Genomic DNA, 72,089 nt, shown 5'->3' on the forward strand with positions numbered 1-72,089 from the left:
TCACAAATATTATGCCAGTATTTCTCTCTGTAACTGAATAACCCTGTGAGATATTCAGTGATGTATTCATATTTTTCTACTGCTTAATAATAATAAACCCTCAAAGTTGTTGCATCGGTTTTCTTGCATTTGGTTTTTCCGGGGACATTTGTCCAAAAATAACTACATCCTATCTGTTTCTATTTTCCTTGTTGATTTTCTAAGTTTCAGAATCATATTTAATTGGTGTGGGGTGCTCTAGTAATTTTCTTCAATATTTCATGAATAAATATGAAATAAGTTTGTAGCTTAATTTACAATCTAGGAGAAGTATATTATGCTGGTTGTAGTAGGATTCCTGAGATTGTTAGATCTAGGAATTTTCACTATAGTAAGTCCCTTTAAAGGAAAATAAATTTAGAGGGAGATAGTTTTGAATGAGATTTAGGGTGTCAAGATCACCGAACTTAGAGATTAGATCAAAATATCTGGGAACAAGGATTTTGGTGAACAAAGATACAACATCAAAACTAACCATAGTGTCTTGTTCATCTAAGTGAATGTTCCTATATTTTTTGATGTGAGTGGAGTTGCTAAAGAGGGTAATAATTATGTTGTTGTCAGTGTTTTTTGGAGTAATTTTTCCTTAGAGTTTTGAAGTATATACACACTAACATGGAAAAAGAAAAATTATGATGTCCAAAGGGAAAAAAGGGAAAAAAAATTAAAGATAAGAATCAGAAGCGAGTCCTTAAAGACAATAAGCGAATGTCCATGGATTTGGAGAATAATTAAAGAAAATGTGTAGAAAGAAAGAGCTGGATGTCGAGGGAAAATTGGGGATTAAAAGATGTGATTAATTAGAAAGAAAGAATTTTATGGTCTTGATCACGATAATCAAAATTGAAATTAAATAATATAAAATAAAAATAGAGAATTTTGTTTGAATTAATGATTTAACCAATAAGAAAAAGGGATGAGCATGAAAAACAAAATAAAAAAAATGGAAGAGTAAATTACATTAGGAAAGATATGAAGAAATGAAAACTTCAAGAAACCAACAACATCAATCAAACAATAAAATATTAAAGAGAGGGGGGGGGGGGGGGGAATGGGAGGCCAAACGTGGAAGTGGTCAAGGTGATGAATAAGGGGTTTCCATGATTGTCTAGTTTATAGCCATCTTTACAATTCAATTTATCCTAGTGCTTCTCAATTTCAAGAGATTCTCGAATGATATGAGAAGTATAATGGGGAGTTGAGGCTAGGATTTTATTTTGGTCGAATCAAATCATATGTTTTGATTTAAAAGAATGTTATACAATAGTAGATTTGGAAATGCAGTTGTGGGTGGTATTAGCAATATTTTCTTTGAAGAAAACTTTAAATTAGTGATCAGTTTGGCAAATGTATGATATCCCAATGGAGTAAGGAATTTGGTATATGCCTAATCACAACACAGGATCCGATTTATCCTTGGTTGAACATAATAGCTTTTTAAGCATTTTATAATATTTAAAGAGGGTTTTAATATTGTTTTTGGCTAGAAATTTGGTGAAAAGATCAAACGTGTATTACATGTAAGGGAAATGAGAGCTTGTGGTGAGGGGATTTTGGTTCTTATATTCTAGGTGTCACAAAAATATTTGTTGATTTGGGATAAAGAGAAACCATTGACCCTCAAAGATTTATTCAAACAATCTTTTTCTTTCTACAAGAATTGAGGAGCAGAAATTCAGATGGCATGAGTCATAAATCTTTAAAATAATAGATTCTTCATCAAGGTGATAAGGAGAATGACATGGATGAAATGGTAGTGTGATTCCTTTTCTTATATACATGGAGGGTGAATGATCTATTAGGAAGATGGTAGATGAGAATATTTAGGAATGCCGAAGCTTTATCATTTTCGACTCCATGGAAAATTGGATATCGGGGGAAATTTTGTTTAGATGGTTAAGAAATGTCAAGAGGGTGGATTGGCTATGAGACCAAATGATGAAGGTATCATCAAAAAAATGGTACCAAACTTTTAGTTTCATATGCCAAGTTATTAAAGCCCAAGCTTTAAAATCTTCCATAAAAATATTAGTTACCACAGGGAATAAGAAAGACCCCATCGCTCTAACTTTAGTATACTTATAGTAAGTCCCTTTAAAGGAAAGGAAAGTAGAAGAGATATAGATTTGAATGATATTTAGGGTTTCATGATCATCCAACTTAGATATTAGATCAAGTTCTTAGGAAACTACGATTTTGGTAAACAAAGATACAACATCAAAACTAACCATAAGGTCTTGTTCATCTAGGTGAAGGTTCTTATATTTTTGGATGACGTTAGTGGAGTTATTAAAAAGGGAGTATTTCCTATGAATAATTGAAGTTATTCAATAAGAAAGTGGCTAAGAGGATCTATGGGTGCTCTTACATTACTAACAATAGGCGTGATGGGAATTTTTATATTTATGAATCTTTGATTGCCTATATATTTTTGAGGTTTGGAGGATGTGAGGTTTTATGAATCTTTGATTTCCTATATATTTTTGATGTTTGGGTAAAGGGATGAATATTTGTTAGTTTTTGGGACAAGATAGGTTATGGAATTAATTGGATTTTTTGTAAGAGGTTTATAGGAGGAAGAAGATAGAGTAACAACGAATTTAGATTTATAATCAAATTTATTCAAAATGACAATAGAATTACTCTTATTAACTTTGGGGATAACAATATTAGGGTCATTATTAAGGAGATGAGTGGATGAGAATTCTTCTTTAGTTAAGCTAGGTTTGGGAAGTTTAGAATGACATTGTTATGTATTTAGATCAAAAATAGCACATAAACATAAGAAAAGATAAGTCCATGACTAGATAATAAGCCACTTCAAGGGAGAAATCTCCCTTTACATCACATAAATGAAAAATTCTTCGATGGTTCTAATGGCAACACCTCCTTCCTATATATTTGAGTCTAAAGCATCAAAATATCATTATCTCTTACATAATAATAATCTAAGGGCACAACAATAACAATATTGGGTTTCTTTGGGGCACATAATAAAAGAATAGGGGCTACAGTCATATTAGAAGGACCTCACATGCCCCTCTCCCTAAAACCAATGTTGTACTCAACGCTTGAGTAGTTATGGATGCTTCTGTATAAAATACTCATCCTCCCATATGGAATCTTCAACATGTAAGCTCTTGCACTTAATGAGATACTCTGAAATTGAATGATTATGTTGTCGTCAAATTATTTTTCTGTGATTTCTTTAGGCTCTAATATGTTTTTTCCATCCTTTTGAAGTTCTAGCAATCTAGTTTGATCTGGGAGCTTTTCACGTATAACCTTCTTTAAGCATGAAACATGAAACATGACAGCTAGTTTACAGATCAGATCTGAAACTGTTGGTGAAAAGTTTGCAAAAAAATAGCAGATTTGAATTTCTTGCACAAAATTACCTAAATTAAAAAAAAAAATTGGTCTAATCAGAGTCTTGATGAGGGAGATATCGCTGATTTAAAATCAGTTATGTTGTAGAAATGTTTCTGACGACAATTCATGGAGGATGGCTCTCCAATAATTTTTTGTAGTTTTTGTACAGAATTTCAGAAAACTGCTTGTATATCTGAGCTCTTCTTGAAAAATAACCAAATTTCAGAAACCAAATTGGTCAAATTAGAGTCCAGATGAGGAAGCTATTTCCAATTTAAAATCAATGGTTTTTTAAGAATTTTTTGTGACAACGAGACAGTTATAGCACGAATATGAGTTACTAGGGTGCCTAGATCAGGATTTCAATCACATGGGAAGATGCAAAATTGTTGTTCCTTTACTAATAATAGGTTATAATACGGATTCTAATTTATATCGGACGAGTTCTGTGGCATTTGAATTTTTTGCTAAAGTAAGTGATTTTCTTCAAAACCCTTACTCTATTTTAGGGATTCTAGCAAGATAAATTTTATAGGAAAAAATGATGGTCCTACTATTGAAAAATTTATACAATATCACAAGTCTAAGTACAATCATTTTTGTATAGTCGAAAATTGCTTGATATGGAATATGAGGCTAATAAATGGTGGTTCTCACTAGACAGTTCAGTGCAACAACTTACTGGTGAATAACTTGAAAAAATGCTTTTGGAAAATTGATATCATGCTCAAAAGAAGGACAATAAGAAACATAATGGGTTATTTTTTTACTGATATCTCCATATTACATGTTCATGGACATATTCAGAAGGAGAAGATAATTATGGCTATTCACCCTAGATGCAAGAAAAATCTAACTCATCTCAAATTTCCCACACACTTGCAAGTTCTAACACAACATACTAAAATAACACACGTTGATGGGGCACATATTAAAATATTTATTGACTTGAATGTGACCATGGATAAATATGTATTACATGTTGAATTTTATGCTTTATACATGGATTAGGTAGATATTGTTTTGGGTTATCCCTGGATGGATTCAACTGGTACTATCAATATTAATGTACAGAAGAAATTCCTAAATCTCTAATATAAAACGAAGAAGATTACATTGCAGGATATTTCCATCACTAAATAGGTAAAGTCCAATGAGGCCAAAGAAGAAAACTCTACAGGTACTGACACATCAGATGAGGAGCTTGTGGTGGAAGCAATAGTGGAAGACAATACACAAATGTAGGTACCATAAAAGGAACCCGATACCACTTAGGCTCCATCAAGTGGGGAATTTAAGAAAGATACACCATCAATTAGAACTTCAGATTATCACCACATGCACCACCCAATAAGACAACAACTAGAAAGGTGGCAAAGAATTAGCAGCAAGGATGACAACCCATGGAAGACAAATAGAAAGGTGCAAGGATCCACCCACAACACATCAGCACAAAGGAACCACAAGAACCAAATTCCATCTCAAGTGAGTGAAGCACTGGCTAGATTGCATGTCCACCTTTCTCTTCGATGGTTAGATGCACATGCATGGTATCATTGGATTGCTCGCTTGAGTAGATCTTATTATTTTTGTTATTCCCATGTATTGGGGTTGAAACATGATTAAGGGGGTGGAATGTAGTATACCTAGGGGCGATAATATGGAGTAGAAAGGGAGGTACCTAAGGTAATAATGTGATGTAAGGATAAAAAATAAATGGGCCATAGTTAATAAATAATGTGGTTAGCCCGTATAACGCAAGGGACCAAAGTAGTTAGGAAATAATGTAATCATCCCATAATATTGGATATATGGTATTGAGAGACCCATGGTTATTATGCATGGTATTGTATGTATGAGGCCTATATAGAAGCTAGAGAATCTTCATTGAGACATGTCAAGTATTGTTTTGTATTGACAAACATTACATTGTGGAGTGATCTCCTTCCTTAAGGAGTAGTTGTATGGTCTCGCAATTTTAATATATCATGTTGCATTTCTTCTTATTCTTCATGTGTCATCGTAGAATGTTTGGGTTGCTTACTAGGTGTTTAAATTTTATTTCTTCGGGTCATCAATTAATGATATTTATGCTTCACTATTCCCTTTGAATCACTTCAAACTAATTTTTCAAACAAAACTTATGCAATTTTTTTTTTTAAATACACACATTTTTTTTTGTTTTGTAGGATCTTGATATTGAATCTGTTGTACCTCAGTTATTTCAGATCCCCAAGATATGAAATATTGTCTTGTGGTATCCCTATGAGTCCTCCTTCCAACCCTACAAGTTTTATTGAGATTGGATTCTTCAAGAAATATTTATGCCCAATCTCCCACGATGAACTAATTATATACTCGTTCAGTAGAGAGAAATTGTATGGCATTCCACATGTAACTGTTTTGACCTTAGGCCCCAAAAATGATACCCAAAAAACTAAAGTCCACCCTATTTCTATCATTTTTTACGAAATTCAAATCCAATGCTCAGAGAAAAAGTTATGATTATTTTCCCACGGTTAACTGTTTGAGATGGAATTCTAGAGCCTACAAAAACCCTAACTTCCTCAAATCATATATCGGAAACTATATTGAGCCAAGATCGAAAATTCACACACGAGGTTCACCAATATTTCAGCTCCATAGGATTTTAATTTCAGATTCTAAATCTTTGTAGAAAAAAATTTATAGTGAAAATGCATAATGTCCTATTTGAAGCAGTGAAACCCTAGAATCTAAAGATCTGATCCAAATGTTATTCAACCAACTCACAAATCGAAATATCAATGACTTAAAAATTATCCTCTTTGAGGGGAAACCTCCTTTAAATTACATAAATGAACAATTCTTGGATGATTCAAATGAAAAAATATCATTTCTATATATAGGAGTCTAAGGGGTCACAATATAATGAGAGCCTACATAACAATAATAATGTAAGGGCATAATAATAACAATAGTTGGCTTCTATGGGGCACACTAATCACAATTTTGGCTTGTTGGGGCCTGACCCAGGTTTAGAGTTCATTAGCCAAACAAATCCCGGTACTACTGGCCCTTTCGGCAACAGTCCACAAAGCGCGGACTGAGGTGTCACCCGAAGTAGTATGGGAGGGTTCTAGAACTAGGTTTCCGCACACTGGAGATCTCTGATGAGTTCATCTGGTCTGCGGTTTGTCCCTATGCACAGGTTGCTTCCCACACTTTCTCGTTCCTTGTGGTATGATATACTGCCTTCGCGCAGCCCTACCCAAGGGATGAGTGTCGCGCTCTGCGTTATTACCCAAGACCTTGCTTATATCCCAATGTTAGTTAATTATCTTTGCCTACTTGAGTGATTTAAGTTATACTTCACAACATAAAACATTCATACAGGTGCGTGCAATAAATAAACAACATATTTGCAAATTATATCAATCATGTATTAATGCAAGAGTGGATACACAGAATTATAACCAAGCTTCTCTTTATTGATTCTTTCCATAGTTACAAACTCGACTCGCCCTACGCACTCAGCTGCAGGGGTCCGTGCACTCAACTGTGGACTACTAGGCCTTGCGAACTTAGTTGTAGAGCCTTCTCCTACTCTACGACCCACAAACACACTTAACACTACGACTCAATCACTCAGACTTCTCATGATTCCATACTATTTCTCTTGTCTCTCTCCTCTTTTACACTTCAAGCCTCGCTCTATTTATACAATCCCATGGTCCGCAAACCATGGGTAGGTCTATCTAGTTGAAATTACATTACAAAACTAGGGTGGAAAACCCTCTAACTCTATCATACTTTCGTGCCTCGCGCTTGCAATTCGCAAAGCATTACAACAAGATTCGGTCAAAACCTGGGCTTTCAGCCCCAAAACATGCCTTGAGCGGATTCCATGCCCAAAAGGCCCCCAATACATACATCGTGACTCACCCTTGAGTCACTCTGTCGACATAGTGATATTTCTACGGAGTCCCTCCAACTGTTCTTGAACTGCACGGAGGTCAGCAACGCATTGATTTGTTGCTTGTTGGATCTATTGCATACGTTGTTCCAAGACCTCTATGGTGGGAGTGCTTCTCTACATCAATGTGTGCATCCCTTACATGTGTGCAAACTTGCCTGTGATTTCTATCGTGATGGTGAAGGCCTCATCGATCCAAGGCTAAATGTGTGCCTTCAAGACTGCTTCCTTATATCATGTCGTGTCCACCTTCTCCTTCAGTGCTTTAACCTACTGCATCCGTGCAAGCCTCTGAATGAGGACCACTGTCTACACAGTTCCTCGGACACTGTCATACTATTGTTGGATTTCTCGCGCCTCTGTCTTTAAGTGCTGGATGTTGGGGTCCTCCTACGGATTTGAGAGGACCTAAAGTGATTCCTCCAACATACTGGTGCAGTCTCGCACAGCACCTCCAATTTCCTCCAATCCTGTTGTGATAGCACTAGCATGCTATAATCTGACTTCCGGGGGAGTGGATGGTTGTGCCTTTAATCGCAGCTCAACGATATGAAGGTTCAATACCAACTGAACCTTTGTCATTTCTTCCCTCGCCTCGCGCACCCTTGTTTCTAACCTATGTATCTGCTCCTCTGCTAGTAGATTTGCTGGGATGGCCAGCTCCGGGACGCTTTGGCAAGTATTGTCTATCATCTGTACCAGTTGTTGATTTTGCGATACCAATTCATCGCGCTGCAAGCTGAGTTGTTCCATATTTAATTTCTACTCACTAAGGACTTGGAGCACGCATTTCTCCCAGGCTCATAGCTCTACAGTTATCCCATCCTGCAACACACATAAGGTCTCATGCGGGAGTGCAGCAAGATTGATACCAAGACCTTTCAGCGTGCTAACTGAAGGCCTATTGGCCTCATTTGATGGCACTAGTGCTCCTTCCAGCAGCATTATGGTGTTTGTTACCTATGCATGCAGCATCTGCTCTACTGCTGTTGAGCCAACTGCGAGGCTGGCCAAAAGGGTACCAGCTTGGGTGGGGGCATGCCTGTAATTCTTGTAGTTGCACTCTGAGGGCCCCCAACACAATCCAGTTTTCTCGCATGATATATTGGAGAGCCTAAGAGGTGACATCGCACACAGTTTCGCCAATGTCATGCAGATCACCCTCGGTTAGGGTGATCGGGTCAATGGACAATTTCGAGGCCTTGGCCTTCTTCCGTGACCCTGCCTACTCTGCTAGGTGCTGGCACTTCAACAGCGTTAATGTGGTTTGTGGGTCCGCGCCTCCTTCTTCTATTTCTGATTCCTCTAGTTCCTGCACCTACGAGGGTGTTGTTTGGCCCTCACCCATCTTTGTGGCTGCATCCTGTGTTGCTGCTGCTGCTGCGGCCTTTTCCTACTCATCTACTTTTTGTACCACGTCCCGCGCTGCCCGCACTTCTACTGCCACTACTTCCTTCCTTCATTTTTCGGCCAACTGTGCGACGCACAACTTGGCCTCATCTTTCTCTCTTTGCGTCACCGACTTCTCGATCTCTGCAATGTCTGGGGTGCGCCACTCCAGTGGCCATGCCTCCAGTACATTAAAAATAATGTCATCGGTGGCTATGAAGGACATATTTACCCTCTGCTTGGTTGAGTCCTGGCGCACCTTGATATAAATTTTATGCATGTCTGCTTTAAATTCTTCAAAACTCTATAGACTATTGTAAAGAGTGGGTGACAACTGTGGCTTACGATTGATCCCAGAAGATTTTGTTGTTGCGTATCCTCTTAGCATCCTTCGTGGCCCAGAGCGAAGCGTACTTCGTGGCCTCCAGTAAATCCCTGTCAATTATGGGGAATTGACTATCCTCCGACAATTCTCCAGCCATGAGACTATGGATAGCAACAACCATGCATAGTGGAACATTTTTCCTTGCTCCTGGGCTTCACGATAATTTTCTAAAAACTCCTTGCAGAGGAACTCAGACTAGTTAAATAGGATCCCCTCCACGCACTACTCCGCAAGTTCTACCATCGTCGTGGGTACTTCGTCCGCGCGACCCTTGCTCATGGCCTTTCTTACCAAGATTTGGGTCATAACACGCACTGCTTTCTCCTTGATGCTAGAGATCGTGTAGCCCCTCTTCTTCTTTTCTAGCTTATACTTTTTCTTCATGGCCTCCGCAATGGCCAAGTCACTACCCTTCCCTTTCGATATGTCCGTGGGGTCCTCTCCTTTTCATGGAAGCTGGGAGATGCGGTGAATCAAGTTTGTTGTGATGGGCATGGGCTCCTCCAGCCACAAACATCCATCATACACCAGGCAGAGCAGCTTCTTGATGACGAAAATGGTTATTGGTGCGCGGTGGAAGTGCAACACCCATAGCAGATTGAGTAGCCCAGCCTTTTGCACTCCGCACAACCACTTTCACTGTTGTAGTTATATAACCCCTACCATGGTGTTGTGTTTGGGCTTCATAAGGTTCCCGGTCTCAAGGTGAGGGAACTTCTCGTGGTCAGCGAGGTCCCAATCTTCGAATTTCAGGCTCGACATGTGTCCCAAGTGCGTGCCTTCAAACATAATGTTGTTTGCGAGGAGCGGGGTCTAGAGGGATCTCTTGGTCTCATCCAGGTCCTTGGGGACTTTAACCTTCCCTTTTCGCGTGGGGACATAGGCAGGCAATTTTGTTGAGTGGTGCACAGGTTGAGTGTCCTCCTCCATGCCCTCATCCCTGTCCTCCCTGATGATAATATCCTCTAGATCTTCTTCTTCTTCATCCCTCTGTATGGTGATGGCTTTTCCCTTCTCCTCCATTGATAGTTTACTACACATCGGGTTCTGCGAGGACACATGTACAGGAACCATTACCTATTTTTCCTTCTTAGGTCTTGGCATGCGCGGTGATTTCGAGATTTCTTTCCACAATCTGGTTCCTTCCAGAGCATCTCCCACAGCCAGGGCTTGCCTGGCCTCTCTGGTGGTTATTTTGGTTATCTCCATAACGTCCTGAGCAATTGCCATCGTATTCATCTGTAAATCTAGCACTTGCAAACTCAGGGGCTCAATCAACGCTTGGCTCACAACACTCAGGGCTCTGCTCAATCACTCAATTTACAAATTACCAAGTGTTGTTTGTTGGGCATCCCTTCGTAGTTTATAGTGCTTTTTGAATTTGAATTCGAACGTTCACCCAAATCCAGTTCATTAGTGCTTCCTTGGCAGCATATTTTTCGAAATATTGCCCATAACTCACGTCTTAAATGCCTGTCGCCCACTCCATTTGACCTCAAGTCGAGCATCCCATCGTGAATACTGACTTCAATGGTCACTTTCTGGCCAACCCGCGTGGCAGCGCAGCCCCCCGTGCGTGGTCGCGGACCTTGTCACTCTCTTCTTCTGCGCACATCTCCAATATCGCATAGCTCCTCAGCAGAATAGTTTATAGTCCCGCACTCCCTTTCAACTGCCTAGAGCACTAACACTGTTCCTTCCTCATTTAGTTAGGCAGTCGCGCCACCTATGTGCAGTTTCCTCCGATCATCCAGCATTCTTTCTATGAAATACCTACCTTTTACCATTACTGGCCATGTCATGCACCTTATCCTCTGCAGCGCATCACCCTGGTTAATTCTCTTAGTAATATGAACTCCAAGCCAAGTCATGAGATTGATCAATTAGCGGCGATAGTCCTCAAGCTTGTCAGCATGATCATGCGTACCCTCTTTCATCACTGTGGTCTTCTTATTAAGAAACTCGTCCCTTATCTCATCTTCAAGCATCTTGACTTCCGCTTGTACTAAAGCACTTTTCCTCTTTAATCGCACCCTTTCTTTTTCAAGTTCTTATAGCCTAAAATTTCTGGGTTGGATTTCTGCTTCCAAGGTTTCACGAACCATTGCATCTATTGGTGTGATCATGCGCAGCCTAAGTACTCCAAGTATTATAGGGCTTACTTCAGTCGCTTCATACTCTAGCCTTGGTGGTGCCTGCATGGTCAAGGTTTTGCACACAGTCTTATATGCCTAGAGAACTGTTGGTACGTGTAGGTCCCAGTTAGCCCGCTTCGCCTAGTGGACCATGTTCAGTGCTTCGTGTACTTTGTCAAAAGCTTCCATGTGAAGATGCTTCTGTACATTTTGTCTTACCATACTTCCAAGTCCCAAATAGCGGGGTTGTTTGTGCCATTGTCTTGCCCACCCCTGCTTACCGATCATGTTCCCTGCCATGAGGACAGTGTGCCTTCGTGCAGGTTGCACACCATATGACTATATCCATCTGGAAAGGTAGGTGCGTGGCCCATTCCATCCATCATACTTGGCTTTTATCTGCATTTGAGGCTTCCCAAATTGTAAGTGCACATCCTTCTGCATTCGTGCCAGTCCTCAAAACCCTACTAGTGCATACCCCACCACCTTTTGGGCGTAGTCCGCAATACCAATTTCAGACCGTTGAAACGCTGTTGTTCCGGCACTTATTTTTCAAATTTGTTCAGGAACTCCTCCACTTCACCTAACCCATCGTATGTAGGCAGATCCCTTACCTATGTTGCTACATAGTGTAACGACCTTGTCATCATGTTACAGTTGAGCATGGTTATCTCGTGTAACCGGTTCTGCCATCATTCCATCTCTTCATCAGAATCTCATGTGCAGGATATTTCACACTCCCAAGATATTCAGCCATCCGCGGTTGGATTTACCCAATCCTTCTCCTGTGGAGTTATCTTGTAGATGCAGTCTAGTTTGTCGTCACTGTCATAGTCACGCACTGGCTCTGCGTAGCATGATCCTTCTGCATGGTCTAAAGGTACCACTACGCTTAGTGACTTTTCTCAAAAATCATCTTGCACTTCTTTAGATTTATCATTCCATTCATGTCAGTGGACCAATCTATTCTTAGTAGCGTGGGATAGGGATTGTTGTCATTAACAATCTCTATCACTTCAAAATCTTCTAGCACGCTTGCAGCTTCGATATCTACAGTGATTCCCTACAATCTTCCCATAGGTAGGATCTTTCGTTGGTTCGCCATTTGCAGTTAGATAGGAGACCATTGCAGCGCAAGCCTGCCCATGTGCTCCCATGTCTACTTTGGCCGGACATTCACATCCGATCCTAGATCCAGAATCACCTAATCCATCCTGTATTCCCCGATCTGTGTGGTCAATCTCATCTCCCTTCTTCTTCACGTCGTGTGCTTCCCAAGCTTTCGGACTACACGTGGTTCTCCTGGTGCGATCCCAGTACATTTAGTGATGAGTTCTTGCAACCCCTTCATAGCTTTGTTTTTGATTAATAGCTTCATGCATGTCTCTAAGAATGTAGTGAGCATCGATGGGTCAATTTCCGACTCCAGTCTGTCTTTACTTCTTGAAGTGGAGGCATCCATGAAACTCCTCTTAGCTTCCATGAATGTCTCCTTAGCATGCTCCAAATCAAATTTTGGTTCCTTTGTTGGAGCCTTGTGAACCCAGGAACTCTCTTCGGGCTGCTTGACTTTGTCATCCCCTATCGTGATACCACTCCGAAGCATGATATTGACTTTGTCTTCCTCACGTGGCTCAGACCTCATCATTTGCACGTTCTGAGTTGGGGGAGGTTGGAGTGCTCCTTTATCATGCAACCTTGCTATCAATGTGGGATAGTCCTCCATCTCAAGACCAAACTACATACAATATAAGCATGATGGTCTTGCTGGATTTGTACAATCGCAGGCATAATGCCCTGATCCTCCACAATTGTAACATATCAATTGTCCTTGACCTCTTCCTCATCCCATTCCACCTCAACCTCGTTCGCGCCCATGAAATCCGATTCGCGCCATCCTTTCATTTTGGTCAAGGGGTCATGTTTCAGCCTAAACTCTATAGGTAGGAGTCTGATCCATCATCAGTTCATAACTTCTACAGGTGCATTCATCATGATCGACTGACCTACAAAAATTACAGAACAGCTGCTGGGAATTCTGCGTATACTTCTATAACAGATGGCAATTATCTATAGCATGCTTCCCTCCTATCTGACAAATCCCACACCACAATGCAGGGGCCCCGCTTGGTCCTACTTGTGCTTCGGTATTAATGGCATTGATCCTCCTCCCATGAGGTAATTCATGAACACCAGGTAGTGGTCCTTGTCATGCCCCTGGCCCATGCACTTTACGAACCATACATTGTCACGCACTTCTGGACAAGTCATCCTGTCTTGTTTCAAACTCTGCATCTCAAAGCACAAGTTCTTCAATTGCACGTGAATCTGCTGGACTCCCAGGTTAGGATCTTGTATCAGAATCTCATGAAATCTCATCGTGACCTCCAAAGCTTTATCTTGAGTGATTAGCCTTTGTTTCAACAACGCATTCCATAGATGCGGTGTTAACGAGGCTACAAACCATTCGCGGTGTTGCCCGTCTGTTAAGGTCATTTTCTCTTCGCAAATTGTGCACTTTAGTCTTTGATCTAGCTCCTCGAGGTTTCGCCTAGTAGGATTGTGATTTCCTTGAATCCAATGATCCAATGTGCCCCCAATTTTGGTCTGCTAAATTCCTTGTTTAGTGCATCTTGGATATCCACTCTCCCCGCATTCAAATTGTCATGGGAATGCTTACTGTACTAGGTCAGGTGCAATCCTACAGATCACTGACCAATGTTGCCTTCTTTATATTATCATCTGTGACACCCTGTGCTTCCCATACAGATTTTATCACGAACCAAAACTAGTCCAGATCTTCATTCCCTATTCCCTTGAACACTGGTAGCTTTATCGCACTAGCCATACTACTTCGCAGTGGTGGCGAAGGAGGTATGGGCGAAGTCGGGGGTGGAGATGGTGAAACTAGTAGCGATGTGGGTGCGGGTGTTATGCGCAAAATTCTTTGCTTTATCAGATTGATTGCACTTCTTGGTGAAACCTTCACAAGCTCTTCTTCACCTCCTCGCGGAGGTGAAATTAACAGGCTAGTTTCTAGTTCTGTGCTGGCTTCATTTCTGTAGATCCTACCACTCTGCATAGCCCCAAACATCAATTTATTCGCATAACCTTCCTTTCACACAGTAGCATTTGAATCCAAATGTTCAAAGATTTAACGTACTTACCTCGCGGTCCCTTGAAGAAGCATCGTTCTACCTCGTTATAGCTGACTGAAGTATCTACCATGAATTCAGTGATGAATCTTTCTATGATTCGACCAGCTAGTGATCGACAACACGTGCGATCTTATCTTCTGATGCTTCTAGTCTGTGCACCAATTCTGAAGTCCACAAATAGGTTTGTCGATTTTACACCTTCCTTGGCTATCTACTAGCCTTGTGATCCACTCGTACAACTCAGTAAGGAAGGATGCAAATAAAATTTCATGAACTTCCGTATATAAGTAGCAACCTAACAACTCTTCCTTTGATAATCATAGATTCCTGTTTTCCTGAGCTGTGAACTCGTGAATCTTTCTCTCCAACCAGTCTTCAATTCCTTTCTTGGTCGGATTCCAGTGATACAACATCAGACATCTCTATGCAAATCCTAGTCCCGACAATGGTACCATTTGTTGGCTTGTTGGGGCTTGACCCAAGTTTGGAGTTAATTAACCAAACAAATTTCGGTGCTACTAGCCATTTCGGCAACAGTTTGCGGAGTGCAGATAGAGGTCTCACCCAAAGTAGTATGGGAGGGTGCTGGAACTAGGTTTTTGCACCCTGGAGATATTTGATGAGTTTGACTGGTCCACAAGGTTGCTTTTTGCACTTTCCCATTCCTTGTAGCATGATATACTTCCTTTGTGCAGCCCTACCCAGGGGTTGAGCGTCGCGCTCTACATTATTACCCAAGACCTTACTTATATCCCAATGTTACTTAATTATCTTTGCCTACTTGAGTGCTTTAAGTTATACTTAACAACATAAAACATTCATACAGGTGCGCATAGTAAATAAATAGTATATTTTCAAATTATATCAATCATGCATTAACCCGAGAACAAATACACAGAATTATAGCCAAACTTGTCTTTATTGATTCTTTTCATGGTTACAGACTTGACTCGCCCTGCGCACTCAGCTGCAAGGATCTGTGCACTTAGCTGCGGACTACTAGGCCTCTACGCACTTAGCTGCAGAGCCTTCTCCTACTGTAGGAACCGCATACACACTTCACACTTTGACTCAATCATTCAGAATTCTCATGCTTCTATTTTATTTCTCTTGTCTCTCTCCTCTTTTACACCTAGAGCCTCACTCTATTTATACAATACCATGGTTTGCAGACCATGGGTATGTCTATACAGCTGACATTACATTACAAAACTAGGGCAAGAAACCCTTTGATTCTATCATACTTTCCCGCCCCACGCCCGCAATTCGTGGAGATTTATAACAAGATTCAGTCAAAACTTGGGCTTTGAGCCCCGAAACATGCCTTTGGGGGATTCCATGCCCAACACATAATTTGGGGGATGCATGGGCACAACGATAACAATAAGCAGGCTATAATAGTACTATAGGTACCTAACATAGATGATGAGATACATGATATTGGATATGATTTGATGACAGGATACACATGACATGATGCGGGTGGAGTTCTCCCTAGTTGAGAGGAAGTGTTAAAAATATGAAAGTATGGTCAAATTAAACTTTGGACAACTCACCTGATGGAGATAGTGATTGCATTGAATTTCTCTTTTTGAGAGGCCCAAATCGAACTAACGATAACTCAAATCGGATAAGGGAAAGTGTACTTATGAAGAAAAGCCAACATGTGCACATTTGATAAGTTCAACCCTAAAGAAATGTGGACCACCTTGAAATACTATAAATACAAGTTTCCTCTACCTCATTTGGACACAATGATTAGACACTCTTCTATCTTGCCTTTTGGCTTGCACAAGTCTGAGGCTCGTCTACAGAGGATCAGGTTCTCTCTGAGGTGAAATTGTTGGGTCTGAAGCTCACATCTCTGATTTAGGATTTTGGGTCCCAATCGCAAGCATAGAACAAGAAGTATTTTATTGTAGTCACATGCACAGAAACTCATCCATGAAACTAGAGCCTTCCAATTGCATGTGCAACTCTCCATCCATGCGACTGGGGGTTTACGGTTTCCACAATCTAGATCTGACCCCAGTTTCTTGCATGTCAAGCTTAAGGGAGCGACTAGGAAAGATATAGTTTCTCGCATGACACCTCCTCCATGCAACTGAGATCTAAAGGATGAAATCTCAGCCTTCCAAATATTTCACTCAGTGACAGCAGGGTTTGACAATTGATTGTAGACAATGACAGTTCACTACAGTTTTCTGAATCAGAGTATTGAGCATATACATTGTTGGGTTCAGTTCATTGCAAGGGTTTTCCCCATAGTGGGTTTTTCCCTGACCAATCCTGTTGTCTCTATGTGTGAATGATTTTCTTCTATTGTTCCTTTATGTTCCGTTGGATTGATGATGATGGTATTTTTATTTTACATAGTTGCATATGATGATGAATAATATGTAAATCTAAATAATCTTATGATTTTTTAGGGTGAACTTAATGTATTAATGAATAAATGCAATTATCAAAGAAAACAATATAGCGCTATGAAAAATTAACACAACCTTGTTATTAAATTGTTTTATGCTAGATGAATTATAAATTGGTGCAATCTGTCACTGGATGTAGAGTGATTGGTTTGTGGATCAGAAAACTTTGGTGGCATTAACAATCAACCAGCTATGTAAGGCAGCATCAAATTTCATCTCTAAATTTCTCACTGTCAGTATCATAAATAGGTTCTTCATAAAAAATAAGCAATTTTTTCTGACTTATGATTACCAATCAGAAAGAGAGAATAAAGAAATTTATGAACTTGTCTACATTATAATGATAGGAGAAATACCTCAATCATAGTTCACAAAGAATTTTCAACTTTTTTGAGCTCTCCCTTGACAATTTTCATTCCCCTTATTTATTTCTCATATATCATGCTTTCTGGATGCAATGTTTGGAGGGTTTCAAAATTTGAAAGAGTTGTATTGGAAACAAGAAATGCCTATGAACACAACCCATTTTTGAAAAAAATGAACCCATCTGGATCTTACTTCACACCTACTCTAGATTTCACTTCCCACCACATCACTTATCTTGTAAAATCTAAAATTCATAAAATATAGATATAACCCACATCAAATTCATAATCTGTAACTACACTTGGACATGGCCAACATTAATATCGATGGTTGAATGAAGGAACAAAGAATAACATGTAAGCCATCAAACATTACCCTACATATTCATTGCCATTTGTAGCAATAATATTGATGGTTGAATGGAGTGAATTATATATATATATTTTGAGGAATTTTTTTATTATTAATTTTTCTATTCAATTCTAAAAATTTAGTAAAATATAGTTATTTAGAGTGTAAATGGAATGTAGTGTAGGAGGTGACTTGTCAATTATACCTTCCCCATAAAATTCCTAACTTGTAATTTTTTATAATATCCCTTAGGGGACCTGTTTTTTACATCAGAATCTCTCTAATGATAAAACCACATAGCAAGAATAATATTTTGCAACATGTAAAACCTAGATTTTAAGAAAAAACAATGCTTTGTTTTAACAATAAACTATATATGAGTTGTCGCCACCACAAAAAAATAGGGGAATTTCCACAAATTTTGTTCATAACGTTATATCCAAACATATATACTCACATATATATCAACATACGAACTGTCAAGACATAATCCATTGGCTACAGTTTAGCTGTTAGGAAATAAATGATTGGATATAAGAGAACCGCTCTTAAAATTGCCCCTTCACTTCACAACACAAAGGGTAGTTATCACAACTATGCAATCATAAGAAATTACATAAAATATTACAACAATCAAAAATTCCAACCAACAGTATCCTAGCAAACATTCCGTGAGTTATAACTCACATCTCGAGGTGGTACGTAAACATTCAAATGTAATCATCAAATTTCGTGTGATTATCATATATTCACTTCTTTGACTTCATGGAGTATTTTCAATAGTGAACAACTATTAACAGTGAAGAACTACACCTATAAAACAAACAACTACAATTGAATTGTGACTTTGTCTCTGCATGCTCCATCTCTCCTAATCATCCATATTTATACAAAATTTTAAGTTCATTACTTGGATTAAAAAAATAAATTATATCTTCATATTTGTGGTGGTGGTTGCCCCTTGGATCGAGTTGAGGCAATGGTTCCTTTCTGAATTTTGATGGGATCAGATAGTGGAGGTGGTACTCCGACTTCAACCATGAATTAGTTCGTAACTCTAAAACTTAAGGACATTCACATCCTTGTATTTTTGTTCATACCCATAAGTAGAGGTTCAATATCGTAAAATTTATTTTCCTTGACTTATGACTCTACATGAACAACAAAAATATATACATCGAATGTTAGTGGTAAGCTCTTGTTTAATTTCAAGGCAAGTTAAACTCTTCAGAAATGATGGGTTATGATTTGGAATCTTGAATTTAGATTAATGTTACACTTAATTGTAACTTATTCATCTACCCCAACTTGTACGAGTAGATAGAGTTTTAAGATGGCATGTCATTGTATTTTTCTTCTACCACCATACTTATGACAATTTTGAGTTTTGTGGTGAGCATATATTTTTGCAGTGGACTTATATCAAAAAAATAAGGGTTTAGGGAAATAGTTGGAAGATATCAATATTTAAATAAGAAATGGTGTCACCTTTTGTTTTTTGTGAAATGGGATTGGCCTATGAAGGTGAAGTCATAGTGGAGAAAAGAAGGCGTGGTTTGTACTTACATTTTGAACATTGGTTTTTTGCTAGCTCTATTGAGATTTGATTTATAGCTATGAGATACTTGAAGTGGCTACTTTGTTCAAGGGTTGCATGTGTTGATTGTTGTGGATGTAAGGTAAACTATGGTGATTGTTGTGGATGTAAAGTAAAATATGGTGTATGTTTATCCTATTGAAAATTGACTACCATTTTTTAAGTATTTCTTAGATTCAAAATATAATTGTGATAAATATCATTGTATTGAAACTTGGCATGATCATGCATCGATGCTTGGATTTCTAATGAAGATGATGAATTCAATTTTTCTTCCAAATTGTGTATGCACTATGACCTTATAGCTTGATTTTGATACATCATATTTGTCCTAAACACTTTTGGTAGGTCTTACAAATTATGTATGCACTATGACCTTATAGCTTGATATTGCTACATCATATTTGTCCTAAACAATTTTGGTAGGTCTTGGGACATTCTTCTTTGTGCATGACTTTAAATTATGGAGTCAATTGCATATTTTAAACACTTTTGGTAGGTCCTGGGACATTATTTTTTGTGCATGACTTTGAATTGTGGAGTCAATTGCATATTTTCGTAACATAGTAGATTAGCTTTGAAATCATATATTAGTTGTACAAGATACGTTATACAAGGCTTGTATTAATCAATATCTAAAGTGGTTCTCAACCATTGCAAAAAATATGATCAACCCTTCGATGAAAAAAACTCCTTTCATTCTGAGAGAACTCTCTAGGGTTCATGGGATGAGAGTGTTAAGTTCAATCAAAAGGGTAACTAACAAAACTCCATGAGTAAACTACCTTGTTATGAGAAGAAATCTCCACGGACAGGGCTAATCCAGACACACACTTCATCTTTCCACATATCATGCCATTTATGAGAGTTTTATTTTGAAGAAAAAAACCTCACAATAATCATATCCAACATTTCAATAGATTTTTTCATCTCAATAGTTGTTCTTCCAACTCCTTTTGCGCATTATTCATGTATCACTTATTGGACTATAACTAAATTTTCCCTTTCAACGTGCACACTTTGACAAGCCTATTAGTTGCAAAGTATTGTTGTCACTTTATTAGCACTCATTGAAGTAGTGGGACATGGTTGTTGACTAATATGACGAAAGATCTGAGCATTAGTAGTTTTGGAGTTTCTCCAGTTGAATAACCCATTGTGATTGAGTGACAGTGGCAACAAAAATATTGTATCCTATTAGTAAGAGTCATGCTGGTCAATCGTAATCTAGCTCTGTGTTGGCTTATTCTCACTGCTACCCACTGTTGATCATTTTCAAGTTATTGCTCAAACAATTCTACCTACAATCATACTTCAAAGAATTCCATAAGCTACAAACTTCAAAAATAATTCATGAAGTGAGTAACGTCATGGTTTATTGATGTGTTGCGAAGTCATCAAATATACCCTAAATTATTATATAAAAACTTTGTTGGCATTATGATACAGGTATGATATAGGTGTTGTCCTTGATGGAAACTCGCTCAGATGGCAGATCATAGTGCAGCAGGTCAATAGCAAAGAATTAATGATCAGAGAGAGGTATACGCAAGTTTAGCATGACAAAGGCGCATATACACATGGGTTAGCAGACCAAAAGGAGCATATGGCATACACATACACTTTCACAGAAGGAAAGGCGTGTACATGTTGGAAAACTAAGTTTTGGTCTGTGGTATTTGGTCTATGGTATTTTGGTCCATGGTATTGGTCCATGGTATTTGGTCCGAGGTATTCACCCTAGGTATTGGCTCCAAGGTATTGGTTCTACATGGTTTTGGACCATGGTAGTGAGAGAGGCCTAAACCTATATAAGGAGGAGAAGATCATTAGGCCAAGGGGTGCAAGTTGTGCAAGTATTGAATATTTGATGAAGTGTGAGATCCAGTATGCTAGTTATGGGTTTGTGATGCTTTTTTTGATCTGAACCAAGGATGCATCTATGTGGATGATGATGGACGATGGATAGGGATCTTAAGGCTTGGAATGTATTATGTGGTTTGATCATGGATAGTCTAGATCTAAATCACTGACACATATTTTATTTTATAAATGTTATGAACTGGGTATGTCAGATGTCTGGGGTAGCTGCAAAGTTATGAGTAAATGTTTGAAGATCTATACGTGGGTTCACTTTGGTAAAAGTGCATATACATGCAGGTTCGGCTCATTAGAGTCGTGTATACAGTATGAAGTATGATATTTGATGTTGCAGTTGGATCTGGTTGTTGTTGCAGAGTTCTGGCTTTTGCTCTATTTTCTGCTGGCTATGTTTTGGTGACAGGTTTCAGTGATTCAGGGTTGGATGATTCAGAGATTGATGATGCAGAGGTAGTTGATGGTTGTGATTGATTTTGTACTTCAATGTTCTTGATGGGTACAGTATGAAAATTGGATGAAGCGTGGCCTTCATATTATGGTGTTGTGATCCAAGTGTATCCAGTATGAAAATTTATGAAACATGGTCCCTAGATGAAGAGAGAACATCGTAGCCTTCTGTAGGCCGGCACCTACATACTGGTAAACATATTGGCCAGTATAAGAGCAAGGGGGTTGGAGCTCCCTTCTAGTAGCAGCTGGAAAAGGAGTGAAGGTTGGAGCCTTCAGTAGGTTGATGCCTATGTACTAGTAAACAGATCGGCTAGTACAAGAGCTAGGGGGTTGTAGCTTCCTTCCAGTGGTAACTGGAGAACGAGAGAAAGTAGTAGCCTTCTACAGCTGGGTGCCTACGTGCTGGTATGAGTTTCTACCAGTACAAGATTGTAAATAGGTTTTTCTTATCTTAAAGAAAGCAACATCAGGTGGTTTTTCTCCTGCATTGGGTTCCCACCTTACATCATGGTGTTCATGTGTATCTCTTATGTGTGATGATCTATTCTGTTTAACTGCACTTGTTTACTTCTTATATGGTTAATGAAGTCCCGATTCTCTAATTAAAGATCAACATATGAAGGATTAACTAAACCATAAGTTTAAAAGATATATGCTAGTTGCATTAAACACAGTTGCATGTACACGCAGGTTCCCTTAACTGAAGTAGTGTATATGAATTTGAGTATGAAATGAAAAAGTTTTATTGATTAGATAATACTGATTCACCCCCCCTCTCAATATTATTTCCAACAATTGGTATCAGAGAAGGTCCTTTGGTAGAAGCTTGATCGCTTGAAGGAGATCCGTAGAACAATGGCAAAGAAAGCACATCAGAAGAAGAACACAGCTCAAAGGAACAGGGACAGCAGGAGAGACAATTAGCCTTCAAATGGAGGGAAGGATTCAGATTCCAAATCACCTCAAGAAGAGCAAGAAAATGAAGCATCACATAAAATCATAGATCAACAAGATCTGTTTAACAAAAAGGAGAATGCCCTCAAAGAAGAAGTTATCAGGTTGAAAGAGTGTGCCTTCAGAGTACATCAAATGATGCAGAAGCAGAACGAAGAACAAGAAAATGAGATTCTCAAACTAAGGCAAGAAGTGGAAGAAGGAAGAAAGGCCACAGAAATCTTGAAGAAGCAACATCTCGAAAAGGAAGAGCAATATCAGATTGAGGTAAATATCTTAAAAGGTAAATTAGAAGAAAAGGATAAACTGTTACGATTTCAAGACAATACTAAGATTTTGGATGATATTCTTAGTAGTCAAAGATCCCTTGCTATGAAAACTAGTCTTGGTTTTTATGAATCTATTGAAGGTGAATCTAGCTCACGAGATGGGGATGAAAAATCTGAAATTCTCAACAAGGAGATAAGAGCTCAACCCCATCAACAACCAAGGAAAGAAATTCTTCAAAGAAAATCTTTTGCTCCTAATGGTGGAAGTGATAGATGGTTATGTCCTCCGATGAATAATGTTGAATGTTATGTATGTCATAATCTTGGACATGTTGCAACTAGATGCAGAAGTAGAATGGTTCAAGACCATCACACAGAAAGATCATCACGTTCCAGGTACTTTAAGGGATATTGTTTTACTTGTAATATGTTTGGTCACAAAGTTGTTGATTGCTATAGAAGAAATATGAAACACGTAAGTTTTTATGCATGTAACAAGCTTGGACATATAGCAAAGGAATGCAGGAGAAGATTTTGAACACCATACCAAAAGGAGAAAACATCATCAAAATTGAAGATATGGAAGAAGAAGGAAGTTTAGTCAGAAAGATGTGGCATAGCAGAGTATATAGACATGATAGACTCAGAGGGAGCTAAAAGTGTGGAACCTCAGTGTTCTAAATCTCATATGCAAGTTTCATAAAGGCAACTCGGGTATATATGCAATTTGGAGGTTGCATAGTCACGTATATGGAGCTCTGAAGAGAAATTGGTAGAACATGAAGTCTCATATGGTTCGGTCATGGTATATATTGGTTGGCACAGGTTTAGGGGGAGCATATGTTTCGTATGATGATTGTTGGCATTACAGTTAGAAGGCTTTGGTGATAATACTTATGAGGCTAAATGATAAGTCTTGCTACTTACTGTTTGTTCATCAAGAGAATGGTATTGCAGGTTACAGGTTGCTGATGTTGCTGAGAGAGACTTTGGTGGAGATTATATGGTGTATGATACTTGCTGATGACTATCATGGTCTTGTTTATGTTTTTGGTCTTTGTTAAAATGTCATGTATATCTGTTAAAGACCCATGAGTCATATGATGTAATTTACCCCACTATGCATGGGATGAATGATGTAATAATGTCTATTTGAGTCATGTATAAACATTTCGTATATCCCCACTTGGTTGGGTGGATGAGTCAAAATGGTGTATCCCCACTTGGTTGGGAGAATGATGTATGTATGAGTAATTGGTGATAGGAAGGTCATACTCACTTAGTTGAGTTGTAGAGTCATGTTATTCTTTTGAAAAATATTGTTGCAGACTCTACATGTGCTTAGGGGGAGCATGGATGGATTGGTACATCTTGGCATGTACAAAGGGGGAGCTCAATCAAAGAGTTCAGCATGTACTCATGGGGAGTATGGATAGCATAATGTGTATCAAAGGGATAGAATATCTTGGTCCGCCCCTTTTCCCTTGATGTCAAAGGGGGAGAGTGACTTGGTGTGGTTGTTGCCATCAAGTCCAAAGGGGGAGATTGTTGGCATTATGATACAGGTATGATACTGGTGTTGTCCTTGATAGCAACTCACTCAGATGGCATATCATAGTGACGCAGGTCAAGAGAAAAGAATTAATAATCATAGAGAGGTATATGCAGGTCCACCATGACAAAGGCGCATATACACGCGGGTTAGTAAACCAAAAGGAACATATGGCGTACATGCACTTTCACAGAAGGAAAGGCGCGTACATGTTGGAAAAATAAGTTTTGGTCCATGGTATTTGGTCCGAGGTATTGACCCCAGGTATTGGGTCCAAGGTATTGGTTCTACATGATTTTGGACCATGGTATTGAGAGAGGCCTAAACCTATATAAGGAGGAGAAGATAATTATGCCTAGGGGTGCAAGTTGTGCAAGTATTGAATATCTGATGAAGTGTGAGATCCAACATGCTGGTTATGGGTTTGTGATGCTTTACTTGATCTGAACCAAGGATGCATCTTTGTGGATGATGATGGACAATGGATCGGGACCTTAAGGCTTGGAATGTATTAGGTGTTTTGATCATGGATAGTATAGATCTAAATCACTGACGCATATTTTATTGTATAAATGTTATGATCTGGGTATGTTTGATGTCTGGGGTAGCTACAAAGTTATAAGTAAATGTTTGTAGATCTGTACGCGGGTTTTCTTTGGTAAAAGCACGTATACACACAGGCTCGGCTCATCAAAGTCGTGTATATAGTATGAAGTATGATATTTGATGTTGCAGTCGGATCTGGTTGTTGCTGCAGAGTTCTAGGTTCTACTCTGTGTTCTGGCGACTGTGTTTTGGTGATAGGATTTAGTGATTCAGTGCTGGGTGATTCAAAGATTGATGATGCAAGGGTAGTTGATGGTTGTGATTGATTTTGTGCTTCAATGTTGTTGATGGGTCCAGTATGAAAATTGGATGAAATTTTGCCTTCACATTATGGTGTTGTGATCTAGGTGTATCCAGTATGAAAATTTATGAAACGTGGTCCCTGGAGGAAGAGAGAAGGGCGTAGACTTTTGTAGGTCGTTGCCTATGTACTGGTAAACACATTTTCCAGTATAAGAGTCAGGGGCTTGGAGCTCCCTTCCAATGGCAGCTGGAAAAAGAGTGAAGGTTGGAGCCTTCAATAGGCCGGCGCCTACGTACTAGTAAACAGATCAGCTAGTACAAGAGCTAGGGGTTGTAGCTCCCTTCCACCGGTAAATGGAGAACAAGAGAAGGTAGTAGCCTTCTGCAGGTGGATACCTGCATGCTAGTATGAGTTTGCGCCAGTACAAGGCTGTAAACATGCTTTTCTTATCTGAAAGAAAACAGTAGTAGGTGGTTTTTGTCCCGCATTGGGTTTCCACCTTACATCATGGTGTTCATTTGTGTCTCTTATGTGTGATGATCTGTTCTGTTTAACTACACTTGTTTACTACTTATATGGTTAATGAAGTTCTGATGCTCTAATTAAAGATCAACATATGAAGGATTCATTGAATCATAAGTTTAAAAGATATACGCTAGTTGCATTAAACACAGTTGCGTGTACACGTGGGTTCCCTTAACTGAAGTAGCATATATGAATCTGAGTATGAAAAGAAAAAGTTTTATTGATCAGATAATACTAATTCACCCCTCCTCTCAGTATTATTTCCAACATACTTGCATTCACCACATTTTTTTCTTCAAACCTCTCTTTCATGCTATAGAATAGGGAAACATGTCCTCGATTGTCCATTTATGATGAAGGCGTTGGGAGAATTTGACATTGAATTGATTTAAATGTGAGATGATTTCTTCTTTCATTAAAAAAAATATTAAACCACGGTAATTTTGTTAAAAATTATATAAATTTAAAATACCAAAATCTAAGTTAGAGATGTATAACTTACACAATTGGCAAAAGGAGTTTTTATCTTATATGTAATTATTATATGTGATGAATATACTTATGTATTAAAAAAAATGGAAAATTGGAAAATTTTCAAAATTTGTATACCTTGTTTGCATTTCAAAATTTGTATAACCTGACTGTGTTGGAAAACAGGGAAACTTTCAAGATCTGTATAAACTGATTGTATCGGAAAATAGGGAAAATTTTCAAACTTTGTGCAAACCAATTGATATTTAAAAAAGAAAACAAAACATAAAAATAAATTAAGTATTTCTCTTAAAAATTAATTTCTATTTTTCAAAAATTCAGTTTAATGTAGAAAAATCTTTATAAATTAATCAATATCTTTATAAACTAGTCAAATTCAATAACACATCTGACTTGGCGAATTTTTCAGAAGAAAAACAGTTGTATATATATCAATGACATAAGGTGTTCACCTCTGAAATCAACTCCCCTCTTGTCTTACGTGTCTTATTATGATCCGTCTGATATAATGTTAGACGATTAAACTATTTACCACGGTTGATTAAAAATCTAGTTATAACTGAAACAATATGCATCTTGAAACCATATGAATAGCAAGAAGATGCCCGCGGCCAACCCAACTCTTTCCCTGCAATTCGATGCCCGTCCTCCAAAACCCAACGCTTTCCCTGCAATTCGATTTAGTGAAGGTGTTTTTTCTCACGGTTGTCTGGTAACTTATTTGAGACCATTTCGCTCAGGGTTTATATGTCTTTATTTTTCATTCTTTTATATTTAGATTCAAACCCTCATTCACAGGTTATAGTTGCAGGAGCATTCTTGGCCTCGTCTCCAACGGGTTACACTACTACTCGAAATCCATACACAAGTATCCACTCTCCATCTAGTCGATTAGGGTTTTCACTGTTACCATTTTATTATTTTATTTTCGTAAGCATACTACTCATTTATGGAGTTTTTGTTCCTAGGTTCATGTTTCCCAGTGGGTTTCTTCCTGAGTGAATTATATATACTAGTTGGGTTCTGTTTTTTGTTCTTACTGTTCGTCGAATACTTGTCTTTAGGTCTTCATTGTTTATATACAGGCTGTCATTTTAATTCACTCTTGGCATTATAGTGCTACAGGAACCTCATCAGGTTCAATCCTCATCCACTCTTGCTCAGATTGAATTTTAGGAAATTGACCTTCGCCTTCCTGTTTGGTTTCAAGTGTAGTTCTTTATTAGCTACCATCCTCGGCACAAACATAAGCCCCAATAACAATATTTGAAATGTTCCTAGAGTTGCTTTACAGTATATGTAGATGAGGGTATGCCCCCTTTATCTGCTATGGCGGAGAGTTGGGCTCTTGCTATGAGTACATCTTTTCTTGCCAGACATACATTTTTGCATACCAGATAGCAATTAACATGGTATTTTTTTTTAACTTGGATACATACATTTTTTCATACCAGATAGCAATTAACATGGTATTTTTTTTTAACTTGGATTATTGGGATTGTAGTTGAATAGATTTTCTTCAAGTTTGTTGTACGGACTGCTATTTTACCAACTTGTCTGATTTTGTTTGCATTTTATTTTTTATTTTTACTTTTTACTTCATTTTCATTTATTTGTGTTACCATAATTGACTAAGTCTTTGAAATCCCTGTCCTCATTATGAGCTTCTTGCATAGCTTACTTTTGAAGGGAATTTCCGAATGCAATGTTATGTTTGGAAAATAACTACGGTTTCAAGGTGTCCAAATTTTCCTTATAGCATGTTGCTAATTTTTATTCAATTTTGTGTCCAATTTGATGTCTCACTTGAATTTGGAGTCCTTTATTCTATTCATAAGGTATCTCTTCATCATTTTGATCTGATCTGGTTAGTTTTATAATATCCAGTAGCTAATTTGAATAGTATTTTTTATTAGCTAGTATCCTGAGCACAAGCATAAGCCCCTTGTAGCAATATTGAAAATGTGGCTAGAGTTGCTATACAGTATATGTAGATGAGGGTATGTCTCCTTTGTCTGCTATGGCGGAGATTTGGGCTCTTCCTATGAGTACCTCATAAAACTTAGCCTCATATGTTAGTTGCAACATCTTCTTTGGGGACAAGAACACAGGTCCTTGAACTGCAGTCATGGTTTTAATACCAATCTAGCATTTGACTTCTTCCTTGCTTGGTAGTAATTTACAGTAAACTCTGTACCCCAAAATCCAGTATATTCGAAACCTATTTGGATCAGTCACTGATGTATCCAAGGTTTTAAAATGGTCATCTCTGAAATTTTGGAAAGGAAATTGAAGCACTTGGCAAGTTTTGGCCTCCCAGAAGATGATGTCAAAGAGCTTGCTAGGAGGAACCCAATCATATTGGCTCTTTAAATAGATAAAGTGCATAAAATCATGGACTATTTCATACATACTGTAGGGCTTCCTGCAAAGTTTCTTTTAACACATTCTAAGCTCATGTTATGTAGTTTAGAGTTTAGAATCAAGCCTCATCACAGAGTTTTGAAATCTATTAGGGCAATGCAACCCTTGAAGCATATACCATGGAGAAAGCTAAAAGAACTTGGCACTAATAGTTTACAATCTTTGGTAGGGAACCAAAGACTACCTAGTCAACTTTTAGACAACTTATTGTTCGGTGTGATGCAATTGCAATGGATTTTGTGGTTCTCCCTCCATCAAATATTGACCCAGATGAAATTAGAGCTCATGCCAAACAACCGAAGTAAGATGAGAGGCTATGCTTATGGAGTTGCTAAATATAAACATTTTAAATTTATATTTGTGTCTCTATGCAAAACTGGCTCACCATTTGCTAGTTCTTCTTTATATAGCTTTTACCCAAATGTTAACTACTTAACTAACAACCAACCATATTTTGTTCAAAGCCTATCTTAACTCAAGTGACAAAAAGATAATTAAATGACATATCAACTAAAAACTGCAATAGCCAAATTTTCAGCGAGCACTATGACCTTTGCTTCAAGTCTAAGTTTCCCAACATGTGACCAACTAATAACATTCATATTTAATAGAATATCTAATAACCCTTACAATTTTCAACTAACATTATGGTGTCTACTCAACAATTAGGGTGCCCGACATATATAGATTTCTAGATTAGCAAGACTCTAGTTAAATTCTTGTTGATAATATCTGAAAGCTTCTGGGAGTGTAATGTTTTCCCACCATTCCTAGAAGACAATTTTACTTAACTATTTCTTCCCCATGATGGTCTAACTGGACCGTAATCCTTTTGCATCTTTGATTTTTAGTCGTTGCAACTTCCCTCCCAACACTGCACATTTGTCTTCCATTGATTCAAGCTGCAATGTTCTTTGACCTTTCCTCAACAATTATAAGACCAGACGTCTAAGGCCTCTTCTGAGAAAATAGCATACTAGACAGACATCTTTTCATGCTAGACAGACATTATTGCATACTAGATAGCAATTACCACGGTATTGATTTTTTTACTTGGATTATTGGGATTGTTGTTGAATAGATTTTCTTCAATTTTGTTGTACGAACTACTTTTTTACCAACTTGTCTATTTTTTTTTGCATTATATTTTTTATTTTTACTTTTTACTTCATTCTAATTTATTTGTATTACCATCATTGACTTAGTCTTCGGAATCCTTGACCTCATTATGAGCTTGCTATATAGTTTACCTTTGAAGGCAATTTCCAAATGCAATGTTATGTTTGAAAAATAACTACGGTTTCAAGGTGGCTAAATTTTCCTTATGACATGTTGCTAATTTTTATTCAATTTTGTGTCCAATTTGATGTCTCACTTCAATTTGGATTCTTTTATTCTATTCATAAGGTATCTCTTCATCAATTTGATCTGATATTGTAAACTATTTAACTAACAACCAACCATATTTTGTTCAAAGCCTATCTTAACTCAAGTGACAAAAAGATAATTAAATGACATGTCAACTAAAACTGCAATAGCCCAATGTAACTATTTAACTAACAACCAACCATATTTTGTTCAAAGCCTATCTTAACTCAATTGAAAAAAAGATAATGAAATGACATGTCAACTAAAACTGCAATAGCCCAATTTTCAGCGAGCACTATGACCTTTGCTTCAGGTTTAAGTTTCCCAACATGTAACGAACTAATAACATTCATATTTAATAGAATATCTAATAACCCTTACAATTTGCAACTAACATTATGGTGTCTACTCAACAATTAGGGTGCCCGACATATATAGATTTCTGGATTACCAAGACTGTAGTTAAATTCTCGTTGATAATATCTGAAAGCTTGTGGTAGTGTAATGTTTTTCCACCATGCCTAGAAGACAATTTTACTTAACTGTTTCTTCCCCATGATGGTCTAACTGGACCGTAATCCTTTTGCATCTTTGATTTTTAGTCGTTGCAACTTCCCTCCCAACACTGCACATTTGTCTTGCATTGATTCAAGCTGCAATGTTCTTTGACCTTTCCTCAGCAATTATAAGGCCAGACGTCTAGGGCCTCTTCTCAGCAATTAGCGTACCAGACAGACATCTTTTCTTGCCAGACAGACATTTTTGCATACCAGATAGCAATTACCATAGCATTGTTTTTTTTACTTGGATTACTGGGATTGTAGTTGAATAGATTTTACCAACTTGTTTGATTTTGTTTGGGTATAATTTTTATTTTTACTTTTTACTTCATTTTAATTTATTTGTGTTACCATCATTGACTTAGTCTTTGGAATCCATGTCCTCATTATGAGCTTGATGCATAGCTTACTTTTGAAGGGAATTTCCAAATGCAATGTTATGTTTGAAGAATAACTACAGCTTCAAAGTGGCTAAATTTTCCTTATGACATATTGCTAGTTTTTATTCACTTTTGTGACCAATTTGATGTCTCACTTGAATTTGGATTCTTTTATTTATTCCTAAGTTATCTCTTCATCAGTTTGATCTGATATTGTTAGTATTATAATAGCCATCAACTAATTTGAACAATATTTTAGATGCAAGAACTAGAAACTGAACTAGATACAGCGATCAAGCTTTAAGATTTTGATCAAAACAAGATTCAAGCAATCGTGCTATCAATTTTTTTTTTTAAATAATAGCCAGATTCTAGTGATTTTTTACCTTCATGGCAAACTTGACGTCTTTGTAAAACAATGCCCCCAGTAATTAATTATAAAGCACAAGGAAAAATTCCCTTCTTCCTGTTCATTCCTCAACACAATATCCTGCACACCTTAGACCAATTTGGCCTCTCTTTTGCGCAACTGTACCAACTATACAGGTTGAACTGCCTCCTTGTGCAAGGTATCTCTGCCTCCTTAAGTGATGCGCTCTCCTGACCTCAAACGCTGATATGGAACTATTTTATTGAGCTTAAAAACACACAAATTATGTCTAGTGAATGTTGAAGTCGTAATTTCAACGCAGCCGCACGTACTACTCCAAAACCACCACAGTGAAACCACAAACCGCCCAGAGCATATCGCACCGCTTTTGTGTAAAAGCTGTTTCCGTATTTTTGGCTCCGATGTGATTTGGTGCAGACGCGTGTCACTCACCTGACATCAGCCAACGTAATTTATCGGAAGCTAAAGTTCTGTAGCATGAGGCCTTCCGATATTCTTCTCCACCGTTCGATTGCTTCCATCGCTCTCCACCGTCGATCATCTGAAGTTGCATATGGGCCCGCATTAAATCAAGGATTGCGTGGAGTGAATGTCAATTTTGGTTGACCATACCTTCTAATTAATGAAGTGTCATATATGTAGGTGGATAGTTAAGTTTTTTTACGGCATGTATTAATGTTCATAAAAACGTGTTGTATTTTTTTTTAAGTGCATTGACCATTTTGTAGTGAAAAATATAACAAGTGAAGTGTGCTCGTGGTGTGGTAGTTGCACATGGGAGGAAAAGAACATTGGTGTTCGCAGCAGCGTGAAGAACCAGAGGATGTATGCACAGCAGTGCACAAGATATATATTATGTAATGTGTTCGCAGCAGCGTGAAGAACCAGAGGATGTATGCACAGCAGTGCACAAGATATATATTCTGTAATGTTTTGTTTTGACCTTTTGTAATGGAACGATGAAAACGCAAGGTGAAATGAGAACTGAGCCCGTAATGTTTTATGTGCTGAAGGTTTTGTAATATCCATGAGCGTATAATGATATTGTTTTACAGCAGTAAACTTATGTAAATTTTTATTACAGCAGTAAGGTGTTTTTCACAGCAGTGAATGTAAAAAGGATTTTACAGTGGTAAATCCTTCTCAGTAAAAGAGGATGAAGTTTGTATGAGTATTTTGTTTTAATGAATAGAAGTGTTTTTATGGTGGTGAAATACTCTGTTTCTCAGTGAAATTTTTTTAAGTTTCCCTGTGCACAAAAAGATCCTGTGGAGGTAAAACAGAGCATTGCCTCTGTGTGCTTGTTTATTTGTTTTTGGTATTTTCTCATCAAAAATACCCAACAGTGGTATCAGAGCAGGCTTAGGCTCTTTGAAGGTGACAAAGAAGCTGAAGGGAGGAGTCTTTTGTTGTAGCAGTAGATCTTCTCCAGCAGAGTAAAGTCTGAGGCAAAGGATTCAGGTATTCCAAAAGTTTTTTTATGTGTTGCTGAAGAAGCAGTGATTTGTTTTAAACATACAGTCAAGGATTTAGAGGCATAGATCAGAATGCAAGGAATGGCCAGCACAAGCACTGGTATGGGTATGTTTAACACCCAGCTCCCACAGTTTAATGGGAAAAACTATGACTATTGGGCAATAACCATGACAGCCTTGTTTGCCTCTCAAGATTTATGGGAAATAGTTGAATCTGGGTTTGAAGAACCAGCAGATGAAAATGAGTTCAATGCATTAACTCAGGGAGAGAGAGATCAGCTGAAGAGCAATAGGAAGAAGGATTCAAAAGCCCGTATGTTGTTGTATCTAGCAGTAGACCAGAGTGTGTTTCCAAGGTTAGCAGCAGCTAAGACAGCAAATGAAGCATGGCAAACCCTCAAGACAGCCTATCAAGGCATGGAGAGAGTGAAGACAGCAAAACTACAATTGCTGAGAAAAGATTTTGAGAATCTGTGCATGAAGGAGTCAGATAACATTGACTCATTCTTCACTCATGTGATTGGTGTAATCACACAAATGAGAACTCATGGAGAAACCATTGAAGATAGAAGGATTGTGGAGAAAATATTGAGGGTCTTACCCTCAAGGTTTGATGCCATAGTCACCACCATTGAAGAGACAAAGGATCTCTCAAACTATTCAGTTGATGAGCTACATGCATCACTGATAACACATGAGCAGAGATTGAGTAGGAATGAAAACTCATCTCTAGAGCAAGCCTTCAAGACCCAGATGTCCTTTGGAAGAGGAAGAGGTCAAGGCAGAGGAAACAAAAGAGGAAGAGGCAGAAGCCAGAACAGAGGTGGAAGGAACAGCCCAGCAAATGCACAAGGAAGAGGCAACAATGCAAATCAGAACCAAGGCCAAGGCAGCAACCAACAAGGAGGACAACATCATGCTCAAGGACAAAGGTATGATAAATCTAATGTTCAATGCTATTATTGCAAAAAGTATGGACATTATGCAAGTGATTGTAGAAAGAAACAACATGATATGAACAGTAGACAAAATGCAAATGTTACAAGAGAAAACAGCAGTCAAAATAATGTGTTGTTAGCCTGTAACATGGCTGAAACAAACAGTGAGGACATTTGGTTTTTAGACTCAGGTTGCAGCAACCATATGACCGGAAACATAGCCTTCTTTTCTGCCCTAGATAAAAATGTGAAATCAGAAGTCACACTAGGAACTGATAGCAAAGTCTCTGTTATGGGAAAAGGAGAGGTACAAATATTTACAAAGCAAGGAGAAAAGAAAACCATAGCAAATGTCTACTATGTCCCTGGAATGAGATGTAACCTCTTGAGTATTGGACAACTTGTCCATAAGGGGTACAATGTTTTCTTTAAAAATGACGTATGCACCATCATGGATATAGCACCCAGCAAAAGATGCATTGCTGAAGTGAAGATGACAAGGAACAGGATGTTCCCTCTCAGGATAAGGGCAGATTTGAAAAACAAAGGAGAAATTGCAGCAGTTACCCAAGAGGCTTTCCAAAGCGTGCCAAAGGATGAAAATTGGTTGTGGCACTTGAGATTTGGACATCTCAATTTTGGAGGTCTAAACTTGTTGAGCAGGAAAGGAATGGTAAGAGGACTACCATTGATAGAGAAACCGGACAGCCTTTGTGAAGGCTGCATATTGGGAAAACAACATAGAGAAAGTTTTCCATCAGGGAAGAGCATAAGGGCAAAGGCACCCTTAGAGATCATCCACTCAGATTTATGTGGACCAATGCAAGCTCCATCATTAGCAGGCAGCCAATATTTCCTAACATTCATTGATGACTTTACAAGAAAGACTTGGATATATTTCCTTAAAAACAAAAGTGAAGTGTTTGAGAAATTCCAAAATTTCAAGGCATTTGTGGAAAACCAAAGCGGGCTGCATATAAAAGTTTTGAGAACTGATAGAGGAGGTGAGTATATCTCCAAGGAATTCCTAAGATTTTGTAGAGAAAATGGAATTCACAAACAGTTTACAGCTAGGTACACCCCACAGCAGAATGGAGTAGCTGAAAGGAAGAACAGGACCATCATGGATATGGCGAGGAGCATGCTAAAGGCAAAGCATTTGCAAATGATTATTGGGCTGAAGCTGTAAATTGTGCAGTTTATATTTTGAACAGGTGTCCTACAAAAGCAGTGATGAACAAAGTGCCGGAAGAGGCATGGAGTGGGAGAAAGCAAGGAGTCACCCACATGAGAGTTTTTGGATGTGTGGCCTATTCACACATTCCAGATCAGCTAAGGAGGAAGTTGGACAGCAAAGTGGAGAAATGTCTTTTCATTGGATACAGTGAGGAATCCAAAGCCTATAGGTTGTATATCCCATCCACCAAGAAGTTTTTTGTCAGCAGAGATGTTCAATTCATTGAAGAGGAAGCTTGGGATGGAAGCATAGAGAAAACAGTGAATGTCAAGAACTGTTTGTCTCATGATGAAGATGAAGAGGAGGTGGCTGAAATGCATCCCCAAACAGCAGCGCCAACACAAGGACAGCAAGGGACACCATTAAGGATAAATGAAAGTGCTTCTCCAAGCACACCACAGGGAGGAAATTCAAGTGCATCTTCAAGCACTTGCACACCAAGTGAAAGAGGTAAGAAATTTAGAAATCTTAGTGACATTTATGATGAAGGAATGAATTCCTTATTTGCCTTGTATTGTCATGTTGATGATCCTATTCATTTCGAGGATGCAATTAAAGATAAGAAATGGATAGAAGCTATGGATGAGGAAATGAATGCCATAGAGAGAAACAAAACATGGGATTTGGTTGAGTTACCAAAAGGCAAAGAAGTTATTGGTGTGAAATGGGTCTACAAGACTAAAAGCAATGCTGAAGGCAAGATAGAAAGGCACAAGGCAAGGCTGGTTGTCAAAGGGTACAAGCAGCAGTATGGGAGAGATTATGAGGAGATTTTTGCACCGGTTGCAAGAATGGAAACCGTGAGAGCAGTGCTGTCCATAGCAGCACAAAACAAATGGAAAGTTTACCAAATGGACGTGAAGTCAGCATTCCTAAATGGAGTGTTAAAAGAAGAGGTGTACATTGAACAGCCTCTCGGCTATGAGAAGAAAGGTGAAGAGCACAAAGTATGCAAATTGAAGAAGGCTCTTTATGGGCTGAAGAAAGCGCCAAGAGCATGGTACAGCATGATAGATTCTTATCTATTGGATAATGAATTTGACAAGTGTGAAGGAGAACCCACTGTCTACATCAAAGAGAAAGATGGTAAAATTTTAATTGTTGTTTTATATGTTGATGATGTTATTTTCATAGGTAATGATAATCAGCTCATTGAGAATTTTAAATCAGTCATGAAAGAGGAATTTGAAATGACTGATATGGGTTTCTTGAGATGCTTCTTAGGCATAGAAGTAGATCAAAATGAAAAAGGAATTTTTATCTCACAAGCAAGATATGTAAATCAAGTATTGAGCAGATTTAACATGCAAGAATGCAAGACAGCCATCACTCCCACAGTGATGGGATTAAAGCTCAGCAGAGAGGACAGCAGCAAGGATTTTGATCCTAGTTTGTACAAGAGTATTGTTGGCATCCTTATGTATTTAACAACAACTAGGCCTGATTTAATGTATGCTGTTAGTTTGATTTCCAGATTTATGGAGAGGCCAAAGGAGGCACATTGGCAGGCAACAAAGAGAATTTTGAGGTATGTCAAAGGCACCAAAATGTTTGGAATTTTATATCATGCCTCAGAACATTCAGATTTGGTTGGATACACTGATAGTGATTGGGCTGGAAGTGTAGATGATCGAAAAAGCACTTCCGGTTATGTTTTTCATATGGGTTCAGGAGCCATTTCATGGGCTTCTAAGAAGCAGTCCATTGTAGCATTGTCTACAACAGAGGCTGAATATGTGGCAGCTACAGCAGCAGCATGTCAAGCAGTGTGGATGAGAAGAATGTTGAGAAGCTTAGGCCAAGAGCAGGCAAAAGCGACAGTGATTTTTTGTGACAATAGCTCAGCTATTGCATTGTCAAAGAATTCAGTGTTTCATAAGAGAACGAAACACATTGATACAAGATTTCACTACATCAGAGAATTGGTGAACAATGGAGAAATTATCTTAGAACATTGCAGGACTCAAGAACAGGTAGCAGACATCTTGACAAAGCCACTGGATCAGAAAAGCTTTGAATTTTTGAGGAAGTGTTTGGGTATGACCGAATGCCCAGTTGTTGAAATTAAAGGGGAGTGTTGAAGTCGTAATTTCAACACAGCCGCACGTACTACTCCAAAACCACCACAGTGAAACCACAAACCGCCCAGAGCATATCGCACCGCTTTTGTGTAAAAGCTGTTTCCGTATTTTTGGCTCCGATGCGATTTGGTGCAGACGCGTGTCACTCACCTGACATCAGCCAACGTAATTTATCGGAAGCTAAAGTTCTGTAGCATGAGGCCTTCCGATATTCTTCTTCACCGTTCGATTGCTTCCATCGCTCTCCACCGTCGATCATCTGAAGTTGCATATGGGCCCGCATTAAATCAAGGATTGCGTGGAGTGAATGTCAATTTTGGTTGACCATACCTTCTAATTAATGAAGTGTCATATATGTAGGTGGATAGTTAAGTTTTTCTACGGCATGTATTAATGTTCATAAAAACGTGTTGTATTTTTTTTTAAGTGCGTTGACCATTTTGTAATGAAAAATATAACAAGTGAAGTGTGCTCGTGGTGTGGTAGTTGCACATGGGAGGAAAAGAACATTGGTGTTCGCAACAGCGTGAAGAACCAGAGGATGTATGCACAACAGTGCACAAGATATATATTCTGTAATGTGTTCGCAGCAGCGTGAAGAACCAGAGGATGTATGCATAGCAGTGCACAAGATATATATTATGTAATGTTTTTTTTTGACCTTTTGTAATGGAACGGTGAAAACGCAAGGTGAAATGAGAACTGAGCCCGTAATGTTTTATGTGCTGAAGGTTTTGTAATATCCATGAGCATATAATGATATTGTTTTACAGCTGTAAACTTATGTAAATTTTTATTACAGCAGTAAGGTGTTTTTCACAACAGTGAATGTAAAAAAGATTTTACAGTGGTAAATCCTTCTCAGTAAAAGAGGATGAATTTTGTATGAGTATTTTGTTTTAATGAATAGAAGTGTTTTTATGGTGGTGAAATACTTTGTTTCTCAGTGAAATTGTTTTAAGTTTCCCTGTGCACAAAAAGATCTTGTGGAGGTAAAACAGAGCATTGCCTCTGTGTGCTTGTTTATTTGTTTTTGGTATTTTCTCATCAAAAATACCCAATAGTGAATAATCACATGTATCACCAAGTCTGTGCCCTTCTCTATATAGAATCCAACTGCTCTTCTCTATATAGAATCCAACTGCTCTTCAATTCAAGTGAACTAGCTCCTTAAACCCAAGTCAAACTATTTCACCGAACTCAAGTCTAACTAGCATCTTGAACTCAAGCGAATTGGCCTCTTGAACTTGAGTCAAACTACCTAACTGAACTAAAGTCGAACTGAGATCAAATCTCAATGCATGTTGAGTTTGATTTGCTGTTTTTAACTAAAGTAAAACTAGAGAATTTTCCAATGCATGCTGAGTTTGATTTACTGTTTTTAACTAAATTAAAATTAGGGAATTTTTCTAAGTCAACTCTAAGAGAAAGTAAGACTGCACCTTCTAACTAGCATCTTGAACTCAACCGAATTGGCCTCTTGAACTCGAGTCAAACTATCTAACTGAACTAAAGTCGAACTGAGATAAAATTTCAATGCATGCTGAGTTTGATTTGCTGTTTTTAACTAAAGTAAAATTAATGAATTTTCCTAAGTCAACTCTCAATGCATGCTGTGTTTGATTTGTTGTTTTTAACTAAAGTAAAATTAGAGAATTTTCCTAAGTCAACTCTAAGAGAAAGTAAGACTGCGCCTTAACTTCATGTGCCCATTCTTCTACCAAATTTATTTCACTTCTAAATTTAGAAGAACCTTTCCTCCTCCAACTTCAATTAACAAATTTCTCTCCTACTTCTACTTGGGATATTTCTACTTATTTTCAGGCCTTTACAAAGGCGAAGTCCTTAAATTAATGCCACCATTTCTGTTGCATTGTGGGTTGTAAAGTGCAGAAAATCATGGAACATTTCGTATAATTGAGCAGAGTCTCTGCTTCTGGTAAATCTAGTGGCGTGTATGAGAAAATGGCCATGCCCTCCTCTTTATTGTCATTCCATTTTCCCGTAACTACGACACTGAATGCACCTCAGCTGAACAGACAATGCATTCCATGTGTTTTCATCACGCTTAATACAAGAACCAGTGGCACCAAACAGAACCTACGATCTGGTAGGCACAGGCATATAATTTGAAGTTTTATGTGGCGTTAGTTTCAACTCGGCTTCTTATTAATATTTTTGAGTATGCAGGTTCAAGCAAGATCATTGCTCGTGTCGGAGAAGGCACAGCTCCCCTTTCTAATCACTCTAATAATATGACTACTGGTATGCTTATTCTCGTAATAATTTAAACGCTTTCAAAGTATATCTTGCCAAACCATTAATTCCGATTTTTATTTCTTGTCATCTTTTATTGCATCCGTCCAGATTCGCTTTCTGCTGGTATACTTACGAAACGAGAATTCCCTGAGGGAGTTTGGAAGGATGATATTATTGATTCTCTAATGTCATCCAACAAGGATAGTATTATTATTCACTATTATTATTAATGTTTTCTTTGTAAAATTAATGTTAGTATTATTATTCGTTATTGCTCTCACCCTATGGCGTACTGGCCACACACAAGTGCACAATGGTAAAAAGTAACTTTTTTACCTTTAGCTAAGGAATTTTGATATAATTATAGCTAAAAACATTTTTGAAAAAATAACTATTTTACTTTACCTATATATTATGGTTATTCTAAATAAATAGAAAATTCCAACTGTTAGCCATATTTATAATTTTTAATAAATCATAAATATCATGTGGCAGGTATTGAATTCTTAAAGAAACAGATTGGAATGATGGAGGACGAAGCCGACGATCAACGGCCAAGTGGATTTGAAATTGTGTTTCCAGCGATGTTGAACGAAGCTAAAAACGTATGCTTGGATTTGCCTTATGAATTGCCATTCATCAAACAAATAATTCAGAAGCGAGAGGCTAAGCTTAAAAGGTTGATTAATTAAAGTGATCTGGTTAAGCTTAAATGGTTGCTTAATTAAACTGGTCTGATCACGATGCTTTTTTATGCATATTTCTTCATAAAATTGTTATTTCAAAATTTAAATTTCTGCGATTATTTTTGTGTAGAAATTGTTTTCGGATCTATTGAATAAGCATTAATTGTATTGATCTTTTGAACTAATATATAGTATATCATATTTTTGTTTAGAAATTGTTTTGGGATACATTGCATAAGTATTAATTATTAATTGTATTGATTTTTTGAACTAATATTTGTGGTTCATCATCAAGATTAAAAGAGAAATGATAAATTACATATATTTATTGGAAAAGTCAATACAACCCATACTGATGTTAGAAATAATAAACCACATTTATTAATTCAAAATATCAATACACCCCACATTTTTACTATCTATTTGTTCAAAATATCAATACACATATATTGGTTCGAAATGTCAATACAACCCATACTTAAGCTATTAATCCAGAAACAATTTCTACACAAAAATTAATTGCACATATATTAGTTTGAAATGTCAATACAACCCATACTTATGCAATATATCCAGAAACAAGTTCTATACAAAAATTGCCATTTCTCAATGTTATTGATTACCTAAACTCTATGTCACGGTCAATTGCCACTTATCAATGTTATTGTTCACCAAACTCTTTGTTATGGTGATGTCACGGTCAATTGCCACTTATCAATGTTATTGTTCACCAAACTCTTTGTTATGGTGATGTTTGAATCAGGATCTCTACTTATGTTTTTTGTACCACTCCAACAATATTGTTGTATTATTTGGAAGGCCTGCAAAAAATAGTAGACTAGCACAAAATCATCAAATTGCAATCCAAGGACAGATCATTCCTCGGCTCACCAGCATCTACAGTCGCTGTATTCATTCGTACAGCGAACAGCAAGTGCTTGGAATTCTTGAACTTCGTTTTAATGAAACTCGGAAACCATGGTACGAACATGAGTACAGTTTGATTTTATTTATTTATTTATTATTATTTTATTTTTTTGGTGGGACTAGGAGACAAAAAGAATTAAATTGAAGATTACTAACGGAGAATTTGTATTTAATGTAGTGTTGGGTCACTATCCGCTTGATTTGATGGAACGTCTGTGGGCCGTTGATACTTTTGAACGGCTAGGGATCCAACGCTATTTCAGAAAGGAAATCAAAAACGCATTGGATTATGTTTACAGGTATCATGTCTTTAATGTGCATTCTATACGATTCAGGTCCTTATCATTAGGTCATTAATGGCAGAATTTTCTTGTCTCTGAAATTAATGCGCAGCCATTGGGACGAAAGAGGCATTGGATGGGGGAGAGAGAATGTTGTCGCTGTCATTGATGTTACGGCGATGATACAATGTATTGTTGGAAATTTCTGGTAATTTCAAACACTAAATAGAGAAAATGCTTTGTTTTTAACCCAAAGAATAATACTCTGTTTTAGCACAGGATCTTAACACAGCGGAACAAAAAAAATGTTTCTAGAACATAGAGTTTCACCCACACAAATAAAAACTTGTATTCATAAAAAGAAACAGCTGTTGTTACAAAATGGGTCTTCATCAGACAGAGGGATTCACCAGAGATTATGCTAAAGAGCATCTTCCTCTAAACCAGAGGGATTCACCAGTCTATGCTGAAAAGCATCTTCCTCTTGACAGAGGGATTCACCAAAGACAACAGATCTTTCTCTTAACAGAGGGATTCACCAAAGACAACAGATCTTCCTCTTAACAGAGGGATTCACCTCAGACTGTGCTGAAAAGCATCTTCCTCTTTAACAAAGGGATTCACCAAGAACTTCCAGTTCCATACAAAAAAAAATACTCGCAAATTTTTACACTACTGTGTAAAAATAAAACTTACATTTACTGCTGTAAAAGAAAACACTTACATTCACTGCTGGAATAAAAAAATTCCTTACATTTGTTGCGGCAAGTTTCTCCCTTTACATTTCATATGAAACACCCAAAAATTATTACAATTCCAATGTTGCGCATTCCTTTACAATACTGGTTCAACCAACGAACACGAGAACATCTTTTTGCTGCTCTCCGCTGCTGCGTAGCGCAATTTCATATTCTCAAAAGTACATAAACGCGCTGCTCTGTTTCCTTACATAACCTAAACAAAAAAAGCTTTCCCACGTTGGCCTAATCCTCTATATTCACACTACTCTGTGTTTTCACTCCGCGCTTCCCTCACATTAGCACTGCTGTGCATTTCACTTTGCATTACATATTCAATGAACAACGCTCGCCCTTTTTTTCGCTGCTGTGTGAATATTTCTCATATATCACACACATCAAAAAACATAACAATGCATTTTGTTTACATGACCCATGCTCCGTAAAACAATAAAATTAAACTTTTACCAACATTTTTAGAATGTAGTAAATTCCATTAAATTACTTTACTGACAATCTGGCAGTCAAACCAAAAATTTTACTTCAAGTTAATTTATTTCTGGAATGATGGTACTTCAGCATGGCGGTAAATTAATTTCTCATACGGCCTGGAGGTCTTCCCGATAATCAACAAAAACATGTGCCCTCACTCTCATGAATTACCAACCGTAGATCTTGCCCTCAAAAATCGTACGGTTGTGGTGAATATCGGAAGCCCCTTCTTACCGACCTTTACCTTCCGGGGAATGGGCGGTTTTGAGACCGTACTCTGGACACGTGTCGGCATGTCACATTGATCGGAGCCTCCCGAGGAAAAACCACATTTGGTCAAAAGTGGTGCGGGGGAGTCTGCCGGTTTTGCATTCGCGGTTTACTGGCGGCTTCAGCAGCGCTGCACGGCAGTTGAAATTAATATTCCAACATTCCCCTTTAATTTCAACTGCTGGGTTATCAGTCATACCCAGACATTTCCTCAAAAACTCACAACTTTCCTACCTATTTGTATCAGCTTTCCTTTCATTACTCTCACTGCTGTGCTCAAGCACTCCAATCATGTAATATCCTCTTTCTCTCTACCTCAGGCAAGATTTCCAATCTTTGTATCTCCAAGCTATCCTGCAACCTTTTCTTCTCTGCACTTATGGTAGATTTAATTCCATATCTCTTCCCTATAAGAAGATCTTCATCAAAGAATGACTATTAATATAGTTCAGCAATAATAATCAAGAATTACAAGCTCCCCCTAACTGTATGCATCGTCTCCTTTTGGCAGAGTCTTCTCAAAAGAAACTTAGACTGGCTGGGAGCTCAAGGGACTTTCGTATTGAATTGCCTTCCTTCTCCATACTTGTGTAACTTTCTTCTTTTGTATGGTTCTAACTTGTGTAAGAGCCCATGTTAAGTTACAATCACGTGCCATATGCCTAATGTTATGACACTTAAAGCATTCTACATTGTTCATGAATAAGATTTCATGATTTCTTCTTGTAAAATTGTTTCTTCGAGGTTGTCGGAGACCATAACATCTATTTCTATGAAATGCTCTAGAGTCGTTTGCCATATGACCAAAGTTTGAACAAGAATAACAATAACCAAAAAATGAACTTTGGTACCTGAGAGATGGAGGTTTCCTTGATGTACTTCTGAAGCCTTTCTGCCTTGAGATCCTTTGTAATAACAATTGCCTCTTGACTCTTTGACATCATCAACATTTCTTCTTGGAGCTGGTTTTCTACTTGGAGTAGGATTTCTTCTATTATAGCCTTGATTTTTGTCCTTGCCTTTGCTGGAACTAGGAGCATCATAATTTCTTTCTACCTTTTTCACATCTCCTTTACTTAAGGCATTTTCATTCTTGTTTGAGGTTTCACCTACATACCCGAGTCCTAATTTATCAAATGGAAATCTGTGATAGCTGAGCATGTCATCCAAGGCTTGAGAGCTCTTCATGATTTTGTTCATCCCTTCAACCTTTTTCTTGAGGAGGACAATCTCTTCTGCCAATCTTTCACACTCATTATTCTTCTTTGAAAATTGTTCCTCAGTTTCTTCCTTGCTACGAGTAGCTTCAGCTGCTACTATTTTAAGGGAGATGATATCTGACTTCATTTCTTCATTCTCTGCTTAACTGCTCTCCATTTTCTTTTCAGCACTTTGTGCCTGCTTCCTGATTTCTTCTAATTCCGACTTAAGGGAGGAGATCTCTACCTTGTACTATCCAATTTCTTCTACAAGTTTGTTCACTCTCTTGTGCCTTTGTTCAAGTTGACTTGACAAGTTATCTTTCTGCTTCTTTGCTTTATTCAATTGATTTGTCATGGATATGACTTCTTCATGATGCTTCCTTTTGCTTTGATCAAGTTCCTTCTTAAGCTTGGCGAGCTCTTCATCCCTCTCTTGTACTTGAAGCTTGATGAGGTCAACCTTCTCATTTTCAGCTTCTATGATGGGTTCAAAATTTCCTTCTTGACTGATAGTCATGGTCACTGCTCCCTTTGAGTGAAGGTCATGAAGTCTGTCCCATATATCCTTTGTTGATGAATATTTTCTTAGTTTCTTCTTTACAGAATCAGGCAGTCCATCCAAGATTGTCTTTGTTGCTTTTGCACTGTATTCCTTGGATTCTCTATCCATCTTGCTATCATCAATCACTGATTCCCAAATTTCAATCCCTTGAGATTGTAAGAAAGTCTTCATTTTTACTTCCCATATATAATAATTCCCATTGAACCTTGGAGCCTCAAATAGAATGCTTTCAAATGGATTGTCTTCTATTTTAGTAGTAGAGGGAGACACATCCTTAGGAGGATTGGAGACTTTCTTCTTTGACCTTGCCATTCTTATCTATGCTTCAAAATACTTGACTTTGTTTTAAAAATAACTCACTGTTTTTAGAAGCTACACGAAAAAAAACTTTGAGAAATACCTGGATCCTTGACTAAGTCTTCACTCTACTGGAGAAGCTGCTGCAACAAAAGAACTCCTTCCTTCAGCTTCTTTGACACCTTCAAAGAGCTTGGATAAGCTCTGATACCATGTTGGAAATTTCTGGTAATTTCAAACACAGAAGAATAGAGAAAATGCTCTGTTTCTAACCCAGAGAATAATACTTTGTTTTAGCACAGGATCTTAACACAGCGGAACAAAAAAAATGTTTCCAGAATACAGAGTTTCACCCACACAAATAAAAACTTGTATTCATAAAAAAAACAGCTGCTGTTACAAAATGGGTCTTCCTCACATAGAGGGATTCACCAGAGATTATGCTGAAGAGCATCTTCCTCTAAACCAGAGGGATTCATCAGTCTATGCTGAAAAGCACCTTCCTCTCGACAGAGAGATTCACCAAAGACAACAGATCTTCCTCTTAACAGAGAGATTCACCTGAAACTGTGCTGAAAAACAGCTTCCTCTTGATAGAGAGATTCACCAAAGACAACAGATCTTCCTCTTAACAGAGGGATTCACCTGAGACTGTGCTGAAAAGCATCTTTCTCCCATACAAAATAAATACTCTGTCTCAACTGCAAATTTTTACACTACTGTGTGTAAAAATAAAAATTACATTTACTGCTGTAAAAAAAAATCACTTACATTCACTCCTGGAATAAAAAATATTCCTTACCTTTGTTGCAACAAAGTTTCTCCTTTTACATTTCATATGAAACACCCAAAAATTAGCGCATTCCCTTATAATGCTCGTTCAACCAACGAACACCAGAGCATCTTTTTGCTGCTCTTCGCTGCTGCGTAGGGCAATTTCATATTCTCAAAAATACATACAAGCGCTGCTCTGTTTCCTTACATAACTTCAACAAAAAAAAACTTTCTCACGCTGGCCTGTTCCTTTATATTCACACTGTTGTGTGTTTTCACTCTGCGCTTCCCTCACATTAGCACTGCTATGCATTTCACTTTGCATTACATATGCAATGAACAACACTCGCCCTAATGCGTTTTTTTTACATGATCCATGCTCCCTAAAACAATAAAATTAAACTTTTACCAACATTCTATGAATGTAGTAAATTCCATTAAATTACTTTATTGACAATTTGGTAGTGAAACCAAAAATTTTACTTTACGTTAATTTATTTCTGGAACGGTGATACTTCAGCATGACTTTAAATTAATTTCTCATACAGCCTGGAAGTCCTCCCGATAATCAACAAAAACATGTGCCCTCACTCTCATGAATTACCAGCCGTAGATCTTGCCCTCAAAAATCGGATGGGTGTGGTGAATATTGGAAGCCCCTTCTTACTGACTTTTACCTTCTCGGGAATGGGCGGTTTTGAACCGTACTCTAGACGCGTGTCGGCATGTCGCATTGATCGGAGCCTCATGGGGAAAAACCACGTTTGGTCAAAAGTGGTGCGGGGGAGTTTGCCGTTTTTGCATTCGCGACTTACTGGCGGCTTCACGACGCTGCACGGCAGTTGGAATTAATATTCCAACATGTATCCGCAGGTAGGTAAACCAAAGTGCCAATGTATTGGCAGCTATATTATTTTTTTTTTCAAAAAAAAAAAAACGACTTCATGTGTTCATGTATTGGCAGCTATATTATTAGCTGGCAATTGTACCAACCAATAGCCGAGTACTTGAATTTTTTCAGCCTGATAATCTCATCAACCAACTTTCTCTACCTAGAATCTAGAACCTATCAACCCTGGTTATGTAGGTGTTGATTTATGCTTTTTCTGGAATAGTGTGCTTTCATTATAATCAACGAAAAGCGTTTTTTATGCTTTTGAGAAAAAAACACTCATCAACCCATTTTCTCAGGAACATTGTACTTTCATTATAATCAATGAAAACCCTTTTTTTTGCTTTCTGAAACAAAAAATCTCATCGACCGACTTTTCTGGCAGATGTCTTAAAAACTTTTAGACACCAGAATGGGGAGTTCTTTCGCTTCTCGGGTCAAACGGAGAGAGAAGTAACACACATGTTAAATGTCAATCGTTGCTCACATGTTGCAATGCCGGGAGAAACGGTCATGGAAAAAGCAAAACTCTGTACCGAAAGGTACCTGCGGAATGCTCTGGAAAATGTGGACGCGTTAGACAAATGGGTTCTGAAAGATAACATTCGGGTAGAGGTATATAATATAATATTTTCGGATCTTTAAACATCTCTGTGCCTTGTCGCCACCTATAAAATTCCCCATCAATTAAGCCCAGTTTTCAAATTTGCTTCTGAAAATTATGGAAATTCTGGTATTTTTTTGCGAATTCAAGTTATAGATGTTGAATTTCAAGACTTTGTAAATACAAGTTACAACTGTGAAATTTCAAAACTAATTTTGACTATCTAGTACTGAATTTACTTTTACCACTGTTAAAATTTTGATCCAATCATTCCTATTACTTTTTTCTTTTTTCCTTGACCAATTTTCTTTTTTCCTTGACCAATTTGAAAACTGGGTAAACTATGGCGATTTCATTTCCAAGTGGAGTACGCGCTCAAATATCCATGGCATAGGAGTCTGCCAAGACTGGAGGCTAGAAGCTACATTGAACATTACAGGCCAAACGATGTATGGCTTGGGAAAACCATGTATACGTAAGATACAAACCCTGTAATATTTGTAACATTTGTTTCGTCTATTGTGCCGTTTTTTAACATGCTAACGTCAAGTATTCTAATAATTTATTATTGAGGGGTGCAGTATGCCATACATTAACAACGGGAAATATTTGGAACTGGCCAAACTGGACTTCAATAATGTGCAGTCCATGCAGCAAAAGGAGATTCTCGAGCTCCGAAGGTGTTGTTTGCTATTTTTTAAGTCCGATGTTCCAATTTTTTTTTAAATAAATTCAATGCTCCAACCGATCATATGGTCTATCGGCTTGCCTGAAAGTTTAAAGTATATCTCGAATTTTTCAAAGGTGGTGGAAATCAACGGGGTTTGCAGAGCTCAATTTCACCCGCGACCGTGTGGCTGAAATATATTTCTCAATATTGTCTACTATGTTTGAACCAGAGCTCGCTACGTGTAGAGCCAATTTTGCCAAAACTACCATCTGCCTGGTCATTTTAGACGACCTATATGACACGCATGCATCTTTAGAAAACATCAAGCTGTTCAACGAAGCATTTAAAAGGTATAGACTTTGTATATTTAATCTCTTCCCTTTTTATATATATTTAATAGATCAAAAGCCTAATTAGTTTTTTTTAAAGGATAGAAAGGTAAAAGAGGAAAGACAAAATTTCACACACAAACAATAATATATAGCTTTGGTTTTTCTATTAATCATATAATATTTGATTGGATTATAATGAACTCTTAAGTGTGGTTCATAGTCAAGATAAAATAAAGAACTAGATTATGATAGCAAATTAAATAGAGAGCTATTATTCAAACGGCTAGAAAAAATAGTTACCATGATGGATCTCTTTATTTAATTTGCTGCTATGATCTAGTTTTTCATCTTGTCTTGACGATGAATCACACTTGCTGGTTCTAAACTGGTAGACAAAGTAATTTTGATGTGATTATCACTAAAAACATTTCTGATAAATTTGTTATGGATCGCAGAAGCCTCAATTCTATAATAAACTCGTTATGAAATATTTATCTTTTTTTATTTGACTTAATTATAATAAACCCATTATGAATATTTATCCTTTTTCACCTAGTGACTAAGTCAAAATAATTTAAGATACAAACCCATTATATTTTACTTTTTCAATAAAAAGAACTAAACTTTAACTAAGTTATACTTCACTTAGTTAACTGACTCATACAAGATTCTAACCAAAGCTCTTGCTCTTAGAATGACCTGAGTAAGTCCCACATTATTCTATACTGGACTCAGTTAACTAACCCTCTAAATTTCGATAACTCAAAATGCAATAATTACTAATTATTAATTATATATACCTGCACATTCATGACTCTTTGTTGTTTTAGATGGGATCTGTCTCTGTTAGACAGAATGCAAGAGCACATGAAAATATGCTTCCTTGCTCTGTACAATCTGGTTAATGAAATAGCGCAAGAAGAGCGCGAGAGACAGGCTCATGACGTGCTCGGTTACATTAGAAATTTAGTATGTATAATATAATTAAAGTTACAAGTTTGATATTATTAATGGAGCTTTCCATTTTCCACGAAAGTATGGATAAGGTGATTATATATGAACTTATCCAGTGGGAGCTCGTTCTTGAAGCTTACACGAACGAAGCAGAATAGTCGGAAGCTGAATTTGTGCCGTCGTTCCATGAATACATAGCGACCGCTAGTATCTCTGTATCAGGGCCGACTCTCATTCTGATTTGTGTTCTTTTCACTGGAGAGCTTCTTACAGATGACACTCTCCCAAATAGATTATCGATCCAAATTTGCATATCTCATAGGTTTGATAGGGCGTTTGCTGAATGATACCAAAACTTACCAGGTAGTGTACTCAATCTCTTATAATCCACAGCAGCACTTGTAATTTATTTATTTATCTGGACGGTCACTAATTTTACTATTGATTAATGCAGGCGGAGAGAGTTCAAGGCGAAGTGGTTTCTGCGATTCAGTGTTACATGAAGCAGCATCCATAAATCTCAGAGGAAGAAGCTCTCGAATATGTTTATACTCTCCTGGAAAAAGCCATCGCAGATTTTAAGTGCGAATATCCCGAACAATTGCAGGAGACTGTCTTTGATCATGTAAGATTAATGCAGCTGTTTTACAAGGAACGAGACGGTTTCACACATTCGCATGATATGGAAATTAAAGAGCGCGTTCAAAAGGTCCTCTTCGAACCGGTTGCCTAGAATTCAATAAACTATTGTACACCACCTGCAGGGTGCCTAGAATTCAATATACTATCATACGCCACCTGGCGCCTATGCAAAGTCCTGATTTAACTCAGGGACACTATTGCTTCAAGAACTCCATTTGTTTTTGCCTTATTGTTAAATAGAGGTATCTGATAAAGATATTAATATGTACTACAAATTGTCAATATACTAGCAATTGCACTAGATATTTCAAAGGAAATGCAAATTTGAGAAGAACTGTGACATATAAAGAATCATTGAAAAAAAAAAATGAATAAACTGTTAGGGTTCAAGAGAAATAAATAGAACAATCAAGAAATACACATTCAAACCATGTACACCGAATCATTGAAAAAGAAAATGAATAAACTGTTAGGGTTCAAGAGAAATAAATAGAACAATCAAGAAATACACATTCAAACCATGTACACCATGATTATCTGGAAAACCCCAATTGGTGGAAAAACCAACCAACAATAGATCTATTATTGTCCTTGCTAAAACACACCCAAGCCGGCCAATAACCTGAGATTTCACCACTCAACCATGACTGCCTACAATGGAGAATGCACAAGCCTTTTAAGAGCTTCAACCACATGTAATACCATGAGTCACCAATACTAGGTGCCCAAAACCACAACTGTTAATGTTGACATAACTTCAATTCCATCATAGGGTCAAGGTTATCTAACAATCCCTCCTTTAAACTTGACTTTGGGTTTTCCTTGGCCAAATCTAGCCAAATCTGCCAAGTGAGCGAGCCACCACTCACCTCTAGGCCCTACTCCGTCAATGTTAGGGTATTTGATAATATCACATGTTGTCCTAGTTTAGGATGCTTCATCATACCACCACATGCATCCCCATATCACCCAAGTGGACATTCAGACTTTACTAGTGATTTACTGGGGCACGCATGCCTTACTAGGCCTTACAGTTGTATACGCATTTACATGAAAATTTTCATTTTATTTTTTATTTTGTTGCTATCTTGACACACACACAACTTGAACTGCTACAAGTTTAACCATGTATTTCACCCTATAAGACTCCTATCCCACTATTTAACCCTTCTCTTGTAACTGAATTTTTATTTAAAATTTCTGTTACCCAGGTTCAACAGGCAACGACAACTTGATGGGGTTCAGGCAGCAACAAATCCAACACCCCCAACACACTCTTCACGTGGCTCTAGCTCTGCACACAGAGAGATCACTCCTGCACGCGCAGCCCACGCAGCTCTACATAGGCTTCACGCAGAATGGACAGCCGACATCATGCACACCCTCTTCACATGCCTCTTTAGAAAAAAATGGCAGAGGGCTTCACCCAAACTAGGTAAACCAACAAATAGACCAGCATCGTAGGCTTCCTCCTCAATTGTAAATCAACAAATGGACCGAACCAGCAACAGACCGAACCAGCAATGGCATGCAGTGTTGCGGCTCTAGCCTCATCTTACCACCACGCAGATAATACATGCGCTCCTCCTCCCAGCATGCAATGACTCACAGCCTAACACGTAGCACGACATTTTTACATTCAGTAGTTCCATGCTTACACACTCCTCCTCCCCATCACATTGCAACTTACGGCTTAACACGCAGCACGTCCTCCTCTTCTCATGCAGAGATGGACAGTATTTGCAGCACTTCACGCAATTGAATGGCAAAATTCACACAAATGTTTTTGGCATAGCCTTCAAACTTCATTTTCTTCTTCCTCCTCATCGAACCATCACTCAACGGACATTGCTAGTTTGTGCAACGAGCTATTGCTTCAACTAGCGCCACCACTTGGTCGATGGGAACATTTCAAACAACTATCTAAGGCCCTTTCCAACCAGAGCTCTAATACCACTTGTTAGGGTTCAAGAGAAATAAATATAACAATCAAGAAATACACATTCAAACCATGTACACCATGATTATCTAGAAAACCCCAATTGGGGGAAAAACCAACCAACAATAGATCTATTACTGTCCTTCGCTAAAACACAGCCAAGCTGACCAATAACCTGAGCTTTCACCACTCAACCATGGCTGCCTACAATGGAGAATACACAAGCCTTTTAGGGCTTCAACTACACGTAATACCATGAGCTTAATACCATGAGTCACCAATACGAGGTGCCCAAAACCACAACTGTTAACCATAATTGTTAACATAACCTCAACTCCACCATGGGTCAAGTTTATCTAACATAAACAAAATTCCTTTCAAAAATAGAAAATAAAGAGAAAACACTAACATTACCCTAGGTACATCAGTGTCTGATCCGAACAAGTTTCGAACATATTGGATGTTGGGGTACAAAGTTTTCTCTAAATTGCTGCCAAGCAATAATAGATAGAGAATTTGAGATCGAAAGCCATTAATGTTGTTGCAACTTGCAATGTATCTAAAAAGTATCGTTTATATTTTTACATAACGAATGCTAAGTCATTAAGATTCCAATAATAGGTGGCCTCCGAAGTAAGCTGAGCTGATTTTTCAAGCATTACTGGTTACTCTACCGATCGACTAGTTTTGTCAATATCTCCAATGTTTGTTTCCATGCTCATTTTCGCTATCTGCATAGCATGTCTACAAGCATCAATTTCTCTTTTCTACACATTCAATATTAATTCAGTAGACTATTCTTTAAGAGGTGGCTTCTAATCCATGTTGATCTGTGGAGTGCCCAATAAAAGAAGAATGAGGGATACTTTCCTTCATTATACTTTTAGACGACATTACAAAACTAAAGACATCGCAAAGGTAAAATTCAAGGTTTTGAAACATCTTGTAATCCAACCATTGTAATTTTTGCTTTAGCAATATCCACAACATGCTTCTCTGGAATAACATGACTACTTTCATCCAAAATCAAACTGAACATTCCTTGCAAGGGTGCAAGATTGGTTGAAGCTCCACTCAAAATAACTAGTGACAGGGAAGCTCCTTAACATGCATATTTCAAAGATTTTATGGTAAATTTTGGGGATATTCCAAGCATATATCTTCAATTTTGACAATTATAGACATTGATGACTCGACAATATGATCATTTTTGCCATCGATTGTTTTTTTCCCATCGATTGTCTTTTAATCGCACTAAATCCAAATTTGTTGTAAAATTTGTAGCTCAAAACATGGGTTTTTCTATAATTAGGACAAATAGAAGAAAACACGCATGGCTCTCATAGAAAAACCAAATATGTCCAATGTACAACCAAGGCAATATGATTTTCCCTTAGATGAAAATAAGTGCGATTTGCAAGGGTGGATAAGCCATAGAGGGATTTTGCAGGGCATATTTACCATAGGGAGAGAAATTTCTAGGTGTGGATAAGACTCTCCACTACTGATGGATGGCCCCATAGGTGTGGTTTTTCATAGTCTAGTTTACGTTGCTGCTTACCTAGGACTAGAGATGAACAACTTCGTGGAGAGTTGATATCAGCTCTAGCATCCATGATAAGAATGTTGACATCTCTGATTAACATTGACTCTCATCCAGTTGAAGAGTCGATTGGTAAAGTAACTTACCCTGCATCAACCATACTAATTAAAATTCATGCAGTCAATATTATATTTTAATTGGTGACGACATCATAGGGTGATATTTAAAGTGCATTTGAGAGAACTACCTTTTCTGGCTATGTTGGTTATGTTTTCCACCAACCCTGCATCAACCACACTAATTAAATGTCATGCAGTCACTATTACATTCCAATTGGTGACAAATTCATAGGGTGATATTTATAAAACATTTGAGAGAACCACCAATAAGTTGTATAAAAGCTGACTGAGCAGTCTTTGGTTCCCTACCAAAGATTGTAACTATTAGTGCCAACTTCTTTCAACTTTCTCCATGGTAGATGCTTCGAGGGTTCCATTGCACTAATAGATTTCAAAACTTTGTGAAGAGGCTTGATTCTAAACTCTAAACTACATAAAATGAGCTTAGAATGTGTTAAAATAAACTTTGCAGGAAGCCCTATAGTATGTACAAAATAGTTAAGTTCATGGAAATCGCTATAAACAAATAAATAATTATAATGACCAATCCTGTGTAGGCTAATTTCTGCCACCAATCACAATGGTTGGTAGGATGGTTGAAAAACTGTTTCAAAATTTCTAGATGACACACAACTCAACTCCCACAGACCACATACATACTTGAGATGCCTAAATTTGTCTTTTTCTAAAAGCCACTAGGACCTCAAACTCCTCGCGAATAAAATGCACTTTAATATTTTATCGTAAAGTCAGGAATACAATGCACTTCAACATTTTATTGTAAAGTTGACAAAGAAAGAAGAGAAAAGTTGACAGGGAAAGAAGGAAAGAGAAACGTTGAGTAGATATTGTTTTTTTCAATATTTAAATAGATTATCTAAAAAATATTAACAATAAAGGATTAAAGTGAAATTGCACTAAATTGACTTAAATCTTAAGTGAATATAACGTCTACTAGAAAATAGAAATAAATGTCATGATATTTAACAAACAATGAAATTAATTATAAAAATATTTTACCAAAAATATATAACAATTTTTTTATTTAGATACTATACCCTAAAAAGATTTAAGCTCAATATATTAACTAATACCATTAATGTCTTCATCTTATGTAATTTTTACCAAAAATATATAACAAACTTCTTATTTAGATACTATAACCTAAAAAGTTTTAAGCTCAATATATTAACTAATACCATTAATGTCTTCATCTTATGTAATTTTAAAGCTCAATATGTCAACTAATATTATTCATGTCTTGTGCTTATGTGCTATATAAAGGATTCATTAATGGAATGTTAATGGGTGTTTATTTTATAGATGTTTTAGAAGTATTACTTAGCAATAAGTTTTTTAGATTTTTGTTTTCAATAAATTTGAAATTTTTAAGCTCACTATATTAACTAATACCATTAATGTCTTCTTCTTATGTGATTTTAAAGTTCAATATGTCAACCAATATCATTAATGTCTTGTGCTTATTTGCTAATTGAAAGATTTATTAATGGAATGTAAGACGGTCATCAAGTTAATGGGTGTTTATTTTATATTTGTTTTAGAAGTATTACTTAATAGATTTTAATTTGTAATAAATTTGAACTTTGAAGTAACATTAATTATTATCTTTAACTTTTTTCCCCGGATGCAGGTGTATAACCAGTGGGTTAATGTGATGGGACAGGGGTGCAGCAAGGTGGGACGACACTTGCGTGCCCTGTACCATATGGATTATCACTCGACGCAGAATAAACAATGGCATTTGGGGATCATTGGGTGAATTTGTTTCACTTCATGTGGCTTTGATCCGCCCAGCTCGTCCTCTGATTTTTCCATTGCCTCTGCATGCTCTGGTCTACACTGGGTCTCGGCTCTCTTCAACGCAGTAGTTATGGCGGGTGCAATTCGAGGTAGGGCGGAGAGCGTTAAATATAGGCTCAGCTTTGGGATTGTTTTGAAGCCTCTAGTGCTTTGCTAGTCTGGTAAAGGTCTGTTATGGTCTGCCGCTTTTTTATGCTCTGTCGCTCTGTTATGCTCAAGCAATTTTGCGAAGCTACCTCCGTCAACTCCCAGGTTTCTTTTGGAGGCCTCTAGCCTGAGTTTGGATGCTCATTTGAATTTCCCAAGCTCTAAGGAGGTGGTTGAGCGGTCTTGTTTTCATAGTGTTGTTGCGGTCTTCGTTATGCCCCGTCTTCACCATAAAATGAGGAGCCACAAGGGTACTCTTAGGCATGCGCCCTCCCGCCCGTCCTCCAATTCTCCCTCCGTCTCCAGTGATCTCTCAGCTAGCCATTACCCTCGCACGTAAGAACAATTGAAGGGCATCTCCTTCTCCCCAGCCATTACCCTCCTGACTCCTCGTCGTCTCCCTCTTTTGGCTCAGCAATTTTCACCTTCAATTGTTCCCTGAATCATCCAAGAATCAGTACTCACATCTCGGTGTTCTTTCATGAAGAAGGCCAGGAGGTAGGAGAGTGCAGCTCTCATCAGGAGGGACCTGCCTCTGTCTATGCGCAGATTCCTTTCTCTTTGCAGGTTCCAGAGGTCCCAACTCACAATGCCTTGGACGTGGTGATGGAAACGGCGACTCCTGGTCCTTCTGAAACTGATGTTGATTGTGCAAGGGATGATACTGATGCTGCTCGTGCAAGTGTTGTGACTGAGTTCGGTTGGTGCAGAATTATGGAGGAGCCTCCAGATGCGTAGTTCTTTCTCTGTTGCCTCTGTTACTTGTCACGCGGACCATAATAGCGGGAAACTTTTGGTTCATACTGCTAAGTGGGTTCACTTCTGCATGATATGGTTCAATTTGCATGCTTCTTTGAATTTTTGCAAGCTCAGTAATAGGGTCAATACTTGTTCCCCTGCGTGGGATTTGAATACCAGCTCTCAGCTAAGTTCACTATCATGGGCAGTGTTTCTATTACTCTCTGCCACTCATACAGGGCAGTTGTTTTTTACTACGGTCTAGATGTAATTTTAATCCTTTCATGTTAATAGAGTAATTTTATTTAGAAAAAAAAAAATTATTATCTTTATTTTATATTTATTGGATGTATAATTAATATAATGATGTCATATTTCAAATGTGTTGGATATCGGTTTAGAATTGTTCTTTATTACCAAATATTATGAAAACAAAAACAATTTGTAGATTATGTTTATAGAAATATTTTTATTGAACCTTGATAAATTAGTCTCTCTTTTGATCCAAATCATTATCTTATAGTCATAAACCAAAGATGTTATGTTCTAGTTGTCTTCTCTACAAAAATACATGAAATTTCAAATATTAACTATTTTATATTTCTAAATCCATATTTATTTTTTCACATTTACTCAATGTAATTATAAAATTACCATACAAATCATTAAATAATTAATAACATTATGTGAAAATAATGCCTATAATCATACATAGACACTATATACTAATATAATTATATTAATTAATTAATTAATATAACAAACAAATTTATACTACAACTAATTCAAAAAGCCATACAAAGTGTAAATAATTTTTCATTGTAAATCAATTTAGTATTCCTGCCAAAAACACAATATACACAAAAACCTACACATTCTCACAATTGAATTGTGAATACTGATTTAAATGGACAAATAGGATTATAAAATGTCCAATTAGTAAATATATTCTATTTTTCTGTTTTCTATCTAACCTAGCTACCTAATTTCCTTGATCATTATTTTCTATTAATTTCTTAGACCATGAAAAACATAATATATGCTTATGATTATGTATAATAGAATTTATTTCTTGTTTAAACTATTTTTAATTTTTTTTTTAAATTAATTTTTATTTTGTTTTTGAGGATTTTGCGAGTTTCATGATTATGTAGATTATCTTCTGGATACATCGCATTAGGTTTAGGTTTTTTTTTATCCACGTTTTGAACTAGCAACGTTGGTTCATCTTTAGGATGTGAAAGATTATTAAAAGACTTGTCTCATTTTTCCAAATATTGTAAGGTCAGTCTTCTTTTTCGTTAAGAGAAATCTACGTCACTCAGATCTGTGTCGTTAAGAGCAATCTGTGTCGTTTATTTATAATGTAATAAAGATTGTTAATAATAATATGGTTTCAATATCCAAAAAGTCTTAATTTTTACTGTAAAAAAAATTAATTTATTTGTTGTGTTTGTATTTTTTTGGGAGAAAAATATGTAAATGTTTACCTCATCTGATATTTCGATTGAACATTCTACTCATCAGTAAGTTAATTGTTCATTAATTGTGTATCCATGTAAAACAATTACGGCATTGGTCTGTTCATTCTACCTATTGAACGATCAAATGTCAAGATAGACCATATATTATGAAATGGAAAAATTTGACGGTTTGTCCACTCATTTTATATAAATAAAAATTAACAAAATACTAAAATACTATTAGAAATATGAAATGGAAAAATTTGACGGTTTGTCCACTCATTTTATATAAATAAAAATTAACAAAATACTAAAATACTATTAGAAATTATATGTGGTTTATTTTGAGAAAATAGGGATTACAGATATTCAAAGGCATGGAACAAAGTCAACCATTGAATTTTAGTTTTATTTTGATGTTAATTTTTTTTTTAATATGTTTATAAATAGATTTATCAATAAAAATATATTTCAGTAATAAAATTTATTTTTAAACTTATTTATAATTTATAATATTAATTAATTTCAATATTTATGTACATTTTAAAAAGATTTAAATTATTAATAATTTATAATATTAAATTAAGTTGAATATATATATATATATATATATATATATATATATATATATATATTTCAAAAATTTATAAAAATTTAGTTTAGCAATATCATTAAAATATTTATTAAATGTATTTCACAAAATATGATTTGCAAATAGAATTTTGATAGGCGATGATAATTTCATCTAACAAGTTCCAAAGATCATGACTCGTTAATAATTTTATGTAGTAATAAATTTATTAAATAATTTTAAATATTTATATGTTTAGAATTTTTTTTAATTGCTATTAGAATTATTCGATTTTTTTTAAGTTTTAAGTCTTTTCTTTTCACTTTTAATCTATATCTTGTATCACAACTCTAAGAATCACTTCACTATTGAGTTAATTCTTTTTTTTAATTGCGCATCTATGCAAGTGTGTTGATTTTCATATAATCTTAAGATTTTAATTATGCTTCTTTTATGTTAAGCTATATTTTATAAATAATAGAAATGTTTCAAATAAATTAATTAATATTACATATCATTATAATTCATTTAATTATATCTTACATAAAACTATTTAAAATATGTGGCTTGTTGATAATTTCAAATAATTGTATTTTTAGATTTTTTAAATTTATTATTAAAACTATTAGATTTTTTGAAGTTTTAAATCCTTGCATCTCAGTTATAAGAATTAGATTGCTACAATGTTTTTTATTTATACCTAAAATAATATAGGTATTACTCGTTATCTATAGTTATCACTTTTAACCTAGGTCTTCCATGACAAACTGAAGAATCACTTCACTACACTAATAAGTTAATTCTTCCTCTTATTTGGGCATATATCCAAGTGTGTTGATTTTGATATAATGGTAAGTTTTTTATCATGCTCATTTTATGCTGAGCTATATTGTATAAACAATAAAAATATTTTAAATAAATAAATTAATATTAAATATCACTATAGCATTTACATTTTTCCATAACTTCATTCAATTATATATTACTTAAAATATTACTAAGGTTATTGATACCATAATTAATTAATTTAAGTGGTTGATTTGATAGAAAAGCCTAAATTTATTTTTCAAAAATTCATTTGGTTTTGGTTTATCAATATCATTAAAATATTTATTAAATGTAAGCACATTTGGGAAAAGATAATTTTCATATGATAATTTCATCTAATAGGTTTGGAGGACCAAATTGTGACTTGTTAACAAAGCTAAGTAGTAATAAATTTAATGATTAATTTTAAATAATTGTATTTTTAGATTTTTTTTAGTTCTTATTAAAAATATTAAAAAAAATAACTTTTTCAGTTCTTGTTTTTAGATGCTTATATGACTTAGATTTCTACATTTTTTTGTAATTTGTACCTGAAATAATATAAGTATTACTCTTTATTTATAGTTCACTTTTAATTCAAGTCTTGCATGACAAATTTAAGAATCACTTCACTAATGAGTTAATTCTTCATTTTATTTATTTAGGCATATATCTAATTCCAATATAATGATAAGTTTTTATTTGTGCTTCTTTTATGTTGCATTATGTTGTATAAACAGTAAAAATGTTTCAAATAAATTACACTCTAGTATTTACATTTTCCATAACTTTATTCAATTAAAATTACTTAAAATATATTACTAAGGTTATTAATATCACCACTTTAGTTCACTATATATAATTAATTAATTTAAGTGGTTGACTTGATGGAGAAACCTAAATCTATTATTCAATAATTCATTTGGGTTTGGTTTAGCAATATCATTAAAATATTTATTAAATGTAAGTACATTTGGAAAAATATAATTCCCATATGATAATTTCATCTACTAAGTTTTAAGCACCAAATTGTGACTAGTTAATAAAGCTAGGTAGTAATAAATTTAAGAAATAATTTTAAATATTTGTATTTTTAGATTTCTTTTAATTGTTATTAGAGTTATTAATTTTTTTAATATTTTCGGTTCTTATTTTTTTTATGCTTATATGAATTAGATTGATACAATTTTTATGATTTGTACCTAAAATAATATAGGTATTACTCTTTATTTATAGTTATGACTTTTAATTCAAGTCTGGCATGAACTTAAAAATCACTTCACTAATGACTTAGTTCTTCTTCTTATTTGGGCATATATACAAATATGTTGATTTCAATATAATGAAAAGTTTTTAATTATCCTTCTTTTATGTTGCGCTATATTGTATAAACAATAAAAATATTTCAAATAAATTAATTAATAATGGAGTTGTCTTTAGTGTGACTCGTTGGAGTTTCCGGCACCGAAATTTGGCATTTAAATTTGTGGTGAAATCTTGATTTGTGTTATTTAAACTAGTTTTTGAGTGCATATATGGATTCAACACCCTGAAAAACTCCTAGGGCACTTCTATTGTGTAGGGGTTACCCATCAAACCCCTAGAGGTTTCCCATCAAACTTGTGATTTCAATGAATTCCCGCCGCATTTTAAAGAAATTAGACCAAAAAAATCCGCTGAAAAAACTTCCAGAAAATCACATTAAAACCAACTCCGTTAATATTACATATCACTATAATATTTAAAGTTTTCCATAAATTCATTTAATTATATCTTACATAAAATTAATGATTAATACCACCACCTTAATTCACTACAACAACCATAAATACTTATCTTAATTAGACCATTAAATGGCATTACTTTCCTTAACACCTTAAGCATCTTCACAAACGTGTAAGGTTAATAGTAAGATTATTCTAAGTTCCCTCGTAAACTTTTCCTCGCCACCTTGCGCATATTCACAAGGCTACAGCGTTAATAATAAGATCATTCTAACTCATTTCTCTCGACTCAAAAAATTATTAATATAATTAAAATATAAAATTTGTTACAGATATGATATAAATAACAAAATTAGTAAGAAATATTTTTTTTTCCTTTTCCAATACAATTAGATATAAAGTTAAAATACAAAATTTATGAGATATCTAAATATCTTTTTATACTATTTCAACCCCTGTGAAGTGCTTTACTTAAAAAGTGACGGCAGAAGCATAGATTATTTACGATAATAGTTTTTAAAGAAAGATTGTAAATTGATATCGTTAAGATTGAAAAAAATAATCTTAAAAATTAAATATTTATAACTTTATTTTTAATTATAAAAATAAATAATTATAATTTTATTTTTAATTATAAAAATAAATAATATATGAATTAAACATATGTATGTTTAAAAAAAATGTATAATAAGAATCATAGCTATAAAGATTTTTAACACGTAAATAAAATTTGTTATAATAATATGAGTCAATACTATGGTTTATCAATACAACATGCTTAAAAAGCCATAACTTATTTAATATGACATTTGTTTGTATGACATTTTCTAAATTAATTAATTTAGTTGAAAGGTAGAAAGGACATGAAACTATTTTTGAGATCAATCACAACCTTTGATATGTAACTGCTGTTAAAAATATTCTAAAATATTCCATGGAAATGAAGTGTTTACCATCCACCTAATACTTATTGATAATTAAATTAAAATTATGAAAATCCTATTCCAAAATAGATGTGTCTATCACGATAATTAAAAAATTCTATTTGATTTTGATAATATATACATTCCTGAAAACTGATGATTGGTATCACAACTATATTCTTGCTATGGAAGAATGAGAGGAGAACAGAGGGAGAACAACTAGGGTTTCAGATTGTTGTAGGGGTTAGTCTCCATGGAAGGATGCAAAGGATGGAGCTCCACTCCCACGTATAAAGAGGCCGTGGCCAGCAGAGGCAAGAAACGTCTAGAAAATGACAAAGGTACTACTGAGGAAGGGAAAAGGAATATGGAAGAGGATATGGATGGCACCAAAACGAGGGAGAATAACAGCACAAAAGACAAGGACGAAGAAGACAAAAAACAGGGAACAAAAGGCAAAAGACAAAAAGGACCTTGTAAACCCAAAGTTGAGGTCACACCTAGAGTAGTTTTAAATGATCCTGCTCTGCAAGCGCACAGGGATCACATGCGGACATATGCTAGCATCTATAAATTCATGGGATTATGGCCCACTAAAAAAGCTTTACAGACATGGATCAGATACCACTGGAAACCTAAAGGAAGCATTGACCTACATCTTGGGTCAAAGGGATTCTTCACTGTGGTGTTCACAAATACTGAGGATAAAGACAGAGTGTTTGAAGGAGGGCCATACTTCTATGTAGTAGCAGGCCTCTATATCCAGCTATGGATGATGAATTTTGTCCTGTAGCGTGAGACTTTTATTTTGGTCCTGGTCTAGGTAAGACTCTATTCTCTACCTCTTGATTAGTGGCAAACTGAATCGTTAGCTACCATAGGCAAAAAAATTAAGGCATTTTGTCAAAGCTTTTGAAGCCACAAGAAGGTGAAAATATACTTCATTTGCAAGGATATGTGTTGAGATGGATCTATCCAGAGCTCTTCCGGATGAAGTAATCTTGGAAGTTTTTGATGAAAAATGGGTGCAAATAGTAGACTATGAGCATATTTTGTTCAGATGTCGTAGATGCCATGAATATGGGCACCTATTCAGAGAGTGCCCTCTCAGTAAAGCAGAGAACAAGAGCAAAGCTAATACAATGAAAGAAACTAAAAACTTTCACAAAGTGATACATAGGGAAAAAGGTGGCAAAAGAGGGCCAAAGCAACATCAAAATGAAGGCAACAGCAAGGATAATTTTAGGGGCGAATGTTCGCCCTTTGGAGAAATTAAGGGAGAGGGTAAAAAAGGTAAATTTAGCCCTTGAAATTAGGACTTACAACCTTCTATTCGCCCATTTTCAAGAATAGGTTTTATTTAAGTGAATCATATGGGCCAAATACCATATTTATAAAAGAGGTATGGTAAATTAATAAAAATATAAATAAATGAGAGGTATGGTAAATAAATAAAACATTTTTTATATTTACTCCATAAGTCACCTTATATACATGTAAGGGTGTAAACAAATAAAAATATAAGTAAAGTGGAGGTATGGTTAATAAATAAAACGCCTTTTTATACTTACTCAAAAGGTATGGTAAATAAATAAAAATATAAATAAACTAGACGTATCGTAAATAAATAAAACCTCTTTTTATATTTAGTCCATAACCCTCGTTCTATTTATGAAGGCTCAAGAAAGAGGTTTTATTTAAGTGAATCCTATGGGCCAAATACCATATTTGTAAAAGAGGTATGGTAAATTAATAAAAATATAAATAAACGAGAGGTATGGTAAACAAATAAAACATTTTTTTATATTTACTCCATAAGTCACCTTATATTTACGAACACTCAAAAAATGGGTTATATTTAGGTGAAACCTATGGCCAAAATACTATGGGACAAATACCATGGACTAGATTGTTATTAATACCATGCAAAAAACCATTATTAACCCTAATATTAGAATTAATAAAAATAAAAATGGCACATGGTATTGACCCATGGTATTCACCTGGAATGTAGCCTATTTAAATGGGGGAATTAAACCAACATGTAGCCTATGCTAAGATTCACTAGGACTTTACAAAGTTTTATTATTTAGTGAAAGACTCACCAAGATCTTACAAGATTTTATAATTGAGGTAAATATTCGCCATGCCTGGTGAGAGATTCGCCAAAAAATTATATATACATATTATATTATTGATAAAATCGCCTTCCATTTTTCCTATATACCATGGAGATTCGCCCATTTATTATATTTATAAATTTAGGGGGGGTTCTTAAAATTTTCCCTGGGCAACAGGTCAGTCAGAACAAGTTCCATGTTCTTGAAAAGGATGAAGAGTTAACAAAAGAAGATCAAGCAATGGAAGGAAGTCCTTGGGGGAAGGAGAAAGAAGAAAACAATGAACAAACACAAGATATTGATAAACAAAAAGAAACTATGATGAGTAATGCAGAACTGGAGATGGATCAGGAAATGACCCAAAGTGCGATGGAATTGGAGGACCACAAGCTACAAGAGATTCTTGATAGGGAACACCTAGATCTAGAAGGGTTCTTGATACAAGGAATTAAGGGCGGGCTAGAATGGTTACCTCAAGAAGAGTTCAATAGAATACATAAATTGTTTTTATGGAAAACTCAGGCTAAGGGGTTGGAGAAGGAGAAAAACATTGACAGGCAAGGTAACAAAGGTGTGAAAATGATGAAAACTACTCCTGGATTAGCACCTAGAAACCCAGGAAGGAAAAGAGGCAGGAAAAAGCAGAATGAGCTATTGATGGAATGTGGAAAGCTAATGATAGATTCAGGTAAGATGAAAGATCTAGCCAGCCACTCCTTTACAAATATCTAATTATGAAGTTCAAATCTTGGAATATCACGGGTCTAGGTAGTAAGAGAAAACATAGAATTCTTAGTAATAGAATAAAACAAGCAGCTCCGGACATAATCTTTATCCAGGAAACAAAATGTTCCATTCAAAAGTTAAGACAAATACATAGCAAATGGCTCAGTAGATTTGAATTTCGAGAAGTCAAAGCAGAGAATACAATAGGGGGCATACTCACTCTTTGGAACCCCAAAAAAATAGGCATAATAGATGCTGAGGCATCTAGGAATTATTTATCAGTGGTTATTCAGCCTGTAGGAGATAGGGATACCTACCTTGTCACGAATGTTTACGGCCCTCAAAGAATGGATGACAAACTCAAGTTTCTAGATTCCCTGGTGGATCTCAGGGACAGACATGCAGGAATACCTTGGATCATGGGAGGGGACTTCAACATGATCAAATCACTGTCGGAGAAAAATGTGGAACCAAAGCTCTAAGTAAAGCTTCTTTAGTATTTCAAACCTTTGCAGATAATATGAAGCTAGTTGACACTGATACGAACAATGACCTCTTTACTTGGAACAATAATAGAGGAGGAGAGTCTCATGTAGCCTCCAAGTTAGATAGATTCATTATCTTGGAGGACCTCATGCTCATAGACAAGGAAATAATAGTGAGAGTTTTCCCCTTTGGAGGCTTAGATCACTGGCCGGTTCAACTGGAGATCCAGGGCATATGTACCCCTAGGAATAGACCTTTCAGATTTGAGAACATCTGGCTTTCCCACCCAGAATTCATCAGTAATATTGAAAACTGGTGGTTAGAAGATCTACAGATTCAAGGAACAAGAATGTTCCTTCTACAAAAAATATTAAAGCACACCAAGCTCAAGCCTAAAGAATGAAACAAGAATGATTTTGGCAATATTTTTGTGGAAAAAAATATGTTGAAAACAAAACGCAGGAACTCAACCAAGCCCTGATCACAGAAGGCTTTGATAAAGTCAAAAGTGATCAAGTTGATAAACATCATCAAGATTGGGAGAATTTGTGTAAACAAGAGGAACTATTTTGGAGACAAAAATCCAGAGTTCAATGGCTAAAATAAGGAGAGCGTAACACTGAATTTTTCCACAGATCAACCATGGTAAACAAAGCTCACAAAAGGATCTTTTCAATCAAGGATGAGGATGGCATCTTCTTATCTCCCATGAGGGTATAGAAGATGTGTTAGTTCAGCACTTTTGAGGCACAACTCAAGAAAACAATTCAGACATAGAACATTTCATCAGGGACATAACTAGACATATACCTAAGCTGGTGTCTAGAGAGGACAATTTCAACCTTAATAGGTTAGTGACTGAAGAGGAGGTCAGTGAGGTCCTCAACGAAATGCAGAATGGCAAAGCACTAGGCCCAGATGGTTTCAATGTGGGTTTTTTTAAAGCTTGTAGGAATATTGTTAAACAGGATATTTTGAAGGTAGTTGAGGATTCCAGGTTGAATAGGACTATTGTGAAGGTGCTCAATACCTCCTTCATCTCCCTGATCCCTAAACAGGACAACGCTCAAACACCAGATAGGTACAGATCCATAGATTTATGTAATGTGGTTTACAAGATAATATCCAAGGTAGTGGCCAACAAACTCAAACCTCTGCTTCCTACACTAGTTTCTGAGGAACAATCTGGTTATGTGGAAGGCAGACAAATTCTAAATAACATCATTCAAGCTCACGAGGTGGTTCACTCGTTAACAAGAAAGAGGAAGGCTGGAATGATCATGCAACTGGACATAGTCAAAGCTTATGATAAGGTGAACTAGACCTATATCAGGAAACTTCTTATTTCTTTTGGATTTGATCATAATTGGGTCAGACGGGTAATGGCCCTGGTGACTTCCTACAGCTTTTAAATATTAGTTAATGGTTCTCCCTCTGAGATTTTTATTCCTTTAAGAGGCCTCAAGCAGGGAGACCCACTCTCTCCCTTTCTCTTCATCCTCATGATGGAAGGACTTGGTTGGTCCATCAAGCATGATAAAGTAATGGGTAAGATTAAGGGCCTTCAAGTAACTGGGAATGGATAGGCTTTGAGTCATCAACAATTTGTAGAGGATACCATGTTACAGGGAATCCCCACAGTCAAAGAAGCTCTAGTGTACAAACAAATACTGAACGAATTTTCCATGGCTACAGGTATGTAAGTTAATCTCTCCAAATCAAAAATATTTTTCTTTAATACCAATATTGCTATTCAGAGAAATATCTCCAGAATTCTAGGTTTTCAAAGGGATTCCCTCCCTTCAAAATATTTTGGAGTTCCTCTAACTGCTAAACCTTTGCACAAGAGCATATGGGAACCGTTGGTCAATAATATACAAGATAAAGCCAGAAAATGGACCACCAGATCTTTAAATCTAGCTGGTAGGTTGGTGCTAACAAAGGCTGTGCTCCAATCAATCCTAGTTTTCATGATATCAGCACTCCCATCACCAAAATGAGTCTTACATCAATTCAGAAATATTCAAAGAGACTTTCTTTGGGGTAAGGAGAAGAAAAGTAAGAAATGGGCCTTAGTTTCATGGGAAAAAATTTGTAGACCCAAGAACCAAGGGGTCTTAGGCTTGGATGATCAGGAGATTTTTAGCAATGTTTTAGGGGCCAAACTATGGTGGTGTTGGGTTAAAGATCCAAAAGATCAATGGGCAAGTATATGGAAAGAAAAATATGCCAGATCTTGGCAAACTAGTGATCTCATAAGGATGTATGGAAATATAAAGGGCTCATACATCTAGAATAAGGACTGGGAGAATAGAGGCTTAGTACAAAAAATAGTTTCTGGGAAATCAGAGAAGGAGATCTAGCACTTTTCTGGGAGGATAAATGGCAACAAGAACCTACACTATTAAAGGAGGACTTTTTGGGCCTTAAGCACAAGATAAATACCCAAGGATTAACTAAGGTAAAAGATTTTTGGGATCATACTCACAATACAAGAAAGTGGAGAACCTGGAGAAACATAGATGGCAGGGATGATAGCCCCTTGAAAACAAAAGCAGAGACACTTATGAGAATGTTGGAACAAAGGATGATTCTAGTAACAGGAGGACGGGACCAACTAAGATGAGGCATCAATAAAGAGGGCACTTTTAATCTTAAGGAAGCTAAAGGTATTCCCCTTGAGATGGATTCCCATGTTCCGGATAGGATCTGGTAGAACATATGGAGGCACCAAGGTTGGATGAAGATCAAACTCTTCATGTGGTTGGTTTATCACAAGAAAATCTTGACTTGGGATAATATTAGGAAGAGGGGTGTTCTGGGGCCTTCCAGATGCTAGCTCTAAGAAGCTCAAGAAGAGACAATGGAACATCTTCTTAATAGCTGCATTTTCACCTCCAGGTTCTGGGATACATTTGCCACCGTTTTCCAACAGACCGTTAGGGACAAGGGAGTATCACTAATACCCAAAAAAATTGGAGAAGAAACTTTTCAGATTATGAATTTCTGAGCTCTGCTTGGGCTCTAATGCCAAGCTTCATTATATGGAATGTTTGGAAAGAAAGGAACAAGAGAATTTTCAAAAATGAAAAGAATCTCACTCATCCCCTATTTGAGAAGATCTTAAAACAGCTTAAGGAGACAGTTGGCACCATAGTACATAATCACCCTAAGAATCTTCCCTCAGAGGCTGAAATGAGAATTCTCAGGTAGTTGGGTATGAAGGGGCTTATTCCTCAAGGCCTGGATAGGAAAGTTATCAAAATGGAAAATGAGAAGGATTTCTAGCATCCTCGCCTGAAAGGTTTTTTGAAATACAACATTGATGGAGCTTCAAAAGGAAACCCGAGAACGGTTGGTTTTGGAGGGGTTTTAAGGGATGAAGAAGGATGCATTTTCTTCATCTTCCATTGTCATTTAGGAAGAGCCACCAACGACATGGCAGAATTAATGGCTTTGGAGCAATGCTTAGATTTTATGAAGTAGGATAACTGCCTAAATGTGATATAGAAGCTGACTCTGAGTTAATCACTAACTTGGTCAAGAGAATCAGTTGGGGAACAGAGCCGGAGAAAGTCTCAAAATGCTGGAGGCTAATCCGGGTTTTCCAAAGAATTCAGGGTCACCTCCAAGGACTTCACACAGTGAGTTTCAACCATGTATGCAGAAAGGCCAATAAACTGGTGTATATTCTGGCCAACCAAGGTGTGAGTTCTACTGAATGCAGGGTTTCAATGGGGTGGCATGAGTTGCCTCAGAGCAGACTAAAAGAAATTTGTTACAACCAAGTGGAAGAGGACAGGGAGGTGTTTTGGAACAGAACCAAGGAGGCAAGGTCTTAATGACTAGATCTCATTATGATTCACTATTTTTATCAGACTGGTCTTTGGTGGGAGGCAGGCCACTTTCGCCCTCAACAACCTTGTTAATTACAAATTTAAAAATCCCCAGTGTATGTTGCTTAGATTTTTCCATTTATCGGGTGGTCGACCAGGGGGAAGGATCAGCACATTCCATGGTTTCAGGTTTAGGCATAGAGGTAAGGAGGCAAGGGATATGAATACTAACTTTTCTGGTAGCCGTAATACCCCTAATTTCACTTTTCGGGATGCAAAAGTGCTTCCCTAGTGGTTTTTGGTTGATCGCATGACTCTCAAGTAGGAAGTGGTTTTATCAAATTGGATGCGATTGCATTCATCATCCTACACGTGGAAGGGGGGTGGGATTGTATACTTCCCTCATGGCACACTAATGTTCGGAGCCCTTGAACCATGCGATATTAGTCTCAACCATCGGATTTCATTGGGTAGATCTACGAATAGGAATGATCTTGCAGTTTGGTGGGGTTGGGTCATTAAATACTGAGCGTCTTCACTAGGTGATATCTTCCTCTGCTGTTGGATTGAGCAAGGTGAATGGACGGTTATGATTAAAGATGCAAATCTAGGGAGTAAATGCGCGGGAGAATTCATGGATTTTCATACATTCTTTTGATCATATGGCACAAACATTGTTTGTACGCTAAGGGTTCGAAGGTTACCTTTGCAAGGTTGGGGGTTCATGCCTTAGGCGGTTAGCATTTAAATTTTCTTGGGTCCACAGTGCCGGGTGGATGGTTGTACATTATGTAAAATATTTTCTAGCATAATGAAATAGAAGGAACGACTCTTTCTTTAGCAAAAAAATCTAATATATACATTCCTATCAACTAATGAGATAATGTTATCCACTACACATAATATCCTTATTGATCAAAAAGGAAATTTATAGACTAATAACTTTGAATTAATTTGTGATAAATGTTATGAATGTCATAAACTTCCTTGCAATAGTGTGCTTCTATGAAGTATAGCTTTAAATAATATAGAAACATGATCACTATGTAATGATTTATTGTGCTAATAAGTGAAACTGGCTAACTATTACCTAAAACTATTTTACAAAAGAAATTCTCCAAATTATATATGAAATTAGTTGATTCCAAAAAAATCCAAAAATATATCTCTACATATAAAATTTGGATACATAATAAATTATGACATCATCACAATCACCTATAATAATAATCATTTAAGACTTTCATATATTTGGAATCAAACACATTAAACCTCTATATTCACCCAAGGAAAAAAAATATACAAAATAAACAAGAAGATCTTGCAAATTTATGATTGTTGTGAGATTCAGTTAGTTCTAGTAACCTAATGTTTCTTGGAATTTACCATAATACTATGTGGAAACACATAAACAATCTCTGTAGACGTCACATATATGTGGCCTAGTAAGTATGTGAGTATTTTGACTTTTAAATAGTTTGCATGCATAAAAGTGTGGGATAAGTATTTAGGGATGGGTTTCAATGTTTGAATTGAGAGGCACTATAGTTTACATGAAAAAATAATTTTAGGAACTCTTTATGCATAAATTAAAAACAAACTTTAGTACCTACAAGTTGATAACATCATGCACACTATGTGTCACCATGAGTTTTGATGCAATCTGGGTGATGTCCCAATTTCATCAACTTGTCTATACATTGTTTTACAAATAATTAATCAAACTGATAGTGTTAATGCACACTCGCAATCACACAATAAAATTCAAAAGCAGTACATAGTTTCAGTGGAAAGTATCCTCTCATTATTATTAATTCTCAAAGTAGGTCATTTACATAATACACTCTTGGACATCCTAGTTCCCTCACCTGAATCCTATTTAACACTCCGCTCTCTTTTCCTTTCACTTTCCTCTTCCACCTATTCCCTCAAATATTAGCACACTTCCCTCTTAAATCAAAATTGCACACTAATTTTGCAAGCCTCAAATTATACATTTCTCCAAACTATTTATCCATAGACATGTTTTATTGCACTTGTACTAATACTTCTCATCTTTCATTTGCACTTCTTTTTATGTTTTCCCCTAATCTTTGCTTATTTTTACTGCATGCTCTCTATGCTCAAAGTTAAAACTTCTTTTGATGCTCATATGTCAACGTCCCTTTGCAAGGAAAAACTTCAGATGTCCCTGCATTAACATTTCTTAATCTTTTCTAATCTTCCACCTGAGAAAATTTTCGATATTCTTTCTCATATATCCATGTTTTTGTCTTCATCAACTCTATCCTTCCACTTTTCGAAGCACTAATTGTACAAAACATTCTTCACCATTACCAACTTTGTTCATCCACTTTACTGAGGGTGTTTTCTATTCAGTAGTCTAAGTGACTATCAAAAATTTTCTATAGTGCATGATATAATTACAAGATCTATAGTTGTTGCATATTCGAGATCTCTTGAAGTGACAAACACCATAAAACTACAATTTACAAAGTATCTATATGCTTATAGAAAGAAAAATTGTGACAAAATGTTGTATGCTGCTAAAAATATCAAAATAATTACATAACTAAAACAACCCTAAAGCATATATGAAGGAATAGAAAATATGAAAACTTGTTGTGATACAAAGAAAGATTGACAAATTAATACAACACAAGAAACACTCTAACACACTTTGTATATATATTTCACGATGAATGAAAGAACCCAAGATGTTTAAAAGACCTTTTTCAGAAGAAAACTCAAAATCCCATAATGGAAATACTCATATCAATACTTACTATGAATGAATACTTGATATTTTGTAGTGATAATGACATTAACTACAATTCAATAAGTAGAGAAAAAAAACAAAATTTTCTTGCAAACAATTAGGGCAATTGTTTAGATTCTAAAATGATAAGTTAGGTGTTGCTAGATGTAGTATACTTGTTGAATTTATTTGTCTCGGGGAAGATTCTTTTGATTGTCATGTTGTTTTAAATATATGGAAAAATATTATTTCTTATATTCTTAAAAAATGTATATAAAATAAATAAATTTGTTTATGTTCAAACATGAAAAGAATTCATCATTTAATTTCCTAATAAGGGACATGGACTTGCATACATTTTTTGTGGGTAGTAATTTATACTTTTACTCTTACTATAGGTATATTTACTTCCATCATGTCCCTATTCACTTTTTGTGCAAATAATTGCTTAAATTATAGTGAGAAGTAATTAAGGGAGAAGGCTAACAATGATAGATAATCATTTTCAATAAATTTGTAAATTGAAGTAAAGTTAATTATTAACTATATATATATATATATATATATATATATATATATATATATATATATATATATATATATTCAGTGTATAGAATGACTAAATAGTTTTCTCTTCTATATCAACATTTAAAATTTAAAATTTTAATTATATTGCATTTTAAAATTGTTTTTTCCTTTTTTCACATTTACCAAATACAATTATAAAATTACCATACAAGTTATTAAATAATTAAAAACATCATATAAAAATAACACTTATAAC

General features: G+C 36.3%; 1 pseudogene; it reads left to right on the top strand.

Annotated features, from left to right (window-relative positions):
• Positions 1–38,968: 38,968 nt before the first annotated feature.
• LOC149226015 (monofunctional isopimaradiene synthase, chloroplastic-like) lies at positions 38,969–49,708 on the top strand (annotated as a pseudogene).
• The last annotated feature ends 22,381 nt before the right edge of the window (positions 49,709–72,089 follow it).

The sequence above is a fragment of the Pinus tabuliformis genome, chromosome J (genome assembly GCF_031772625.1).
Source record: "Pinus tabuliformis cultivar Carrire ecotype Pingquan chromosome J, CPIR1, whole genome shotgun sequence".
Classification (NCBI taxonomy): domain Eukaryota; kingdom Viridiplantae; phylum Streptophyta; class Pinopsida; order Pinales; family Pinaceae; genus Pinus; species Pinus tabuliformis.